Raw genomic sequence first — 72,089 nt, forward strand, 5'->3', positions numbered from 1 at the left:
CTCATGTGAACATCTCAGTCAAGATACGATTATTCCAATACTTCACCAGTGTGGAACCCCACCGTTAGTTCCTGATTCTATGGCCAGTCTCTGTCATAATTTGGGTAACCGTTTTCCGACTCAGGTTGGCCGTTGACCAAGACATTAAGAAACGGGCCAAATCAAGTAGGTCATTCTTTCTTGACTACTCTAGACTATTAATGATCATTAACTAGCCATCTTCATCTATACCAATCTGGCGTGCATGTGATCATGGATATTCTCTACAATCATACAACTATCTACATCTTGTTCTCTATTAAAGATAAAAAAGAAATTCCTAGATTCCTGTTGTGATGTTGTGTTCTTATGCATCCCATAATACATAAGAACTCAAAAAACGCAACTATTATCGTAGAATAACACATCATTCCGGAAATGTCACAACATGTTATTCTTTATAGGTTTTCACAATCTCTTTAATAAATCACTAAAATACTACATATAAGTATTTATTTTCTTTTCAAAACGTAATGAAAGTAAAACATACACGTGTTTTAAATACCCAGTCCACTCTTAAATGTACAGTCTCATCTCCCTTTTCTTTTTCTTTCTTTCGAGTCTTACACAGTCTATGACTGAAGCATCACTTCATCTTTTCTCTCATTTTCGTGTCTTATACGGCATACGCCGAAGCATCTTACTAACTGAGTATTTTAAAATCACGACATTCAATTGAGAACTCGTTCTTATATTTAATTTAATAAATTACTTTTCTACCCAACTTTTTAATTAGAAATATTTCTTGGAAATCTATCACTAAAATGATTAAAGTAAATTGTCTACCAGTTTAACTTATTCAAAAATCATGTATGTTTATAAAAAAAATGTGAACAAAATATATGTATTGGGTGTAAAAATAGCAACTTATATAGTTGCTGTATTTTCTTTTTGACAAGTACAAAATACATATAAAATACGTATAAAGTAACAAATATTTTGAGCATTCAATTAAAGTATACATAGTAAAATATTAGATAAAAATAGTAACTTTCATAGTTGCTGTATTTTATATTTAACACGTATAAATACGTATAACGTACGTATAAAGCAACCATTTTTTTTATATCATATCTAGCATACATGTTGTCAATTTAATACAAAAACATCAACTTTCATAGTTGCTGTATTTTGTTTTTAGCATATATAATTACGTATAAAACATGTATAAAGTATATGCATGTTGTTAAAAAATTTACAAAAATAACTTTAACTTTAAAATTACTAAATCAGAATTGTTTTAAAAACAAAACAAATTCTATTTTTTTTAACTATAAAATCAGCAATATATATATTTTGTTAAATTACTAAAATTATTATAAAGAGTTGTAAGGGCCTACCTTCTTTCTTTTCCTTTCCTTCTTTTCTTTCTCTTCCTTATTTCTTTTCTCTTCTTTCTTTGTGTAAAGAAAATGAAACAACACACAAAAATCAGCTAATATCTTATTTGATATTTTCAAAAAAAAATATCTAAATATTTTAAATATCTAGATATTATAAAAATTCTAATTCTTTTAGAATTACTTAAAAAGATCTTATTCAAAGTTATTTGACTAGTCAACAATAATTGACTTGACTTGAGTCAATAATAGTTGAGTTGACTTGAGTCAATAATGGTTGACTCAGTCAACCTTAGTTGACTTGGTCAAATTTTTTTTTTAAACATTACAATAAGCATAGTCGAGTAACTAAGCAAATAATGACGTAGTCGTTGAGATGCCCAGACTAATGCATAGTAAGTCTTCTCTAGCATTGAATATTTTGCTTCGTACTCCGTGAATTTCTTGTTGAGATAGTAAATGGCTTGTTCCTTCCGTCCTAATTCATCATGTTGCCCTAGCACACACCCCATTGATGTTTCTTGCACTGAGATGTACATCAATAGAGGTCACCCTGGAGTAGGAGGGACCAAGACTGGTGGATTGAGCAGATATTGTTTGATCTTATCGAATGCTTCCTAACAGTCTTTGTTCCATTTTTTCGACGTGTCTTTCCTCAGTAACTTGAAGACCGATTCACAGATAGGCGTGAGTTGAGCAATGAAATGGCTAATATATTATATTCTTCCCAAGAATGCCCGAACATCTCTCTCTGAAACGGGTGCTTTCATCTTGAGAATATACTTGATTTTTGTCGGATCTATCTCGATGCCTCTTCTGCTGACAATGAACCCCAGTAGCTTGCTCGATGTTGCCTCGAATACACATTTTGCTGGGTTGAGCTTTAAACTGTACTTCCTCAGCCTGTTGAACAATTTCTTGAGATTTACTAGATGGTCTTCTTCAATGCCAGATTTAACGATCATGTCGTCTACGTAGACCTCCATTTCTTTATGAATCATATCGTGGAATAATGCAGTCATTGCCCGTTGGTAAGTCGCCCCTACGTTCTTCAACCTGAATGGCATGACTTTGTAGTGAAACGTGCCCCATGGTGTGATGAATGCTATTTTTTCCTGGTCTTCTTCTACCATTTTTATTTGGTTATAGCCGGAGAAGCCATCCATGAATGAGAACATGTCGTGCCATGTTGTACTGTCGACTAAAGTATTAATGTGTGGTAGTGGAAAATCATCCTTAAGATTGGTTTTGTTCAAGTCTCGATAGTCAACGCACATGCGTACCTTCCCATCCTTCTTGGGTATTGGGACGACGTTAGCTAGCCATTCAGGGTAAATAGAAACTGTAAGAAATCCTACTTCGAATTACTTCATAACCTCATCTTTAACCTTGAGGGTCCATTCTGACTTCAGCCTTCTCAGTTTTTGTTTTGTCAGTTTACTTCCGGAGGCAATCGATAGCTTGTGTACAACAAGATCTATATCTAAACCTGGCATATTCCTTTATGACCATGCAAAGACGTCCTGATACTTTCGTAAGAGTTCGACCATTTCTTCCTTTTGTTGCTATGTCAATAAGGCTCCGATCTTGACAATTCGTGAGTCATCTTCGGTACCAAGATTGATTGAATCTGTATCCTTGATGTTTAGCTGAACACCTTTCTCTTGACGTTCTACCATGTCTTTGATTTTTTTGGGTGGGTACTCCATTTCATCCTCGGACTCTTTTTCGATCCCCATGAGGTCTAAGTCGAGTTCGAGATCAAAATCATACTCGTCCCTTTCAAATTCTATCTTATCTGGATACTCATTTGATCTAGACAAATCCCTTGAAAATTCTTTTTTTGATTTTTGAAAAATATCTATTTTTTTTACAATTTTGAAAGTTTTTTGAATTTTTTGTCTTTTGAGAAATTTTTGATTTTTAAGTAATATTTGTTTTTTTATTGTTTTTTGGATACCTGAAATAAAAAGAACAATCATGCAAATTCATTAGTAAAGATAAGGAGCCCTCAAAACAGTCTTTACCCGAGGACGAGGGCTCGTTATGAATTCTTCCCAGTTGTTCAGAACTTCCCCTTCTCTGAGGGGGTGGATGAGATGAGAAAATGATTTGTTGGGTGATTTGGTTGATGGTTCGAAGATGACCATTATCTTCGATTGAATGTTGTCAAAATGAAGCATAGTCCCTCACAAGCTTGTTGGGATGATGACTGATGCCCAGTCGATACTAGTAGGGAAGGGTGATTCTTTCTCTTGGCTCGTAGTGATTTTTGCTTTTGCAGGCTCTTGGGTAGTCTCTACTAGACTTTCGTTGGAGTCCCCATTGAATAAGACATCAATGCCTTCTGTGAAGGATGAGTGGGACTCAACAACCGAGTCTTCTTGAATGTGCACAGGTTTGAAATTTATCGCTTTTGATTTTTTTATCGATTTTGTTGGCAGTGGTTCTGACTGTCGGGTCTAGTTTGGGACTTCGGAAAGCTGACACTGATATAAGGAATTTTGTCCAGATTCCAAACATTCGGTTCTCAATTTTACTTTTTGGCTAATCGAAGTTCTCTTTTCTTGTCGTTCATTTCTACTATGTCTTTTTTGTGGGCTTGAATCCCAATCCGAAATAAGGATTATGCTTCTTTGCTTCGACCGGTGCAGCTTTCCCTTCTCCTTTCGGTCCCAACCCTTGCCTGGGTCGGTAACCTACTTTCTTCAGAACTCGCCCGATCATCAGATTTACCCTTGATAGTTCTGCTTTCACCTTCTCTTTCCCCTTTTCCACATGGTTAACAGCAAACTGATATGAATGGTAGAGTGTTTTATCTTTTGTCAGCTCAATATCGATGAATGGCACATCCGGAGCTCTCTCGGTCAGAATAAGATTTTCTGCCAATACTGATATCATCATCTACCCCATGATGAATTTGACCCTCTGGTGTAGAGAAGAAGGTACAACCCCAGTAATGTGGATCCACGGCCTGCCCAGTAGTAAGTTAAAGGTCGTTGGTATCTCCATGACCTCAAACGTTACTTCAAATGTACATGGGCCTATTGTGATCGGTAAATCCACCTCTCCCAAAGAGTCTCTTCTTCAACTGTCGAAGCCTCGGACAATCTTGTTGTTGGACTTGACATATGACCAATCAGCATTGAGTTTTCGAAAGGTTTCAAGTGGACAGACATTGAGGGCTGAACCATTATCAATCAGTACTCTGGTCACCACCATGCCCTTGCACATGACCATGATGTTTAACGATTTTACGTGCCCCCGCTCTTTAAGCACGAATTCACTCTCTATAAAAATAATAGGATTGGGGGCCATGATCTGACCAACCGTTTGCTCTAATTGTGCCGATGAGGTAGTTGCAGGTACGTGCAATTTTCCCAAAACTCTCAGTAAAGCCTCTTGGTGTTCTTCTGACTTTCGCATACCTAGAATACTGATTTGAGCTGGGTGTTTGTTCAATTAGTCCACTATATTATGCTCACTCTTTCGAACGAGTTTAATGAAGTCTGCAGCCTCTTTGTCTGTCATTTTCACATTCTCTCCCGTCTTATCATCTATATACAACTTACCCTTCCCCTTTCCTTTCTTTTTTTTTCCTCTGTCATTTCTTTTGCAGTCTCTTTTGTTTCTTCCCCGATGCTTATCCCCTTTTCTTGTAATTCTGGCATCTCCCTGCCCTTGTCATATGGCCGATATCGGCCACCATGATTTTCTTCATGGTCTCAACCCTTGTGGTTGTGGTGATAGTGGTTTCGTAGCTCCATGGGATTCTTGGTTGGAGTTATATGAGAATGGTTTTGGTGGGTGTATGGTCATTGGTGGTGGATCAGGTTTTACGTTGAGAATGAGGGGTGGTGGTGATGACTTGGATGTAGTGGTGGTAGGAGGAGTTATGCGAGGAGTTGATGGAGCGTATGGAATGACGAGCGGTGGATGTGAAGACGAAGTGCATGGTATATAAAGGGAGGTCGGGTTGATCCTTGAGAATTTGGCAGTTTGTATGGTATAACAAGAGGAGGTCGAGTCGAATTTTGATGGTTTGGTAATCCGTAAGGTATAACTAAAGGTAGTCTGGTAGCAGTATTTTGATGAGTGGGATGGATGGTGAGGTCGGCCAGTCTGAGAGGCAATCGTGAATCTTGAGAAGGATTTGTTGGGTAGTGATTGACTATGTTAATCATGGGCGTTCCAGCTTTCTTTGTTAAGTGGACCCTGATTTTTACCCCGATAGGCACTATCAAATTTGACGGATTGAAGTCGAGTTCTCCGCAAATGACATTTACCCTATGCCCACTCCCCTCTCCATTGTGAGTAGGTAGGAGGTTTTGATTGATGTCCTGTTGTTGAGGCGGATTGGCAGGTCCATCTAGGATGAGAGATTTTTTATCGATCAAATTCTGTACTTGATGTTTGAGTTGCCAGCATTGATCTGTGGAGTGCCCTGGAGCACCCATGTGAAATTCACAAAATAATTTGGAGTTGTACCCTGGCCCTTTGGTTGCCTCAGGATTTGGCGGACGCTTCGCAAGATATTCGCCCCTGAGCAAGATTGACAGTAATTCCGATAGTGTCATAGGTAACCTAGTAAACACCCTATTTACCTTGTTGGGTCGTGCCTGCTGGTTCTGCCCATATAGTGGTGTCTGCTGTGCAACTGGTGGAGGATTTACCCTAAACTGGTTTTGAGGTGCAGGATTCCAAGCTGGTGGTGCTGGTGCCTATGAAGTTGATGGCGCTTGTGGTCTTGGTGATGGTGAAGAGATGAAGAGGGGTCGGTTTGGCTGTACGTTGTTGACTTGTGGTTTTTTCCTCTTCTTTCTCATAGGCACTGGTTTTCTTTGAAAAGGGATTCTTGTTGTTGCCCCTAAACTTGTAAAGTCAAATATTAGACCGGTTCGGATCCTGTCCTCGACCCAGTCTGCTACTTGTACCAGATTCGAAAATGTGCCTGTGGTGTGTCCCACCAGATGAGTATAGAAGGCGTGTCCTAGTGTCGAGATAAACGTGGTGTTCATCTCTTGCTCGATCATTGCAGACCTTACTTGTAAGGCTAACTCTCGCCATCTCTGTGCATACTCTTTCACCGTTTCCCGTTGCTTTCTTGTCATCTTGGCCATGTCGTTTTGATTTAGACCAACATCTGTGTTGAATCGGTAATTTTTCCAGAACATCTCATCTAAGTCCTGCCAGTTTTTTATGAGCGTGTGGTCCAATCTAGAAAACCATTTGAGTTCCGGCCCCGTTAAGCTCCTCTGAAATAATTGTACCAACAGCCTGTCGTCCTCGCCATATTGGCACATGGATACACAGTATAACTTTAGATGCGACAACGGACATCCTACTCCATTATATTTTTCAAATTCTGGACACTTGAATTTGGCTGGTAATTGAGCATTGGGATAGAAGCAGAGGTCCTTAAATCGAGTCCCGCTCATCGTGTTGAGGCCTTTCATTCTTTTCATCTCTTTTTGCAGAGACTCGATTTATTGAGCCAATTTTTTATCAGTCGCATTCTTGGCCTCTGTGGCCCGATACTCACATTCGTTATCAGGAATGACTACAGGGGGTGGTCGATTCTGTGGAATATAGAGCTGGGGCCCCTAATTTTCAGGCACTACAGGTGGCATGGTGGTCTGTGGTCCTTGTGGAGGTTGCTCGGATAGATCCTGATTTGATCAGGATGCGTGTTGTTGTATTGTTTGAGCTTGTATGATGCTGGCATTGACTAACACGGTACTTACTATCTTTTATTGCCTCTCAATTATTTTTAATAGTGCTGCTATTTGTGGATCAATACCTGACATTTCAGCAGCTGTGGGCTGTGCCGGTTCAGAAGAACTCATGGCGATAGTGGACGATCTGAGAAAATATGGAGGTACCTCTGACTGCTTATATTTCTTTCGTTTGGCCACCTGTGGGTATAGAAGACCAAGCGTTACTATCTTGTTTACAAAAATAAAAATGCATGATGTTTTATTAGGTCAGGTAAAATTTTTTATTATGAATTTTAACGAAAAAGTAATTTCTCAGCGAGGAGCCGGCATCAACACGGAGTTGGTGAAGTGTTCTAGAAAATAATTACATCAGCACGGAGCTAGCATCGACACGGAGTCGGCATCTGCACGGAGTTGGCATCAGGACGGAGCTGGCATTGACACGGAGTCGGGAAAATATTTTTGAAAAAAGTTATTTCATCAGCACGGAACTGGCATCGACACGGAGTCGGGAAAATATTTTGGAAAAGTAATTTTATCAGCACGGAGCTGGCATCGACACGGAGTCGAAAAGCATTTTGAACAAGTAATTCCATCAGCACGGAGCTGGCATCGACACGGAGTCAGTAAAATATTTTTGAAAATGAAATCCTCTCAACGGAGAGCTGGCATCGACACGAAGTCGGCATCAACACGGAGTTGGCATCAACACGGAGCTAACATCGACACAGAGTCGGTAAAACGTTTGGAAAATGTAATTTCATCAGCACGAAGCTGGCATCGACACGGAGTCGGGAAAACATTTTGAAAAAGTAATCTTATCAGTACAGAGCTGGCATCGACACGGAGTCAGGAAATTTTTTTGAAAAAATAATTTCATCAGCACGGAACTGGCATCGACATGGAGTCAGGAAAGCATTTTGAAAGAGTAGTTTCCTTAGCACGGAGCTGGCATCGACACGGAGTCGCGAAAACATTTTGGAAAAGTCATTCCATCAGCATGGAGCTGGCATCGACACGGAGTTGGAAAAATATTTTGAAAAAGTAATTTCATCAGCACGGAGCTGGCATCGACATGGAGTCGGTAAAACATTTTTGGAAAAGTCATTTCATCAGTACGGAGCTGGCATCGACACAGAGTCGGAAAAAAATTTTGAAAAAGTAGTTTCATCAGCACGGAGCTGGCATCGACACGGAGTAAGGAAAACATTTTGAAAAAGTAGTTTCATCAGTACGGAGCTGGCATCGACACGGAGTCAGGAAAACCTTTTGAAAAATAATTTTTTGAGATAAATCGAGTTGGAATAGCCTATGTTTTTGTTAGCCTCCAATTCAGTTCTATGAAATCAACGCCGACCAGGAAGATCTCCAGGGAAGAGGCGGCGCACAATGACACTCTTAAATCACCTCATTTCCTTGAATAGACGTAGTCTATCCCCTTCGTATCAACAGGGCAAGATCTTTCTAAGCACCGACTTTGATCAAGGACCGCAATTAGCGCTTTTAAAATCTTTTTTTTTTTTTTTGAAAAAGATTGAATTCACTTGAGTTGATTGATTGGTTGTTATCTTTTTTAGATCATGGACTTGGTTCGAAATTGGATACGGATCCAGTTTGTAGTGGATCTGGGTCTTAGACCCTAATTGAAACGGATCTGGGTTGTGGACCCAGCTGTAGTGGATATAGGTTGTAAACCCAGCTGAAATGGATTTGGATCTGGATTGTGAACCCAGTTGAACTAGATCTGGGTCGTGGACCCAGTTGAAAATAGATCTGGGTCGTGAACCTAATTGAACTGGATCTGGGTCGTAGACCCAGTTGTAGTGGATCTGGATCGTGAACCCAATTGTAATGGATCTGGACCTGGGTCATGAACCCAGTTGAACTGGATCTGGGTCATGGACCTAGTAAAAATGGATATGGATCTAGGTCATGGACCCAGTTGAAATGGATCTGGGTCGTGGACCCAGTAAAAATGGATATGGATCTGGGTCATAGACCCAGTTGAAATGGATATGGATCTGGGTCATGGACCCAGTTTAAACGGACATGGGTTGGTTCACGAAATGGGTTTGATTTGGGAAAATCCATATGCTCTTTTTCCTTTTCTTTTTCTTTTTTTATTTTTTATTTTTTTATTATTTTTTTATTTTTTTTGTACTTTGTTGAAAACATTGATTAACAAAATTCGTTTCACTTAGTTTTTTCGAAATTTGAGATTTTTCTAAAAGGGTGCCTTCAATGTTTAATAAATGGTAAGTGGGTTCATTTAAAAATGGACTGTCGAGTTCATTCTGTGGGCTCAAGTTCATTATGGTCTGTGTTAGTGGCATGGATGTAATATACATTCTGTTATCCGTGTTTTGGGCACAGATGAGACATTTACTGTTTCAACCTTGCTCAAAACACAGATAGGGTATGCACTGCTTCAACCGTGTTCAAAACGCGGATAGGGTATGCACTACTTCAACAGTGTTTCGAACCCGGTTGGGATGTTCGTTGTTTCATCTGTGCTTCTGGAACAGATGAGGCACTCATTGTCTCATCCGTGTTTTTGGAACGAATGAGACACATTTGTGCCTACCCATGTTATGGACACGGACCAGAAAGAAACCCAGTTTCTGCAAATCACAGAAACTGGTTTCTTTGCCACTGTTTTGAATGTTCCCCACTGTTCTTGGTCCCTTACTCCCTGTTTTATTTTATTTTATTTTATTTTATTTTTTGTGTACAAGTATGATGCAACATACTTCCCCCCTCTTACCTAAGGGAAGGAAAATAAGAAAAGTGAAAACACCCTATGATCTATACAACCATGCCTTCTTAGGCTTACAATGTGGGCTTCAAAGCCTGACAACAACTAAACAAATACAACTTTTATCCGTGGGTCGATGTAAAACTTTAAACTTGTGTACTAGCATTGTCTAATCGGGCACATGCATGCGGCTAGTAGGTGGTCTCATGGCTACCTGATCTTCAAACCTCGATGCATATCGTAGTACACACATCGTTGGTTGGTGATCGGATTTGATATGTTCATCCCCGACACTTGAAATAACGATCTCAAGTCGTAGAACTATTAAGCATCGGGGCTAAGCATATTGAGGGTGGGGTGGCTTGTGAAGTGGGCTATGCTCGCAAGTGCTCGTGCCATTTTTTTCTTTCATTTCTTTTCATCGACCCCCTTACAAGAATGTAAATAAATATTACATTGTGGACATAGGAATGAAAACTAAAACAAAACAATACACACACAACAACCAACAAACAACATTAGTAAATAAAAACAAATCTGTTTTTTTTTTCAAATGACCGAGTTATCCACGAGGGATGAGCCATGTTCCCTAGTGGAGTCGCCAGTTGTAGATACGTGGTTTCGTGATTACGATGTGACATCTACTAAGGAATGGAGTCGCCACCATTCATGTTGTAAGTGGGTATGAATGGTCACCCGATGCACGTTTTAAAAAAAAATGACATTTTGGCACGTAGTGACTCACGATGGATAGGAACTAATCAACCTTGGGATTCGGGGTAAGCGGCTCGATTAGAGAAAAGGTAAGGTGTTAGGCACCCTTTTCTCCCCGCCAAATGGCGGTAACGTCAAAGAACTCGATCATTTTGATTAAAAAAATGTGAAAAATAAAATGTCACGTGTTGTGCATTTGTACCCTAAGTAGGGGTTTACTTTCGGCTCGATCATAGGATCATTACATTGATGGAAATGATCCTTGTGAACCTTTGCCTTTTCGGATTACATGGGATTTGAAAAAATATTGGCTAAGGTTGAGGGTTCATTCTCATGAGTTGAGAATAAACCTCATTCCAATTGCCTCAAAATCTTTTTAGGATTAAAATCGATTTTTATTTATTTTTTTTAAAGGACTACAACCCTTATACTTTCGATCAGATCGAAGTCCAATCTACCGGAGATAAGGGAGGGTGGCATCACATCTTAGAGGCATGCTAAAACAAAAATAAAGGAGATTAGGGGGATAAGAGAAGAAGGAAGTGGAGAGGGTTAGAGAGAAAGGGGGGGTTTACTTTGAACCCACCTTGAAGCTTCCTCTTTTCTTTCCTCTTCTTCTTCTTCTTCTTAAGTTCTACTTGAGTCCTTGTTGATTGAAGGAGTAGAAAAGAAATGATGAGAGATTTGATGGGAGTGTAGTGATTTTTTTGTGAGACTTGAGAGAGATAATTGGTAAGAATTTTTTTGGTGAGAAATGGTAATAGTGGTTAAGAATTGATAATCCTTTTTGGGAAAATGAGGGGGGTATTTATAGATGTTTGGAGGGTATTTAGGGGTATAATGGGGTGAAAAGTTGGAAGGAGGGATAATGGCATGGGTTTTAGAAGTAAAGGGTATGAAATTTGGGGTAGAAATGAGGGTAATTGTGTAATGAATGGAAATGGGTTATATTTTGACCCAAATACTTTGGATCTTACCCAAATCCATTTGGGTAGAGTGTTTGGTGAGATGAGATGAGTGATGATTGATGGAGAGAATGGGGGTGTTAGGTGTTAAGTGTTTGATTGAGTGTTAGGTTGATGGAAGAGGTAAGGTGTTAGATTTGGGGAGATGGGTAGTATAAGAGGTTGGTTGATTGGATTTTGGGAGATTTGAGGGGATGATGACATGTGGTAAATGGGGAGATGATGATGGTGGTTGATTGATTAAAAAGAAGGGTATGGGTTAATTTGATGATGATGGTGGGAGGTATGGGTTGAGGTGATTTTGTTGGAGTGTTTTAAGGGAAAGTGATGAGGTGAGGTGTAGGAAATATGGGTTGTGATGTGGGTGGTTGATGGTGTTAGAGAATGGGGATAGGTTAAGGTATGTAGGATATGGGTTGTGATGTGGGTGGTTGATGAATGGGGATAAGTTAGGTTAGGGTAGGGTATGGGTTGAGGTGATTTTGGAGAGAAGTGATGTAGGTTAGATGAATTGTTTAGAGAATGATGATGGGAATAGGTGATTAGATGAGAGAGGTGAGTGAGGATGATGACATGCGTCATCTTTTGGTATTAAATTGGTGATTGGTTTGATGTGGGTGATGGTTTATGGGTTAGGGTTGTGGGTTGGATAATGAATTGGATATGGAGAGGGTCTTATGGGCTTTTAGTGTTGGGCTTGGGATTTAGAAATGATTTTGGGTTATTTTGGCTTTGATGAGGTTTGTTTTGGGTTGGATTTTTTAGAGAGGGTAGGTGTTAAGGTTTAGGTGATATGGGATTAATTTTAGGTTAGGAGTAAGGTAAGAAATGAATTTAGGAAAGATTTGAGGGTTTGTAGGCCTTGAATGGGTTTAAGGTGTTTGCGGATTCAAAGGTGAAGCGGTGAAAATAGAAGAGGGGTAGGCATCCCAAGTCTCACATTTTTATTAATTTTTTTGAGATTTTTGCAATCATTGATTTGATCAAAAATGCCACGTGTCGGCAAATTAGGCCTTTTAGGCCCGTTGGAGAATTTTATCGAGCGTTTGGTACAAAGGTGGCGCGGTGAGGGTTGAACACGTGTAAGATGGATCACACCCCTTTTATAGGTCCCCTAAACCATTGAGAGGTTTTAGGGGCCTCGGTTCAATCAAAATACCATCTTTCAGTGATTTTGGCCCTTAAGGCCCGTTGGCCAATTTTATTGGAAAACTACTATTTTTGGGCCCTTTCGAGTGAGGGCCCGTTCAAATTTGGGTGTCTACGCAAGGCATTGAATTCAGATGAACTCGACATTGGCAAAAATGTGAACCTATGAGTTGTTGAATCGGGTCCGTACATTCACAACTTCCCTCTTTTTTCCTTGGTACCAATTAGGGGTGTCAATGGATCGATTCCTCAATTATTTATAATCAGAATCTCAATAAAATTTTGATTCCGGTTCCTATAGATTTCGGTTTCAAGTGTAAAAACCTTGGAACTAGAACCAATCCTACAAATACCCAATACCCATTGAATACTCATTAAGATATATGATTATTGTTTGAATGAGAAAAAAAAAAGTATTGGATAAAATAGAAAATTGTATGTAATAATTTAACTTGTGATTCCTCAATTTTAAATTAAAATAAACAACAAAATCGTTAAGCAAAACAAACTTTTGAAGATAAAATCGTAGAAAATTGAGATAAGGGCCATTTTATTTGTTGTTGATATTGTATATGTGGAAAAAGAATGGACATCAAGGCAGAGAAAAGGTAAAATCTAAAACTTCATATGTTCTTTATAAATAATTTTATTTGTACATTTATTTCAAGATATCTCTTTAATTTTATTAGTATTTAATTAAATTACTATTTTAATTTAGTTTTGATAACTAGGTATCCCTTTAGACAGCGGACCGGTCCATATTTGGGCTTTGTCCGATCCATAGACCATGTCCTTATCCAAGGACTAGTCTCGGGGCACGTGCAACGCCTGCACATAGCACACACCAAGTAAAATTACTAATTTTTTTTTTTGAAAAGTAAGTAAAATTTACTAATTTTATTAGAAATAAAATAAATACTAGTTGGGTACCCATCAAATACTCGTTGGTTACCCGAATGAGACCCGATTTGTATTGGATACTCAAAATAGCTACCTAAAACCAGACCCAAAAATAATCGGGTCCATATAATAGACCAAAAACCAACTAATCGGTTTCGGGTACCCATTGAGACCCCCTTACTACCAATCCCATAGGCCTAAGTAGGGATTCTACAACCATATTATCACATGTTAGTTCGTTGCCCCATGACATCTACTTCAATTATTGTAACTCATCCAAAAGTCATGGCTTCCCCTGAAAAATATTTCTAAATTTTTCTGACTCAACATTGACCATGTTTTGTGTGATTTGGATTGGACCCTTTGTAAGCCTATCACCACACCCTAGATCCTTTGTTAGGCGAGGCAAGCAGATTGATTCCTTAATTTAGCACTTTGTATACCTTATTTTGGATCTCCTTTCATGGGGACGTTAGAAATTCCCATAATAGGTGTTCTATCTTGGGGCGTGTCAATGGGTCAGGTTTGAGTTGGTTCCATGTATACCCATAACCGGACCTAAGCTTAAATATAGCGATACATTCCGATCGATTTCGATTTCAAGTATGAGACCCTTGAAACAAGAACCAACCTAACAAATACCCAATACTCATTGGTTACCCGTCAGGTACCTGTTAAGATTAAAAAAATAATAATAATAATTTGACTTAATTTCTAAGGGTAGTTTTCTTCAAATGGAATACCACGTTAGCAATCCAACACCACATCCCTCACATTTCATCCAAAAACTCAAATTTTTTTTTTTGTTTCAAAAAACAATTTATTTTGGGCTTGATCCTAGGTTTTGAGAATGGATGGCTATAGAACTTCTACCTAACTTTTTAAAAATTCAACGGTAAAAATAACTCTTTTGGAATGGTTTTTTTCAAGTTCATAGAATTGTGTCCTCTACAACTTCAAATTATCGTTTCAAGTTTTTTGATGTCACAAGATGAGACCAAAGACCTAATATTAGTAAACGTGAAATCCTTACTAAGTAAGGCTAGTGAGACTCTTCTATATATTTGTATGGTTTGAACTTTGAATGAGGTGTTTTAACATTTAAAAAGATTAAAGATAAGAAAATCTAACCTATAAGCACGTGAGTGTAGTTCTGTTCTTCTTTGAAGTTGAAACTTGAGAAGTAGATAAGGGAAAATAGATAAAAATTTAGAAAATATGAAAGACTAGCGGATGCCCGTGTGTGACACATGCACATATTCCTTACCCATTGAATATTCCTTATAAATTGAAATTTTAAGTAAATCGATAAAATATTAAATCAAATAATTAACATTAAAAAAACATAGCCCTCTAAAAATTTGTTAAAAAATAATATTTTGAAAAAAAATAAAATAGACTTTAAATTATTTTTTTCAGCTTAAAATATTTTGCTTGATAAGATAGTCGTATCAATGCATATGTTATCTAATATAATAATATGCATTTACCCCTTTGTATCGACACAAAGATAATTACATTTCTATGGGGAAAAAACTCAGTTTTTGTGAAAGAAAGATCCTACTCGTTGTGTGCATGTCGAATCTTTTGTATAAGTATAAAATTTATTTAAAATGATTGAATCAATTTATTTAAAATTGATTCAATCAGATTTGTCTCATCCAATTCACAAAGTTGTTGAGAGGCTTGTAGACATCCAATTAGCAGGATCTAATATAGTCCGATAGTATAAGGAATTAAGTCAACACTCCAATTTTTGGACTAAGATCGAACTTACTGTTGTTCAATATAATAATATGAAAGAATTGAGGAGAATTATATATGATATTCTAGAGTGAGAAGCTCTGAAGCTAGAGAGAGAAAGTGCTTTGGTCGAGAACTATTCAACCTTTGAGGAACTACCCCTCTAACTGGTTAGGGATTGAATGATGGAAGGCACGACACTGCTACTACTAGGTGGTAGATCACTTGATTGACTCTCCTCTACTGAACCGAAGTAGCTCCCACATCCCTCCTGCAAGCACCGGTGTGGTATCTGTCAATAATCATTCGATGCTCAAGTTAGAATTGCAGAGAACACAGTAATCAAAAAACAAAATATTCAAACCATTTTTTCCTTCATTAATTTTTCTATTTATAGATCCTTCCTTCGAATCAAGGTTTCCCCTTAATCAAAATTTGATTATAGTGAATCCCTTGATTTCAGGAATCCTAATCGGAATATAAATCTCTAAGATTGAGTCCAAGATCCTTAGGATATCTCTTCTGAGATCTCAAGACTTAATACGACATATTCCAAAATTATGAAGATCTTCAGATCAAACCTGCCCTACTAAGTAGACCAGGTTCCATTCATGTTGTCCTGCCCTATTAGTCAGGTTAGACGCTACCACCTTGGTCAAACCCTATTATTGGGCAAGATTGGATTTATTGGCTCACTCAAAATACCACTTAATCGATTTAGACACTATTGGCAGGACTGGATTTATCGGCTCACTCAAAGTACCACCTTGGAGAACCAATTATATTTTATTATTTTATTTCTTAAAGATGATGTTAAAAATGGTTTGGATAGATTTAAATAATCTCTAGTTGGAAAGTCATACAAGAATGGATCTTCAAATAGAAGATTCTTTGCAGAGTAATGTAGTGGTCACGTCCCACAATGTTCTTGACCAACAAGTGTACAAGTCGTGCTCGAGTAATTCTGTGATGGTACCAGAAGTTGATTTTCAGAGTGTGCATGAAAATACTAACCTAAAACATAACCATAGCATTGATTTTCAAAGTACATAAACTAAAAGTTTGATGACCAATATATCAACTAGGACAACTAGTCAATTAATAAGAAAGAATTTTGATAATATGATTCTGTTTTTTCTCTCTCCTGCCCATAGCTTAGGGGAAAAAGAAAACTTTCTCTTCACCTTGTGACATTCAAAAACATAATCTGATGCAATGGAGTTGTAGAGGATAAAATTATATGAACTTAAAATAAAAAGTAAAAAACCCTTAAATTTTATTTTTAAACTTGAATGCTCGGAGGCTGTCCATTTTCAACACCTTGGATCTAACTTGAAAAAAATATATTTTTTTTTTTAATATGAATATTTATCTATAAAAAAAAAAATCTAAAAGGCTGTGTTGTTGGATTGTCAATGTGATAATCAATGTAGGCCAACAACCCTATTTAAGATTTGAAATCTAAACAAATAAATCTGTGAGCTGCAGGTAAGAGAAATAAGCTCTTTCTATTACCGATGTCATCTGTGCCACATGTCAAATGTTTGTTGGGCTGTGAGCATATATGTCAAGAGGCGTCAAGGGCGTGCACCAAAAACGGTGTCATATTATCAGCACTCAAATAAAAAGTGTTGAGATACAGAAGTAATATTTTTAAGAATAATGATAAATGCACGCAGTTTTGGTATGCGGCTGGGTATGTGGCTGATGTGGCAAGGGCACAAAACCATCTCTTTTTCATCCGGAAACACAGGAAAAAGATGTGCAATTTTGTGCCCTTGCCACGTCAACTGCATACCAAAACCGCGTGCATTCATCATTATTCTAATTTTAAGGAGTTCAGGTGGCATACTCAATCGAGTCCTTAATGTGGACAAGTTTGGGAACTACAAATCTGTATGCCTCGAGATATACGATTCTCTCGAGATCCACTTTTTATGGAGAAGTGCAATTATGTATCCGGAGGCGTACAAATCTACAGTTCCCTAACTTGTCACGTCAGGGAATCGATTGAGTATGCCACTTGGCAAGTCATATCATCATGACTTTATTTTTAACTTCCCATTTGGATAGTTGAGAGTTGACACTTGTTTTACTCTGACGAAAATTCTCAACTGTTTCAACTCGATAAAGAAAGCCACCATTGTTTCATATCGTGGGGTTCATTATCAATTTTTTTTTTTGTTTAACCACTTTTGATGGGGTTAGAAGTTTCAGATTGGACTGATTGTTGGTGAGGATGATCTCCTCACCATAGAGATCATCCTAACAAAAAATCAATTCAATTCGAAACTTTTAAGCCACATAGGACAAAAATTTTGAAAGTGTTTTGTCATCCTAAGATTGTTAGCCGATTGCTCCCTGTATGTATAGGGTCTTGTTAACGTTAAAGTGCAATAACTACACTTAGAAAATTGGAATCTAAGGGTGCTTTGGTAAAACATAATTTTTTAAAGGGCATTTGTTATACAAAATCCAATTTCCAAAGTGTAGTTATTGCCTTTTAACGTGTGCCCCACACGTAAACAAAATCCTTATACACACATATGTGGGGAATGCGAATGTCCAAGACCTCATGGAACATTAGCATTTTCCACTAAATTCATTTTCCAATAATATCGTTGCCCATTATATCTTTTAGTGAAAAAGACGAAGGTATGCTGGTCTTTTAAATAATAAATATATTTATCATGCCATTAATAAATGCATTTATTATATTGGTATTGATTATGACAACATTTACTACAAATAAAACATTTAAATCCAAGATGTCATTTGTATTAATTGCCAAAACATTTATTACAAACAAGACATTTAAATCTAAAAACTAAATGCACTTAACATTTATTATGTAAATGTGCATTTATTATGTAAAAAGTTTAATATACCCTTGTCTTTTTCACTAGAAGACAATTAGTATGGGTATTATTGAAAAAAAAAAAGTATTGGAGAATACTAACGCCTCTATGAGGTCTTGGCCGTTAGCATATTTGAAAACATATGTAAAGACAAAAGACAAAGGCCGTAAAATCTTAATAGGGTGCACAGTTCAAATATGTTTTTACATACAAACTTCGCATATTAAAAAGAGAAAAAAAAAAAAAGATTGGACGGATGAAACCTAGGAAAAAAGGAAGAATATTACCATGATATCATTCATCAATCATTAAAAAAGGAGATGAATAATTGTTGATTCTGTAGAAATATTTGTCCAAAGCAAACCAAAAGGAAGAATTTGGCTGTGTCCAAGGGATCATGTCAACTAGATGGGTGGATGAAACTCCAAAACTTTTATGGAGATGTCATATCTATTGGAATTTAGAGGGTTGAATTTGAAAACCCTTTAATAGTCAATAGGTTTAAACCATATGGTAAACCAATCTTTTAACCATAGGGTAAATCAATCTCAAATTTGCTTTATGTTTTATGCTTTATGCTTTTTACTTCATTACTTTAATCTTTAGTTGATAATTTTATTTTTTTGCCTCGAATAATTTTAATCCCACATCAACTTGGAGAAGAATTGATTTGCAATTCTTAAATAATTGTACTTCTAATAGCTTTAATGTTGATAGAAGTAGTGGGTGGACTCATGGGGACCAAAGAGAAAAATCAAAGGTTCCAATTAGGATTTGGATCCATCAGTCCGAAAATCTTAATGCTGGTGCGCACGTACAACGTACCCGTAGAGGAGGTGCAAAATCTCGGATTTATACCTCACGTGGGTGCATGCAAAGGCTCATTTTTTGTTTTAATTATCAAGGCCCATTTTTATTTAAAATTCTAGTCGTTTTAATTCGTTTTGTTCTGAACCAGTGTGTATGTTCTGAACCAGTACATTCTAAGAGTTTTGTGACCATTCTAAACAATCAATTTCTCTTCTATTTATATCATTTTGTTTAGACGATTTAAAAATACTTAATCTCTGATCTTTTATTTTTACTTAAGATTTTCGACTATCAATATACATTAATTCTTCGTTGTGAGAGTACACGACATTGTCAAGTTCGAAGTTAGGTTTCAATTAGAGTATCCTTTTGGAAACGTGGGTTATTGCATCGTAAAGAACGAACGCCTACAGACTGTGGTACCATAGCATGAGCGAATTTCATCTTAAGACAATGCTTTGTGCATGCCTCAACTATTTATTTTAAATAATATTTTTCTATTATATTTAATTTGTAAATTAGAAATTATTTCAAACTTCTTCTCTCTTTCCATAAGAAATCAATATTTAAGAGAATAACAATATCTAAAACAACGTTTGGTAGCAACTATGAAGAAAAGGGGTAGAGAAGAGTGATGGAGAGTTGGTCTACTCAAATAGAGAGAGAGAGAGAGAGAGAGGGAGGGAGGGAGGGAGGGATCTGTTTTTTCTTTTTAACACATGGAGTCTCAAGAGCTTTGTTGAGGGAGGGAGGGCGTTGCAACTGACCGAGAGTTTATGTATGATTCATGCTTTACAGCTGCAAAGCAATTTACATGTGTAAAAACATATCTGAACCGTTCACCCTGTTAAGATCTTACGGCCTTTGTCTTTTGTCTTTACATATGTTTTCAAATATGTCCGTCAAACGCACCCCCCCGCCGGGGCATATATATATATTCTTGCATTTTTTATACAATGAAATTTCTTTTGTGTGTTTTTTTAAGTTAATTGTCTTCTTATTTTGATCTTATATGAGTGTCAAAGCAGTGTTGCTAATTTATCTACGAATCTTGCTTGGGCTCATCTCAATAATGTTATGGCATTTATTTATTACTTTATACTAAATATAAATTAAATAACAAATAATAAATATATTTATTATTTTTACTTATCAAAAAAATATATTATATATTTCTTATTTAATTTTGTGGTTCTTGTTTGTTAACAATTTACAGAAAGGAAATTTTCAGTGTCTTCAAACTGAGAGTTTCTTTTAAACGAAACATTTTTAGTTTATTTTCTTTTTAATTCTAAAACATGACCAGGCGAACAATGGAATATCAAGGTGACATGTTCTTTTCATTGTTAGTATGTTTTATATAATATTTTTTTCAAAGAAAACAACAAATAGCAGTGATTTAAAGTTTTAAAATACAAAAAATATTTTTTAAAATATTAATATATTTAATACGTTCTATTTCAACTTAGTTATCAAGGACGAGACCCATCTTGCTTGAGCATTCTAATTTATTTTAAATTATGATTACTTATTGTACTATAGAGTGAAATCTATTATAATTATATTAGGGAATAAGTATATAACTCTAAACAAAATATAATAATATGTACGTGTATATTTATTTTAATGTTCATCAAATTAACAACTAATTGGAAAAGCTTGGCATGACTGCTCTCACCTATATATAAACGTTGCATGTCACGACTTCAAACCCATCAAAGCTTTTTCTCAACCTTGTATCATGTTGCATCGATATATAATCCTCCGAAAATCGTCAAAACTAAGCTACAGTAGATCAAACACAACCAAGAGAGGAAAAGTTTAGTCAATAAGGAAAACAACAAATAACATTTTTCTTGAGATAAATATAGTAGAAATATTGCCAATTGTCTTCCACTAATGATCATTTAACCCAAAAAAAAAAAAAAAATGTCAAACAAACTGAAACGAATGCTGAATTATTTGGAAAAGATGAAACTATTAATCTGGTAGATTTTCCCAAAGATTTGGGGTTGGCCCTGAAATTAACTGATATCATATAATAATATATTTCCTTTATTCCAAAGTGACAAGATTCACAGGACATATATGATGAATAACATATGATAAATGCTCTAATGTATCCCATGTACATTGGAGATCTATCCATTTATCTCATCTTTGTCGAAATCAGACCTGAAAGACTGCGAAAAACAACTTTGTGATTTCCAACAAAAAGACATCTGGAGAGTCGAAATGGAGGGTTGATAGGATTGAACATGTAACATGCATGAATCATACATGAAATGGGAGCTCTCACATTAGAATGGCTTTGGACTTTCAAATTGCTATCAAGTGTCTAGATGGGAAAGCTTCGGTTCCTGAGTGTGAGGAGAATGTGTCTTGTGTTTGTTTACCATGAGACCAATGGAGCTGCCGATTGCTATGCAAGTAGCAGTCATGATTCATCACAATAATAGTCAATAAAATCCAAACAACAATGATTGTGCTCAATTTAAATTGTTCAACTCTGGAAGTGAATCTAAGCAGAGAGAATGTGGTGGTTCTCGACAAGGCAGTGATCTGCTATGATAGAGTATGTTAGTGTGCAAAAATATTAAAACAAATTAAGTATCAAGGATGGTACTTCCTTCTCAGACTTCTTGTTGGACGAAAGAGGAGTCACCTGACACATGACATACCCAAATTAGCATGGCAACCAAATAGACCATAAGTTTGGAGGTGGGACCCAACGTGTACATGACAGGTTTGTTACAATTTACAAGATTTTCGAAGGGGGAAAAGGGAAAGAATGAATTGTTTAATCATCTTCATTCCTCGTTGAGCAATGTCATCAAGATGTTTCTGGTTTTGAAGGCAAGATGAGCGATTATTAGAAATATTCATTCTCATTCCATTGACGCACAACAAAACATTGTAATTGCTTGCATGGGGTTGCATAACTTTATTTAGAAGAAAGCTTTGACAAATATAGAATTTTTCTGATACAACCGACAAGATTGTGTAAAAGAAGGGGTATCCAGTAGGGGTCCAAGTTAATTCGGTTCAAACCGAGAACCGAACCAAATCGTATGTTTTGGATTGGTTTGGTTTGGTTTTTATTAAGTACGGTTCGATTTTGGGTTTTAAAAATGAAAAACCGATAGGTTCGGTTCGGTTCAAACTAGATAAAAAACCGAACCAAACCGAAATCGAACCAATAATTTTTTTAAATAAAATATAACTTTTTTTTTTTTTTCATTTTAAAAACCCAACTCTACCACCCTCTCTCTGTCGTCTCTTACAACTGAGGGCTGAGGGTTGTCAGCTGTCGGCTACTGGCTGCTCTCAACTCAGGTGGTCAGTCGTCTCTCTCTCTCTCTCTCTCTCTCTCTCTCTCTCTCTCTCTCTCTCTCTCTCGTCTCTTACAGTTGAGGGCTAAGGGCTGAGGGTTGAGGGTTGAGGGTTGTGGGCTGCCGACTGTTGGCTGCTCTCAACTCAGGCAGTCAGTCAGTCGGTCTCTCTCTCTCTCAGTCACATTGGGTAGAGGGTCTCTTCTTCCATCCTTCTTCTCTCCTTCCTCTGATCTTCCCCATTAGTAATGGCGGAGGCGACAATTGGAACGGTGGTGGTGGTGGTAACAATAATAGTAATGGTAATGGTGATTTCTGGTCGAAATTGCTCCATCTGCAATTGCCAAAGAAGGTATGTGTTTCCAATTTTCCATCATTTTATTGATTAATTTGTGTTTTTTTTTTTTTCAACTCATGGAACCGAACCGAACCGAACCGAACCAAACCGAATTAAGGTCGATTTGGGTTGGTTCGGTTCTAGATCAAATCGGTTCGGATCTAGTTCCTATATAATGGAACCAACCTTGATCAGTTCGATTCTGATTTTGCTCTAAACCGAACCAACCCGAACCAAGTTGCACCCCTAGTATCCAGGAGTTTAGATCATCCTGAACCCTCAAGAAGTTCACAACGACAAGAACATAGGGAAATGGACTGCAAGAGAGAAAGCATGACACATGCAATAAACTAGGCTTATGAGTTATGATCAACATGATTTACTTGTAAAACTTTCAAGAATTAGATGTTATTGTTTACTGGGACTATGTGAACAATTTACTTATTTTAGTGTAGATCACGTGGACATTTTAGCATATTTTTATTTGTTTTGATTACATGGCATAAGTTACTACTAACTATTCATTTAAATTGCATTTAAATATTCATGTTCAGTTTTATTTATTTTGAATTTAATTTTGATGGCTTTTCATTGTTCATGTGAGCAAGAGATTATAAAGTTTAAGATTACCTTGTATTAAGACTACAGATAACTTTGAAATTATAAAGTTTAATTCAAACTCCATTATTTTTTCAACACATAATCATGAAAATAGATTTCTTATGGATTGATGAAATTGACAACACTGATAATCAATATATGAAGAAAAAGACAAAAGAGAATAATAGGGATCAGTGATTTTTATATGCATCAATGGAATGCAACATATTACAATTTACAACAATATGTTTTAGTGTCTTTGTTAATTGTAATATTTTTTTCTTAGATAGGTGTGAAGTCATAATATGATATGTAGGATGAGATACATGTTTGTATGGTTTCGATATTGGACTGATGTTTGTATTTAAATTGTTTTTTAAGAGCTATTCCGATTATACAGATGATATTTTTACAGTGATCTTTTCATACATCTAATTTTTAGGAGAGATTCTGCCTAAATTTAAAGAAAAAAAATTACTATACTTTGTGTTTAAAAGGATATTATAATGATTTTTATAGTTGATAACTCAATGAACATATTTTAGGGCATACTAATTGGACAAGTAGGGCTAAAAACAGTATAGGTACTTACAAGGGCATTCTGATAATGTTTTCAAAAGTCCAATGGTTCCCAAACACAAATCTACCTTAAGAGTACTTCTTACCACACTTCTCATAACTGATTCCCAAACGATATCCTAAACCACAGTACTTCTCCAGCTCTTTCAAACAATATTTTGAAAAATGTTTTTTTACATAAGTTTTTACTTATGTCCCTTGAATGCCCCCCATATATATATATAAACTAAATTCATAAAGACATTTAAGCAAGCTACTGAGTTACATAAACAACAAAACCATATTCACTTTGATACAATAGAACAATTAAGAGAAAAGTAATTTTTGTTGGTTGTTGATTTTTCTACGAATTGCAGTAGTGTCACATTGCCAAACATGAATGAAAATGTAGAAGAAGCTTTATTTAAGTTTATAATGATTATTTGGTTGCTACTTCACTTTCTTCTAAAACCGTATATAAAGAAACCCAATTTAAAAGAAAAATATCAGATACCAACCTTACCATCTCCATCGGCATCAAAGGAGTGAATCATGTCAGCCATCTCCTTGTCCGTCCAAGTGAAGTCATGAGCAGTTGCTACTCTTTGCAAATCCCTCACGGTTATATTTCCCTTTCCCGCTTCTGTATAACAAGGTACATCTCATTGATCTCAAAGTAAATGAATAACGAAACTAGTTGGATTAAATGGTAAATTTTCCAGAAAATTTTATATAGTGGTAAATTTTCCAGCTAATTTATAGAGCATAGATCTATCTCTACAATTTGTTTTACAAGTAATCTGTGCAAAACCACATGTAATCTCAACACATGCAAGGGAGGAATGTATGGTCAAGTGATGGATTAAAAAGAAGGGGAAGCCGAAGAACTGAATCATATGGTTTGTAATGAGATATATAAATCAATAAATACATATGGCACACACACACAGAGCTGGGCTCACTGCACTTTAGGTCTCAACAACATCTCCTATACCAAGAATCAACTAAATTGTTTTTATCCTAACTGTAATATCCATACCAATCTTTTAGACGATTAAAGAATATGGTGAAGAGTCTAGAAAAAAAATAAAATTAAAAAATAACATAGGTTATAAATTAGCTTAAAAAATAAGACCCCTCAGAAGCTGGGCTTGTGACTTGTAGTCTGAGTGAAATAACCATGGACAATTGCAATCAAGTGGACAGTCTGGACTGTCCACGTGAAATGTAAACTGTCACCCACCCACTGGATTTCACTAGCTCGGATGATCCGTTTAAATCCACATAGCGGCATGAGGAAAAGAGATTTACGTGACTCCCAATTACATCAACATAACACAATACAGAGAGAAATTTAAGCAACCACAATTGCTATATCCAACATGAAAAGTATGCCTGAGGTACAACTCGAACGAATTGAATAGGGTTAGACGTAAATCTAAGACAACCACAGCATCACTATCCCAACCATAATCAGCAAGTAGGAAACTAAGAATATATGTTTAAAATGGCAAGGGAAAACTTCAGAAAAAAAAAAACCAAAAAAAATAAAAGAAATCGGAAAGAAAAGGAGAAAATTTATAAAATAAATAATATACTTTATATTAAAAATTTAGAAAAAATGTAATACACACAGATATTATATATATTAGACATTTATTTTAACCTTCAATACATGTTTTAGCAAAAAAATAAACAATAGTGAATATCTATGCAAGACAAGATAACTTTTCAAAAAAAATCTAATCATCAATATATCTTTTGAGCAAAATAACAAACTATTGACAACAAAATAAAATAAAAAATCATAACATCAAGTTATTAGCATCAAATCCCACATTACACAACATTTATGAACCAAATTACGAACAATCATAAAGCCACATAAATTAACCCTAAACCTACAGAACTTAGACATTTATTTTAAGTTTCTATACATTTTTTAGCAACAAAAAAAAAATAGTGAATATCTATGCATGACAAGATAACTTAAAAATAAATAAATAAATAAACCTAATCCTCAATATATCTTTTAAGCAAAATAACAAACTATTGAAAAAATTAAAAAACAATAACATCAAGAATCAAGATTAGCATAAAATCCCACATTACACAACATTTATGAACCAAATTACAAACAACCATAAAGCCACAAAAAAATTGTGTTTATTTTATTTCAAAAAAAAAAAAAAAGCAAGTAAAACATGCCAAAAAAAAACACATTTTTTTTTTCATTTTAATTCTTAGTGGGGCTTCAAAAAATAAGGTTATTTATGAAATAATTTTCTATAAATTGTGTTTTAAAGGGTACTTAATCAAATTTTTTTAGAACATAAGGGATTTCTCAAATATTTAGCTAAACTTGTATGGTGTGCCCAAGATTAAAAAAAAACTAGTTAGGTGGCATGTGCAAAATTTTAATTTTTAAAAATTTTAAATAGATAATATTATATTTTCATACATTGTCAATTTTAAATTGTAAAGGTCTTTTTGTAATTTAAAATATTAACTAAGGCTATTTCAAAGATAACATATTAAAAAGATATTTATGTTAAATCATTTTCATTTTTTTAGATACTAGTTGTGTTGACTTACAAGTTTGCTTAGTAGTTAATAACTTATTATTATCTTGGTAATGACATTTACATTTTTATTTTATTTTTTTGCTCTTTTTCTCTGTTAAACAACCTATCCAAAGCCTTGGCCACAATGAGGAAAAGGAAGGGAGACAAAGGATCCCCCTGCCTCAAACCTCTGGAACCCCTAAAGAAGCTTGCAAAGTGCCCATTCACCAAAATTGATAAAGAAGCTATAGAGACACATTTAACTACCCAACCAATACATCTTGATCTGAACCCCATTCTTCCCAACATGTATTACAAAAAATCCCAACACACATGGTCATAAGCCAATTTTCCTAATGCGGAATGCAAATCAAGTCAACGGTTCCAATGGAAAATTTGTAATTATTTAGGTATTCATTTATTTGGGTTTAAATTTATCGTTTTATCATTCAGGATTATTTTAGAATAGTTATTTATTTAATTTTCTATTTTAGGACTTTAATTTTATGTTTTTTAGACTTATTTTCATGTTTTATTGGCCCATGGTCTTAGTATAATATTTAGGGACAATTTACTAACTTTAATTTTTCTTCTATTTAAATTTAATAGGGTTGAAAAATTAAGAGAGAAAATTAGGAAAATTAGGTTATTTTATCTAGTATTTTAGTTTTATTAGGACTCTTGGTTGATCTTCTTTATTTATGGATTGTATTACGATTTATTTATAAAGAGAATGAATGGAATAAACAAAATTATAGAAGTTCCTGTTTTCTTTTGAATGTTGGTGCATTCAACATGGATGATGCCATGAAAATCATTAGAGTGATTCCAAGATAAATATCATTTTTTTCTTTAATCTTCTTATCTGCAATCTTCTTTTGTATATTTGTGAGAGATCAAGAAACCTCTAATCCTTTCAAGAACCCAACCCATAAACTTTGTATTCTTGATTTCTTGATTCTTGATCTCTTAGATTTTTGAAACTTCTTTCTTGATTCTTGAAACCTACAAACCTCAACCCTTAATCCTTTCTCCATTCTCTTAATCTTTAATTACCCTATAAACCTTAACTTTTAACTCTTTTCATCTATCACATCGTAATTGCGAAAAAAAAATATATATTTTACTTTTAGGTTTACCCTATTGTAGCCCAAATCCTTAACACAATCCCCAACCAGATTTCCCTAAACCCCCATATTTTCTTTTCTTCCCTCATCGTCCTACATCACTTCCCTAGCAAACCTAATTTTTCATCTTTCAATCAATGCATTCATTTGCAATCAAGACTCCATCCAAAATCTGTCTCCCCTTGATGAAAGCTCCTTGCTCAAAGCTAATAACCTCTTTTAGCACTTCTTTGAGCCTCGAAGCCAACACCTTCGCTAAAATCTTATAAATAGATCCTACCAGACTAATGGGTCTAAATTTTCCAATATCCTCCACCCCTACCTTCTTTGGGATCAAACCACAAAGGTATTGTTGAGACAATAATCCAAATAGTTCCTCTCTTGAAGATCTTTGACCACCTTCATAAAATCATCTGAGACAATATCCTAAAAATGTTTAAAGAACGGTAAAGAAAATCCATCCAGGCCCGAGTCTTTGTCTCCACTAAACAAAGATACCACTAATCTCACCTCCTCCTCAATCGGTCTCTCCAACCAATCCCTCCTTGGATCGGAAATTGAATTGAACTCCAAATTATCATGACTAGGTCTGCGACTTTCTTTTTCCAAGTACAAATATCTGTAGAATATCTCAACCCCCTCCCTAATCTCATCTTCTCCCTTTACGGAAACATTGTTGATGGTAAGCTTTGTAATCAAGTTGCATTTTCTATGAAAGTTGACGACCTTATGAAAAAAAACTTGTATAATTGTCCCCTTCTCTCAACCCCTTAACTCTGAACTTTTGTCTCCAACTGGCAACTATCTCCTCCATAACACCACTCTTTGATAATCATATTTTAACTCTATTATTTTCATCTTTTCCTCCACATACAACAGGTCCCCTCCTTGAAGTCCAGCGCCTCGATCACTCTTTGAATATCCAAATTTTTAAATCCACCTTTCCAAAGACATCCTTATTCCAACTTTTCAACCTCTCCTTTAAAACCTTCAATTTGCTCTTAAATACGAAACCAAGGCTACCCAAGAAAGAGAAAACGTTCCACCAATCCCTAACCGAATAATGAAATTTGGTTGAAAAAGCCAAATGTTTTTTAACCTAAAGGGGATAGATCTGCTCCTAGGAAGACCCACCTCAAGTATGATAAGAGAATGATCTGAGACCACGCTATCCACTGAAAATTGGAACACATTTGGAAACTGATCTTACCAAGAACTCGCAACCAAGAATCTATCAAGTCTCGACAATCTGGGAGGATCTTGGTTGTTTGACCAAGTAAAAATTCTTCCGGACAAAGGGAAATCTAAAAAGAAGTGTCTATTCACAAAGTCATTGAAATCTCTCATACCTTTCGTAATTCTTGAGCCCCCCTTCCTTTCATTGCTAAATCTTATGACATTGAAATCTCCTCCCAAAATCCAAGGCTTATTCGAATACTCGACAATATCATCTAGCTCATCCCAAAATTGACTCCTCTCCGACTTCCTTGTTGGACCATAAATACTTGAAAAAAAAAACATTGGAAATGCCCGTTGACACAATTACACAAAATTGAAATCGAAAAGCCCCCGTGATGTTACCGGTTACTTGAATGGCATTCTTGTTCCACATTAAGATGATACCTCCAGCTGCCCCTAGAGACAAAAACCACCCAATATCAACCACCCCCCCCCCCCACCCTCCCCCGAAAGCCCCTTAATAAGACTACCTTCACATCAGACAACTTAGATTCTTGCAAAGTGGCAACAATTGGATTTTTTGCCTTGATGAAAGATTTCATGGTTGCTCTCTTCTTCTTATCCCCCAGCTCCCTAACATTCCAAGAAAGGATCCTAAACATCATTGATAACTTCTCTTTGACCCCTAACTTTCCTCCTTGATCAATTCGATTTAAAAGGGAAATTAATGATATCATATTCCAATCTCTACTTCCTTTGCCAACCTAGGTCTAGCCAACCTACGAGCATCCTCCATCGTCGTAACCACCACCAAATCTCTAGAGTGATTATCCAACAAACCAAACGCATCCTGGCTCTAAACTAAGATACGACCCTTGGTATCTGGTTTCCCACCAACCCCTATACTAACCTTCATCTTCTCTTCCCCCTATGGAAAACTAACTCCCGAAGCACTTACAACAATCCTTAGAATTACTAAAGAGCACCCTTCCTCATCCTAAGAAACTATGCCAAACCCAACATGTGGCTCATTATCCATCCCAAAGTCTCTAATTCTAACTCCTGCCACCAGACCTCATCTTCCTCCTCACTTTTGTGGTTTTCCTCTTTATCCACACAGAACCCTTTAAGGAGCAGTCTATCTGATTCGCACATGGTAAAACAATAGGACCACAGCCAGGGCTTTCATGATATTGAGGGATAACAAAGAAGCTTCTCCCCTTGACTCCCTTGAGCCCTCCAAATTCAGGTTGGACTCTGGAGAAGCTGAGGACAAGAGAGCCAAAGTTGAGGTTGGTAGATTCCTGCATCCAACATCCGACAACAAAGCCAAACAAGACAGAGGAAAACTAAACGAGACCACAAAAAAGGAATTGCTAAAGATAAAGACAAACGAGGAAAAGGAAGAAGCAATGACCAATGCTGCGTTTGGAAAAGCTGTGTGAAGGCTAATTTCATCCGAACACGCTCGGTTTTTTGGAACTTCAGTGTTTGGGATGGAGTGGGACTCTTTTTAATTGCCGATTCCTTCGTCAAAAAACAGCCGACTCTCTCAACTTCCAACTCTTCAACGAGTCTCCGCAACATCACACGGTTCTTCCGTAAAAACAGAGTCTCTCGACTTCCAACTCTTCAACGAGTCTCCGCAACATCACACGGTCATCTCTCTCTGATTTTACAATTAAGAAATCATCTCTGCAACTCCCTCAGGTAAGTAATTTTTTTTTATTTTTCAATATTCGCGTGTTAAAGCAATCCTTCCCACAGCATGTTATTCATCGGAAATTTTAAGAGAATCTAGAAGGAAAAAAAAAAAAAAAAAAGAGAAGAGTAAAGTCAGAAATTTACCTCCATTCACCCATTGATTTCAATGCTCACTCACCCACAAACCTTCGGTCTCAACACCATTGTCATCTTCTCCAACTCAATCGAACCCAAACTCACCCTCATTCTCTTCGTTCCAACACCTACAAGAGCATCATATTCATCTCCCTCACTCACTCATATTCACCATTAACACACAAACATCATTGTCTTCTCACCCATCACTCACAAACCTTCATCATCTCATCTCCTTTTAACTCCAAATGCTCAACTACACAGCAGCACCGCAACCATCCATTAATGGCCAACGCAGTATCAACACCCTCTCTCACTCACGACTCACCCATGGAACCCATCTTCGTCACACTCAACTCACCTTTGGGCTCTCGACAGCACCCACAAGATTCACCCACACAACTCTTTGAATCTGTATCGAACTTGAGACAGCAATGTTCTCCCACAACCAAAGAAACATGTGGTTAGAAACAGAGTTAAGAAAAATAGAGTTATATTGCCACACCAACTTTTGTCTAATAGTTGACATTGACCCTTTAGTTGATTTAAAGAGTTGTGTGGGTAGGGCTTGGGCTTGCCAACGGGCTTGCCAACTTTTGTCTTATTTTTCATCCATGAGATGGATGACCCTCATGTGGAGAGTTAGAAAGTAGTGGTTATCAAAAAATAAAAAAGTTTGAATTACAATTGCCTTTCAATTTCAAGAATTTGTTACATGAATATCATTTTGAAATTTTTAAAGAGTTGTATGTTAATCATTTGTAAAGAAATTTGTGTACAGTTTTTTTTCTTTTTTTACACCAATTACAAATACTAGATCCACATGAAGGGGTAGGAGCACGTCAAGTTGGTCAAACTACGTTGAACCCTTGAAGGGTGGCATTGAAATAGGTACAAGAAGATGACCTCAATGGTCAATTGCCTTGGATTGGGTCTAACAAACTAATGATAAGATGGTAAATGTCTTTTGGGAGAGTGAAAGGTCAAGGCTTGAATACTTGCTCAATAAACACCATCAGCAACGGCAAGAACTCCCCCATTGTAACCACTCACTAAAAAAGCATCTTCTCCACCTCTGTCAATCTTAAGAAAGACCAAAAGAGATATGCAAATGAGATGCATTTGACAACAAATCAGTAATTGATGCAAACATGGTAAACATTGAACTTTATTACAATCACACAAAGGAAAAAATTGAGGTAAATAACAACGAATTGCTCGAACATAAATCCAGAAGACTAGAGTTTCACAATGGTCACTCTACCTTATTTGAGTGTGGTATGAGGTGAGAAGATGTTTATGACTTGGAATCACCTTTATTTTATTGCTTATTACCAAAGTTGAATTAAATATGTGATGGGTTGTATTATGTAATTATAAATTGTTGTGTTGGATGCGAACAGGATGAGAAAAAATGGGGGGGGAGTGAGGATAGTAAGACTAGGCTACCATATGTGAACTACAAGGTTACAATCACATCTGTACTCAGGCCCAAAGGACTCTGATCCGTTGGTAAGTGAAGGACCAAGCAAAATTTGTATTTTAAAAGGCCTTTTTGAAGCCTTAAGTCTCCTCTTGATGGGCCATTGGGCATTTTGAAAGAAACTTAAGCCTAGCCCTACCCTACGGGTGTTTGGGCTCTCAGGTTCGGTTGGTGTTTACATGTCTTGATTGTTGATATGAATATTGTACGGATGAGATTGCTCAACAAATTTATAATGCCATATATACATGATGTAAAATTTTATTTAATTATTTATTTGATAGACATTATATATATGTTAGTATAGAAAAAATGAAATTGAATTTTTATTTTTATTTTTTAATATTAAATCATATGTTTATACTTATTGTTAACATATTATTACTTATATCAGATAAATAATCTTTTTTTTAAATATTATTTTTAATTTCATCCAGCAATTTTTAGACAGCAGGTTACCAAACAGTTCAACATCTTAACAGCACAGTTAGACAGCATGTTACCAAACAATATACTCAATTCAGCAAGTTGCTTCAACAACAGCAACAGCAACTTTCTCTCAGTTTCAGCAACTTAATTCAGCATCAGCAACTTTACATACAGCTTTTCCAAATGGAGCACAAGAAGTGCAGGTTCAAATACACAGAAGTACCCCATTCCTCAACGAACCCATGGGCGACTTTTTGTAAAGCCAAAACGTGTGAAGGCTCTATAGGCTTAGGCTATCGATGATGTCTCCAAAGATCAAAATTCAACCTTTTCCTAACTAATGATAACGGAATGAGGTAACGTTGAAAAGAAGAAGACTACGGCTTGATCAATTGCTTTGTGACGATCTTGTCTTAAGAACCAAACTGGATTAAGGTCTCCAACACCTCCCTACTTTGCTTCGTAAGGGGACCTTGCTGAAAATATGTTTGAGGAAACATCTTGGAAGAGAAAACATGATGGATGAACCTTCTATCCGCAAACTGATCTAGATCAACAGCCTCTTGGTTGACCGAAAATATCTCAGATAAAAACTTAGAAAAACCTTCTTATCGCGACCTGTTAAAACAACTTCTAAGGCCCCTAATAGATCTGACTGAGGCTGGGACAAAGAATTGAGGCCCAAAACCAAGTTCCAATTAGCTAACTCCGGTTAAGGCCCAAATTTAAGGATCGATTGTCTAGTGGAGACCCTGGATAATTAGGAGGCCCGTTAGACTCTGAATCATGCCTCACCTCATTATAAACCACGTGTCGTTTAACCGCCCCACAAGACCTTAGACATTTCATGTACCCCATTATTTTTTGCCACCTGTCCCAAGTAGTTAACCACTTTTAAATCTATTCTATTTTTATTATCCTTCAGCCTTTGCATCAAATCCCACCACATGTGTTAGAGCCACGTGTACCTTTTTTAATTTAAAATTTGAATTTGAAATCAAATAATTCTCACACACGTTAACTCCATAAGATTTGATTTTGCCCATTCCGAATTGCTAGAGTCAAGTATCTTCCCCAAACCCACTAATTGGATCCTCGACTCCTCCCACTCATCTACTGTAATGACAGGATTTTTTCCCAAACCAGTACTTGCTTCCTCTATTTGAACCACTTTCACACTACCAAACGGTACTATAGCTCCTTACATCCAATTCTCAAGTTCAATCCTTACTTTGAAGCGGAAGCCCCCATAGTAAAGTTTTAGACCTCTTTTAATCATCCATGGAAAATTCCCCAGCTTGAGTCTGGCGAAAGAGAAGTCTTGCAGCCATTCTATTTTTGAATCAACCTCTAAAAGCCCTCCAAGCCGCTTCCTTATTAAAAGATTGGCATATTGATCCCAGAGGTGAAAAGGGAGACCCCCACACTTTAACCCAAGTTCCTGGAGCCAACCAAGTCGATTCTAGCACATTAACATCCACAAACCACAGTCTTACCTTTACAGATGAATTCTTGATTTCGACCACTCGAAGATCCCGTATAATCTCAGCCTCAACAGAGTCATTCAACAATTTTCCTTTTAGATTCCTAGCTTAGCAAGCTCCTGTAAAAAACTTTTTTTACCTTCGGAATGATTTTGAAAACCCTCATCATTTCTAACCAGAAGAAGTCCTTCGACTCAATTTCGTAGACTATTGCCCATCTCCACCTCCCAAACGCCTTACCACTTCTATTAACCTCCTTTGGTCTTCCTTTCACATCCAAGGGACCATCAAAAAGCTTCTTGGAAGGGCATTCAATGACAACATCCTATTTATTGTGATGAGGTTTACCACTCCTTAATAATGGGATGATTTTTGCCCTGCTTAACCACCTCGAACCATTTCTCAGTGGCTGCTTCTTAGGTAAGATGAGATTCAATACCTTTATGCATCTTCTCTTCTGCACCCAAGAAGTATTTCAGAAGCAAACACTTCACCCCAACCATTTCCCCCTTTCCCCTCCGAGAAGACAATAGAGATGATTCTAGCTCTATCAAAGAAGAAAGAGAGTTTTGAAAAATTACTTCCCTTATTTTGAGCTCTAGAAACCAAAAGGTTTCTTCCATCCTTGGAAATCTTCTCCCTGAAAAAGGGTTTGACTAAATCAAAGGTTTCAAAATCTTCCCTAACCAAATTGCTTCCTCCTCTAGAAGTCACAACCGAAACTCCCAACGCTTGCTGATTTCCTTAACTTCGACTCCTCTTCGGTTCTTCAACCAACACTGCTTAAACTCAAATCTCTTGGCTTCCACTTCCAGCACCCTCATCACATTCTTCCCTACTCCCATATTAGATTGAAATAAACCTTTTCCAAAAATAGTAAATTCTTCCAAAAAACAATACAAGTAAGAGAACTTATCAATCATTTATAGGAGTAGGAATCTTGGTTGGGATAATGATGCAGATGTCTTAGGTTGACATACTTGAATAAATTCATTCAAGTGCACCTGTGGCCTACTTTTGCATGTTGCATAGACATGGAATTACAATTGTGGTTGCCTAAATTTCTATTCCTACAAATGGATATAATTGGGAATCACTTAAATCTCTTTTCCTCCAGCACATGGACAATCCTAACAGTCCACATGATTGCAATTGTCATGTGCACGGCTATCGCACTCAAAAACTATACAGTCTAGCCTTAGATTATAGATCTTTCATTTATCTTAGATCACTGAATTCCTCAAATGCAAACTAACTCGTGATGTATATAAAAAATATCTATCACAAATACTACAAAAACCCATGATGATAATAATGAGCAAAAGAGATTTACCGTCAAAGTGAAAGAAGTGAATGATCACTTGATCCTCCGACATTTGCACCCGGGTGGAATTCTGACCATAAAAGTGTGATATCAAAAATTCATAGAAAGGAAAATGATGGAGCTCCACATAAAATAAGAGAGCTTCTATTGTCACATCAACATTTGCTAATGCCACCCCAAGATGTGTGCTTATTCTTTTGGTGGTTTACATATGAATTGGGGTGGTGTTTGCAAAAGTTGACATGGCAATAGAATCTCTCTAAAATAAATATCCACCAAAGGAAGACAAACCAGTTTTCTTTTCTTCCTTCTATCATTTTCCCGAATGTGGCCCCCTCCTTTTCTTTCATTGACATCAACATCAACATCACCATCAGCTTCTCTAGATTTTTGAGGAGGTCCATGAAGTACTGGACTTGAGACCTCTGATGAACCTCTGAGTGATAGAGCAATTGCCTGTGTTGAACATTACAGAAGCAATGAAGCCCTTGTACCCATTGTTAAGGAAAATGTGTAGAATAGTAGGTCATGAGCTCATGGTTAATTAAAAAAATAAGTATAACATGATTTAACCATTCGACTTATACATGAAAATGAAAAGAAAAAATCATGTGCGATCTACCTGCTTTAGAGCTTCATCATCGTCAAAAAAATCTGATTCACTCAGGCATTTTTGAATGGAAATTTTCTTCTTAGTTTTCCTCATATTCAAGTAATGTTTATTTTTACCCTAAAATAAGAAAAAACCTGTCAGGATTTCAGTAAATGAACATGCTAGCTTTAGGTGGAATAACAATTGGGCATATTTGTAACATGATCCTTGATCAGTTAAAGAGAATTTATTAAGAAAGAGGGTGGGGGAGAGAGAGAGAGAAAGAGCAGAACACAGAAACACGAAATACAAGTGAGAAAGCTGGTCACACTAACAAAGAGACAACAAAGACTTGTCAATTAAACATGAAAAAGGATATTCCCTCCTTTCCATTGAAGACCAAGCCTTCGCAAAACATGTAGCTTGAGGTTATAAAAGGTGGGCCATCTTCATACCCGAACTAGTACCCATAGCACATTTAGCGGATGATGACCCACTAAAACTGGGAAAAAATAAGTTTGCCGTGAGGTTGCACCAACATCAAGTTTTGTTGATCTGATTCAATTGCAATTTCCTTTACATCTTACTCTATTGATTGGTATAAATATTATCCAAATTGACTTAGTTTGTCCAGACCTCGAATATGTGATCTTTTCAGGGTTGGGTACATAAATAGAGCCAAGAGCCAATGAATTAATGCAAACAATTGAAATTATGTAATTAGACTTCTTTTATAAAGGGTTTGAAGTAGTCTGCTTCTTTTTCTCTTTTTAGCAAACAATTAGAGAGAAATCTTAACAGGTGCAATCACCCAATTAGTACTTTTCATAAAGGAAGAAGATATAGAGTAGCCTGCACGCATCCATGAAATTCTTTGGATTTCTTTTTTTTTTTCTTTATTTGATGTGATAAGTGGGGTGGGGTCATTAAATAAGTAAGGGAAACAGCTGAAAACAGTTTAAAAGATGATTATGTTAAGTGCCTATTTACATGCATAAAAAAGGGGGCCTCTTTTTAGAGGGAGAAGGCCAAACAGGGTAGTGGCTGAAGATAATGTAAAAAAGGATTACAAAAAGTACCTCGTCATGTACACAATAATAGGGTCTTGCATTGGGGAGAAGACCTTCATCGGATGCTAAATTGAAATTTAGGTCATGGTTGCAAAATTCAACCAGATTTCTCAATCAAGAAGCACGCCTCCACTTTAACAATCTAGCCATAATTTTATAAGCATTGTATCATCTTTCTCAATCTCTCCATCCTTAATACGCCAAAAGTAAAGAAAATGTTCAGTTACAAGTATAAATATATACCATTAACTTTTACTTGACATTCCACTTCATTGATGTCAATACTAAATTTATACTCCACATACTCAATCTTGGTTCTACCAGTTATAAAGACCTTGGTCACCAATACCTATCCATAATTCAACTTTTGCATTGACCCCTTGTAGTCCCATCAACTAATCTACATAATCTACAAATATCATGCACAAAGGTACATGGTTTTGAAAATGAGCAAACAAATATGGACTCAAAACCAATATTTGACGTGCACTAATTGTAATTGAGAATTTATTAATCTCGTCTCTATCTGCTCTCATACTAGTCACAGACCTCTTATTATACAACAAAACCTTATCCCAAAGATTAGGGGTTGGCTAAACAAATGTTGTTCCTCCATTCCACATTGTCCAAAGCTAAGTCTTTTATCATTGAAAGTGAGTTCATATTTACTTTCATCATCTCCATCTAAGTTCTTTTGGATCTTCCTCTCTTTTAGGACATTAACTCAAATCTATCTCCTAACTAGGGTTGTAACCGATCTTCGTTGAATATGTTGATGGGGACATCAAAGTTAAAAGAATAGAGTATTTTTAGACTTTTATTTTGGACTTATTTTTATGTTTTTTTGGCTTATTTTCATGTTTTTTTTGGCTCATGATCTTAGTATAGATGTTTGGGGGTAATTTGGTAACTTTAGTATGTGTTTTATTTAAGATCAACCATCCATGGCCAGCATCCCATTAACAGTAAGCCTGCAAATCAAACATTCCTCCAGATATCCATTTCAATCAAATTTGCAGCTGGTGGTCATAGAAGTAATTAAGTTAAGGGTCTGTTTGGATAGACATTTTTTTATTGCCGAAAATGGCTTCTGATTCTCATAGAAGAAACAACAGAAAAAAAAAAAAAAAAAATATATATATATATATATATATATATATATATATAATTCACATAAATAATTTATTGAAAAATGAAAAAAAAGATTACCTTACAAATCGAAATTCGACGAGAACCAGAAGACCCATCATTCCCAACTTGGAGATCTTCTTCCTTGTCTTCGTCCTCTTCATTCGAAGAACTAACCTTATCTTCTCCATCCGACGGTTTGTATTCGTCGTCTTCTTCCTTCTTCCCATTGCCCTTTCGCTTGGCCTTCTTTTTGACAGAACCTAACAACGAAGATGAGAGACTGGGCAACCCCAAAGCTTCCAATCTCTCCCTGTTTTCTCTTATCCTTGAGAATCTTTGCTTCTCGTATTCGGATACCCCTTTGTCTCCGCCATTTTTGCAATTTTGGAGCTCATCCGAGCTCGTTTTGGAGCTATTTTCGTCGGTTTCTGAATCTGAACGAGCTTCGTCAAACATTTTGGCCGCTGCGTAGGTAGTAGAGGATAGAGGGTAGAGGGTAGGGTAGTGGTTTCACTTTCTGAAAATTTACCCTTCCCAACCCACCCTCTCTCGATGAGGTCCATCCGCTGAACTCAGGTTGACCCGGTCAAAATGTTAACTTAGGCCTGTCAACGGATATGTATCCGATCGGATAGTACTATATCCGAATTCGAATCCGAAAAAAAATAATTCTATCCGAATTCAAATTCGAATCCGATCGGATATTCCTAACAAACATTCGAATTCGAATCCGAAAAATATATCGGATATCGATAATATCCGATTCGATAAAAAATCCTGCAACATACCATCGTCCTCAATCTATCGGAGTTCACACAGTCGAAACCCATAGATTTCCTCCGAAAAATCACTCCGACTGATTCGAAGAGGGAGAGAGAGAGAGAGTAAATATGTACCTGTATTCTTGTCGGCCGAAGAAGACGTGTCGAAGTTCGCACAGTCGAAACTCGAAATCCGCAGATTTCCTTCTAAAAAATCACTCCAACTAGTTCAAATCAGATCGGAGAAAGAATGAGATGTACCTGATGCTCGCCGGCGGGAGAAGACGGTGTTACGGAATTCGATCGAAATCCATCATTCCGTCACTGGTTCTTCTCGTTGGTTAGAGAAGATAAAGTTTAAAAAATAATATTTCGTTGTATAACACGAATACGCATCACCATATATACATATGTAAAAATTTTGTTGTAAAACATAAATACATAATATATATATTATATCGGAGTGGATATTATCGAATCGGATATCGTGATATCCGAATTCGTATCCGAAACGCATTTGAATTTTAAAATGACATCTGAATCCAAATCCGATATCCGAAAATTTTGGATAATATCCGATTTTTCGAATTCGAATTCGGATTTCGGTTATCCATTGACACCCCTATGTCAACTACAACAATTTTTTATCAACGGAGATGGTTAAATGTCCGAAATACCCTCATAAATTATAAATTACAAAAATACCCTCTTTAACTTTCTCAATTCGATCAATCGACCCATGAGACTCAACAAAAACAAAATCCTAACCCATTTTCAATCGATTTTCTTTATCATCACCATTCTCAATCGAATAGAAAATGTCATGCCCCGAATTTTGGGTCGATAATGTTGCTCATTGTAGATGCGTGGTTTTCGTCATTACGACGGCCACATCTATTATGGTTTGGAGTCGCCACCATTCATGTTGTAAGTGGGTGTGAATGGTCACCCGATGTGCATTTTCGCAAAATTACCATTTTTGGCTCGTAGTGACTCACGATGGATAAGGATAAGTCAAACCTTGAGATTCGGGGTAAGCGGCTCGGTTGGAGAAAAGGGAAGGTGTTAGGCACCCTTTTCTCCCCACCAAGTGTGCGGTAACTTCAAAGAACTCGATTATTTTGATTTTTAAAAAAGTGAAAAAATAAAGTGTCACGTGTGTGCATTTGTACCCTAAGTAGGGATTTACTTTCGGCTCGATCATAGGATCATCTCATTGAAAGAGATGATCCTAATGGATCATTTGCCTTGAGGTCCACTCATCCCAAGTCCATTTAAAACAACGTGAAGAGGAGAGGAGATGATAGAAGAGGGAGGAGGAGAGGGTAGAGAGAGAGAAGGGGGGGTTATTTTTGTTGCACCTACCTTGAAACTTCAACCTTACTTTTCTTTATTGTCTTCTTTTTCTTCAATATCTTCTAAGGTCCTTAGTAAGTTATGAGAATGCAACTCATTTTGAATTAGTATGAGAAAGTAGTGAAGAGATGAGTCGAGATTGAGAGTAGAGAGTAGAGTGATTTTTGTGAGACTTTTTAAGAGATTTTTTTAGTGATAGTTGAGAACCATTTTTGGGAAGAGGAGGGGAGTTTTTATAGATGTTGGAAGGGTATTTTAAGGGTATAATGAGGTAAAATGGGGGAGAATAGAGAATGACATATATTTTAAAGGTGAAGGATATGAAATTAAGAATTGGAAGAGGGGTAATTATGTAATGATGGTAAATGGGTTGTGTTTTGATCCAAATGGTGTGGATCTTACCCAAACCATTTGGGTGGAGTGTTTGGTGAGATGAGATGAGATGATGGGTGTTTAAGAGGGTAGTTGATTGATTGAGTGGTGTTTGGTTTAAGATAATGGAAGGGTGTAAGAGGGTGGTTTGGAGGGTGAGGGAGATAGTGATATGTGACAAGATGTGTGGAGGTTAGGAGTTTAGATTTAATTGATGGGAGAGGTTGAGTGTTTGATTTGAGAGAATGAGTGTAGGTTTAGATTGTAGAGATGGATTTATAGGAAATGATGATGATAGATTAGGAAGAGGTATGATGATGGTAGGTTAGGGGTTGATGTGTTTGATTTGAGAGAATAGGGGTTAGGGAATTATGATGGTAGGTTATGGGGGTATAGGTTGATGGTGTTTGATTTGAGAGAATGAAAGTTTATAGGGAGTAATGAGAGTAGGCTAGGGAAGGGTATGGGTTGATGTGATTTTTTAGAGAAAAAGTGATATGGGTAATTAATTTTTTGGAGAAAAGTGATGGGGTGGGTGATTTAATGAGGGAGGTGAGAGGGGGTGATGACATGTGTCACTTTTTGTTGATAAAAGAGTTATTGGTTGATGTGGGTTGTGGTTTATGGGTTAGGGTTGTGGGTTAGATATGAATTGGATATGGGTTTGGACTTAGGGGCATTGGGCTTGGGTTTTAGGAGAGGTTTTGGGTTTTAAGGATTGGTTGGGGGTTATCTTGGAATGGATTTTGAGGGTGTAGGTTGGTTTTAGATTTTAGGTGATGTGGGATTGAGTTTAGGTTTGGGGTAAGGTGGGAAATTGATTTTTGTAGATTTGAGGGTTCATGGGCTTTGAATGGGCTTAGGGTGTTTGCGAATTCGGAAGTGGAGCGGTGAGAGTAAAGGAGGGGTAGGCATCCAAGTCTCACATTTTTTTCATTTTTTTATCTTTTTAGGATTTTTAGGAATTATTAGATCGATCAAAATGCCACGTGTTGGCAAATTAGACTTTTTAGGCCCGTTGGAGAATTTTATCGATTTTTTGATACAAACGCGGAGTGGTGAAGGTTGGGACAGTGTGGGGTAGGCCGAGTCCTTTTGGTGGGTCTCCTAGACCATTAAGAGGTCTTAGGGGCATCGGTTCGATAAAAAAGTCACTTTTTAGTGATGTGGGCCTTTGAGGTCCGTTGGCGAATCCTATTGAAAAAATCAATATTTTTGGGCCCTTTCGAGTGTGGGCCCGTTCAAATTGGGGTGTCTACAGCTGCCCTTCTTTGCAGGAATTACGTGCAAAAAACTGCAAAGAATAGACTAAACCCCTATTTGCACGGGCCAGAGAACTATGTAAAACACGATTTCGAATTTTCGACTAAATTGATGACTTTTGTAGAAAATGGCTACTCAAGCACAGGGTTTGACAAAGTCTTGCCTTATTAATTCCTTGATCTCGATGGCGTGGAGCTCATGTGAGATCTCGGATTTGATGAAAGTTTGATGAGTTTTGAAATTTGAAAATCTTTGGTCGTGTTTTAACAAATCGGAGTTGAGTGCAATTCGAAAGGATTTTGAAATTCTTTGATTTTTTGTTTTTTATTTTTTTGTTGATCTTACTTTATTTCTTCCATAAGTTAACCCTCTCAATTCACGCATTGTCCCTTGTAATGACGCCTTTGATCCTGTTGTATTGGTGCTACTCTCCTGCAATATCAACATACTTTTTCGCCCTTCTTGATTCATTATCACACCAATATCTCTAGTTGGCATGTCACTAGCCATAACACTTGCAAGGCGTTCGCACTGTCGATCTAAGGTAGCAACCTATCGCTTCGCTCTAAATCCAAGGTCAGAGTTAACCAGTGTTCTATGCATATTGTGAACTACTTTGTTATCCACTAACATGTTCGACCCATATGACCTTGGAGTAACCATTTGGCATTTCTTGGATTAAACAGCCTGATGGCCTTCTTCGACATCTCAATATCGGGCTAGGACGCAAATGATTTAAGGAAACATTGACCACCACCCAAATTCCCTCAGCATGTTGTTTACAATTCCTTGCAAAGAAACTCTTTCAAGTCGGAACCAGAGGTAAATGGACTTGAAATTCTGTTGTCATCACTTGAAGGGTTCCATTTGCTATGCCTAGTGAGTCGTGATGCTTTGGATGCTGAGGTGGTGATGATCCAGGTTACCCGGATTCGTGCTTTGGAGGAACGCCTTGACTCATTTTTCATTTCTTACAATGATGCTTGATCGACTACGTTGTATTCCCACTTTTTGTATTTTCTTGTCATTATCTGAATGTATGCAAAATGTTGAAAAATTGATATAAAGAAAATAGGTTTTATACTTACTTGGCATCAGGTGTATCTAATGATTTGAAAACTTGAAATTTTAATAAGTCCTAGATTTTTCATCATCGGCCAAAATAGTAGTTTTTTTTTTTTTTTTGAAATTTTATGAAATGTTTTTATCAAATGAGTACGATAAATTCAGGGTTTGTAAAATCTTTGGTTGTGACGATCTTGATGTTTTTGCCAACCACAGAGGATATAAACGTCAATTGCTCTTTTAGTTCCTTTAGAATCATTCCCAATGCCTTGGTATTGGAAGACTATTATCTATTTGGGTCTTGGATTTTGGAAGGATTTCACCGTTCACAGTTTATACTCTTGCGGGCCAGGAGTTTTTTTTTATTTTTATTTATTTATTTTTTAACCTTTATTGCCCCTGGTACCTATTACGATTTTCACCAGACCCGGTTTTTGCGCATCGACGTCCTTTTTGGGATTTTCATCGTGCCGGTGGCTTTGATCTTACCAAAGTCTGATTTTTTTACTCATAGCGCCCTTTCGAGTTTTCACTATGCCTTTTCAGACTATACTTGTATTTTTAGATTTTTACATTACGGTTCTGCTCGGAGTCTCTGTGTCTTTGTGACTTGGTGACTCAAGTTGAGCTGCGAGATCGGCGACTCTACTCTTGTAGTGGCACTCTTTCTTGAGTAATAGATCTGGATTCTCCTCTCAAGTTTGCTGACGACTATTCGTGGTTCGGCAACTCAAGTTGAGCCGCGAGATCGGCTACTCTACACTTCGAGTACTCTTTTTTTTCGAATATCCGACCTGGATTCCCCTCTCGAGTCTTCCAACGACTAATAAGACTTTGAGGTCCGGATCAAGCCGCAAGATCATTGGTGCTGCCACTGCCATTATATTGTCCTAGAACATTCCATGATCAAAAAAGACTTTTGGTGGGACGAAACGTTGGCTTAAGCTTATGGTGATGGAAGGATACAAAAAGGTTAAGGTCTGGATGTATTTAGAGTGGTTTAGACATGTGACTCGTCTATTTTTATTTCGAAAAGGTGATCTATGTCTCCTCCCAGCGTCTCTCGAACTTGTTTAGGCTGGAGATTTGGGTCGAACTCAGATCAAGTGTCCAAGTTTTTTGACTTTTTTGATTTTTTTGTATTTTTAGCCATTCACAATTTATCTTCATGCGGGCTAGGAGTAATTTGATACTTCTGATTTTCTCTTTGATTTTCTTTTCTTTTGTCTTTTTTTTTTCATTTTTTTTGTATCGTTTTGACTTGCCCCCGTTTTAGGTTAAGAAATGAACGTGATGGCTCAAAGGGTTGACTAGGGTTAGATAATTTGTTTAGGATATCAATGATGGCCTTTCGTCATTTTAGGATCAGTTCTTAGGCGTAGTATTTCTTGACAGTATCAGCATTGATCGGTTGCGGGAAGACTTGTCTGTCCATCTCCGTAAGGATCAGAACTCCTCCCGTCATCACCTTCTTCACGATAAATGGTCCCTCATAATTTGGTCTAAACTTTCCTCTGGCGTCTTCTTGGATTGGCAAAATTTTCTTCAGTACAAGATCTTTTGATGAGAAATCTCTGGGCTTGACTTTCTTGTTGTAGGCACGAGCTATTCGTCGCTAATAATCTGTCTGTGGCAGATGGCTGCAAGTCGCTTTTCTTCAATCAAATTCAGTTGATCAAACCGAGCTTGAATCCATTCCGCTTCATCTAACTCTGCTTCTTTTAAGATCCGAAGGGAGGGAATCTCCACTTCTATGGGTAAAACTGCTTCCATTCCATAGACCAATGAATACGGAGTTGCCCCAGTCGAAGTCCTGAACGAGGTTTGATAGGCATGAAGCGCGAAAGGCAACATATCGTGTCAATCCTTGTACGTAACTGTCATCTTCTCGATAATTTTCTTGATATTCTTGTTGGCAGCCTCGACTGCTCCGTTCATCTTGGGTCTGTAGGGTACAGAGTTATGATGAGTGATCTGGAAGTCTTCACACATCTTAACCATATCCTTGTTCTTGAAATTCTTGACATTGTCAGTTACTAATCCGCTGGGAAGCCCATATCTGCAGATAATGTTGTTCTTGACAAACTTTAGGACATTACTTTTGGTAACGTTGGCATATGAAGTAGCTTCTACCCATTTGGTGAAGTAATCGATAGCCACTAGAATGAAACGATGCCCATTTGCAGCTTTAGGTGAGATTGACCCGATGACGTCCATTCCCAAGAGTGAGAAGGGCCAAGAAATGGTCATATTATGTAGCTCTGAAGGCGGAGCATTGATCTTGTTGGCGTAGATCTGGCATAGATGGCATTTGCGAACATGCTGATAGCAGTCACTTTCCATTGTTGTCCAGTAATATCCCATCGGCATAATCTTCTTTGCTAGCATATGACCATTCATGTGAGGTCCACAGACTCCACCATGTACAGTCTCGATTAATCGTTTTGCTTCTGTTTCTACCACACATCGGAGCAAGACCTCGTGGTGCGACTTTTTGTACAGAATACCATTGCTTAAAAGAATTGCCCTGCTAATTTCTGAATGGTTCTGCGATCATTTAACGTTGCATTTGAGGGAAGGGTTCGATCCTCGAGATATGCCCTGATATCTGAGTACCAAGGCTTTTCTTCGGATTCTTCTACTTTGACGGGAAGATAGTAAGCCGACTCATCTTGAATTCCAATTTCAATTGGGTCGATGATCAGATCTTCTGAAATACTAATCATGAAAGCAAGCGTAGCTAGTGCATCTGCGAACTGATTCTTAGCTCTTGGCATGTATGTGAATGAGATCTGTCAAAGTATGAGCTTAGTTCCTCTAGATACTCTTGGTAAGGGACCAGTCTCTATTCCCGAGTCTTCTATTTTCCAGTCGTCTGATAGACTACTAAGCTTGAATCTCCAAAAACATCGATCTCATCTACCTCAAGATCCAGTGCTATTTTTAACCCTGTTATGCATACTTCGTATTCTGCCTCGTTGTTAGAGCATTGGAATTTCAATCTGATAGCGATCGGTACATGGAACCCACCTGGCTTGATCAAAACTGCCCCTATTCCGTTTCCTTTCTGATTGGTTGCTCCGTCGAAGTACATTTTCCAGCCTGGTTCTTCGTCATCATTATCGTCTTCAATCTCGGTAAGTAGTATGGCCTCATCTGGAAAATTCGTCTTTAGTGGCTCATAGTCAGGCAACGGGTGTTCGATAAGGTGGTCTGCGATGGCTTGCCCTTTGATGGCCTTTTGAGTGACATAGGTGATGTTAAACTCGGATAATAATAACTGCCATTTCGCTGTACGACCTGTTAGTGCTGGTTTTTCGAATAGGTACTTCAGGAGGTCCATTCTGGCAATAAGCATAGTTGAGTAGCTAAGCAAATAATGACGTAGTCGTTGAGATGCCCAGACTAATGCACAACAAGTCTTCTCAAGTGTGAATATTTTGCTTCGTACTTAGTAAATTTCTTGCTGAGATAATAGATGACCTGTTCCTTCCGTCCCTATTCATCATGTTGCCCTAGCACACACCCCATTGACGTTTCTTGTACAGAGATATACATCAGTAGAGGTCGCCCTGGAGTAAAGGAACTAGGACTGGTGAGTTGAGCAAATATTGCTTGATTTTGTCGAACGTTTTTTGACATCCTTGTTCCACTTCTTTAGCGTGTCTTTCCTCAGTAACTTGAATACCGATTCACAGATAGGCGTGAGTTGAGCTATAAATCGACTGATATATTGTACCCTCCCCAGAAAGTCCCGAACGTCTTTTTTTGAAACAGGTGCCTTCATTTCGAGGATATACTTAGTTTTTGTCGGATCTATCTCGATGCCCCTTCTGCTGACAATAAATCCCAGTAACTTGCCCGATGTTGTCCCGAATACGCATTTTACCGGGTTTAACCTTAAACTGTACTTCCTCAGCCTGTCAAACAACTTCTTTAGATTCACCAGATGGTCTTCTTCAATTCTGGATTTAGCGATCATGTCATCTACGTAGACCTCAATTTCCTTATGGATCATATCGTGGAATAATACGATCATTGCCCGTTGGTAAGTCGCCCCTGCGTTCTTCAACCCGAATGGCATGACTTTGTAGTGGAAAGTACCCCATGGTGTGATGAATGCTGTCTTTTCCTGGTCTTCTTCTGCCATTTTTATCTGGTTATAGCCTGAGAAGCCATCCATGAACGAGAACATGCCGTGTCCTGCTATACTATCGACTAGAGTGTCGATATGTGGTAGCGAGAAATCATCCTTAGGACTAGCCTTGTTCAAGTCTGGTAGTCAACACACATACGTACCTTCCCATCTTTCTTGGGTACCGGGACGATGTTAGCCAACCACTCCGGGTATGTAGAGACGGTGAGAAATCCTGTTTCGAATTGCTTCATGACCTCGTCTTTGACCTTGAGGGTCCATTCTGGTTTTAGCCTTCTCAATTTCTGCTTGATTGGCTTGCTTCCCGAGGCAATTGGTAGTTTGTGTTCAACAAGATTTGTATCTAAACCCGGCATATCCCTGTACGACCATGCGAAGACGTCTTGATACTTCCGTAAGAATTCAACCATTTCCTCCTTTTGCTGCGACGTTAACAAGGCTCCGATTTTGACAATTCATGGGTCCTCTTCGGTACCAAGATTGATTGAATCTGTATCCTCAATGTTTGGTTGAACACCTTTTTCGTGACGTTCTACCAAGGTTTTGATTTCTTTGGGTGGGTATTCCATTTCGTCCTCAGACTCTTCTTCTATCCCCATGAGGTCGAAGTCGAGTTCAAGATCAAAATCATACTCGTCCCTTTCAAATTCTGTTTTATCTGGGTACTCATTTGATGGAGATAGATCCCTTGAAAACTTTTTTTTTTGTTTTTGGAAAATATCTGTTTTTTTACAATTTTGAACGCTTTTTTATTTTTTTAATTTTTGAGAAATTTTTGATTTTTTTGCCTTTTGAGAAATATAGTTTTTTTTGTTATTTTCTAGATACTTGAAATAAGAAGAACAATCATGCAAATTCGTTAATAAAGATGTAGAGCCCTCAAAACAGTCTTTACCCGAGGACGAGGACTCATTATGATCCTCGGGCAAACTAGATTCGATTAACGACATTTTTTTTAGGCCTCCATAGCCTCAAGAGTTAATGGGAATTCTTCCCAGTTGTGTAATGTCTCCCCTTCTCTGAGGGGGCGGATGAGATGAAAGAGTGATTTGTTGGATGATGAGGTCTGCGGTTCGGAGATGACCATGATCTCCGATTGGCTATTGTCAAATTGGGGCATAGTCCCTCCCAAACTCAGTGGGATGACGACTGATGCCCAGTCAATACCAGTGGAAAAGGGTGATTCTTTCTCTTGGCTGGTAGTGAATTCCCCTTTTGCAGGCTCTTGGGTAGTCTCTAATAGAATTTTGTTGGAATCCCCATTGAATAAAATATCAATGCCTTCTATGAAAGATGGTTAAGACTCAACAACTGAGTCTTCATGAATGTGCACAGGTTTGAAATTTACCATTTTTGGCCTTTTTACCGATCTGGTTGGCAGCGGTTTTGATAAACTGTCGGGCCTAGTTTGAGACTTCGGGAAACTAACACTGATGTGAGGAGCTTTGCCCAGATTCCAGATATTTGGTTCACGATTTTGTTTTCTGGCTAATCGTACTTCTCTTTTCTTGTCGTTCATTTTTGCTATATCCTTTTTGTGGGCCAAAACCCCAATCCGAAATAAGGATTGTGCTTCTTTGCTTCAATCAGTGCAACTTTTCCTTTCCCTTTAGGTCCCAACCCTTGCCTAGGTCGGTAACCTGTTTTTTTCAGAACCCGACCAATCATCAGATTTGCACTTGAGAGCTTTGCTTTTACTTTCTCCTTCCCTTTTTCCACGTGGTTGACAACAGCAAATAGGTAAGAATGATAGAGTGTTTTGTCCTTTGTCAGTTCAATGTCAATAAATGGCACGTCCGGAGCTCTCCCAGCCGGGATGAGATTTTCTACTAGTACCGATATCATTATCTGCCCCATGATGAATTTGACTCTTTGGTGCAATGAGGACGGTACAACCCCTGCTATATGGATCCATGGCCTGCCCAGCAGTAAGTTGAATGTCGTCGGTATTTCCATGACCTCAAACGTTACTTTGAACGTACATGGGCCTATTGTGATCGGTAAGTCCACCTCTCCCAAAGAATCTCTTCTTGAATTGTCGAAGCCTCGGACAACCTTGTTGTTGGGCTTGACATGTGACCAATCAGCATTGAGTTTTCGGAAGGTTTCAAGCGGACAGACATTGAGGGCCAAGCCATTGTCAATCAGTACCCTGGCAATCATCATGCCCTTGCACATGACCATGATGTTTAACGGTTCCATGTGTCCCCGCCCTTCAGGCACAAATTCACTTTCAGTGAAGATAATGGGATTGGGGACCATGATCTGGCCAAACGTCTGCTCCAACTGTGCCGGTGAGGTAGTTGCAGGTACATGTGATTTTCCTAGAACTCTCAGCAATGCCTCTTGGTGTTCTTTTGATTTTTCCATTAGGCCTAGAATACTAATTTGAGCTGGTTGTTTGTTCAATTGATCCACTATATTATGCTCACTCTTGCGAACAAGCTTAATAAAATCTGCAGCCTCCTTGTCTGTCACTTTTGCCTTCTCTTCCGTCTTGTCATCTTTATACAGCTTACCATTTCCCTTTGCCTTCCTTTTTTCTTCATCTATCACTTCTTTTGTGGCCTCTTTTGTTCCTTTCCTTTCTTCATCTGTCGCATCTTTTATGATTTCTCTTGTTCCTTCCCTGATGCTTATCCCCTTTTCTGGTAATTTTTGGCATCTCCCTACCCTTGTCATATGGTCGATGTCAGCTACCATTATTTTCTTCATGGTCTCGACCCCTGTGGTAGTGGTGATGGTGGTCTCGTAGCTCCAGGGCACTGCCTGGTTGGAGCTATAGGGGAATGGTTTGGGTGAGTGTATAGTTATGGGAGGTGGATCGGGTTTTACATTGAGAATGAAGGGTAGCGGTGATGGTTTCATGTAGTGGTGGTAGGAGGATTTACGTGAGGAGTTGACGGAGTGTATTGAATGACGACCGGTGGACGTGAGGATGAAATGTATGGTATATGAAGGGGGGTTGAGTTGGCCCTTGCGAATATGGTGGTGTGTAGGGTATAACCAGAGGAGGTCGGGTAGTATTTTGATGGTTTGGTGATCCGTAAGGTATAACTAAAGGTGGTCGGGTAGTAGTGTTTTGATGAATGGGATGGATGGTGAGGTCGGCCATTCTGAGAGGTAACTGTGAATTCTGCAATGAATTTGTATAATGGTTGACTGTGTTAACCGTTGAAGTTTGATTCCTTTGTGAAGCGTACTCTGACTTTTGCCCCGATAGGCACTATCAAATCTGAAGGATTGAAGTCGAGTTCTCCGCAAATGACATTTACCCTGTGCCCACTACCCTCTCCGTTATGAGTAGGTAGGGATTTTTGATTGATATTTGTTGTTGGGGCGAGTTGGCAGGCCCATCCAGGATGAAGCCTTTTTGTCGATTAGATTATGTACTTGATGTTTGAGCTGCCAGCATTGGTTTGTATAGTGCCCTGGTGCACCCATGTGAAATTCGTAGAACAAATTGGGGTTGTACCCTGGCCCTTTAGCAGCCTCAGGACTTGGCGGATGTTTTGCGAGGTACTCACCCCTGAGCAGGATTGGTAGTAACTCTGATAGTGTCATAGGTAACCTAGTGAACACTTTATTTACTCTGTTGGGTCCTGCCTGCTGATTCTGCCCATATAACGATGCCTGCTGTGCAACTGGTGGAGGATTTGCTCGAAATGGATTCTGAGGTGGAGGGTTCCATGTTGGCGGTGCTGGTGCCCATGAAGTCGACGGTGCTTGTGGTCTTGGTGCTGGTGAAGGGATGAAGAGGGGTCCATTCGGCTGTACGTTATTGACCTGTGTTTCTTCCCTCTTCTTTCCCGTAGGCACTGGCTTTCTCTGAGGAGGGATTCCTATTGTTGCCCCTAGACTCGTGAAGTCAAAGATCAGACCGATTCGGATCCCATTTTTATCCGATCCGCCACTTGTACTAAATTCGAGAATATGCCTGTGGTGTGCCCCACCAGATGAGTATAGAAGGCGTGCCCTAGTGTCGAGATAAACGTGGTGTTCATTTCTTGTTTTGTCATTGCAGGCCTTACTTGTGAGGCGGACTCTCGCCATCTCTGTGCATACACTTTCACCGTTTCCCATTGTTTTCTCGTCATCTTGGCCATGTCGTTTCGATTTAGCCCCACATTAGTATTGAACCAGTAATTTTGCCAGAACATCTCGGCTAGGTCCTGCCAGTTCTTAATGAGCGAGTGATCCAATCCAGAAAACCATTTGAGTGCCGCCCTTGTTAAGCTCATCTGAAACAACTGTACCAATAACCTGTCATCCTCGCCATACTGGCACATGGATCCGCAATACAACTTTAGATGCAACAACGGACACCCTACTCCGTTATATTTTTCAAACTCCGAACACTTGAACTTGGCCGGTAATTGAGCATTGGGGTAGAAGCAAAGATCCTTGAATCGGGTTCCACTCATAGTGTTGAGGCCCTTCATCCTCCTCATATCTTCCTGCAGAGACCCGATTTGCTGAGCCAACTTTTCATCTGTTGCACTTTTGGCTTCCGTAACCCTGTATTCACACTCATCATCTGGAATGACCACAGGGGGTGGTCGATTCTGTGGGATATAGAGTGGAGGCTCCTGGTATTCTGGCACTGCAGGCGGCATTGTGGTCTGTGGTCCATGTGGAGGTTGCTCGGGTAACTCTTGATTCGACCCGGATGCGTGCTGCTGTATCACTTGAGCTTGTAAGATGCTGGCATTGGCTAACACAGTACTTACTATTTTTTCTTGCCTCTCAATTATCTTTAATAGTGTTGTTATTTGCGGGTCGATACCTGACACTTCGGTCACTGGAGGTTGTGTTGGTTCAGAAGAACTCATGGTGACGGTAGATGATCTGAGAAAATAGGGAGGCACTTCTGGCTATTTGTATTTCTTTCGCTTGGCCACCTGTGGGTACAGAAGACCAAGTGTTACTATCTTATTTACAAAAATAAAGATGCATGATGTTTTATTAAGTCGGGTAAATTTGTTTATTATGGGTTTTAGCGAAGAAGTAATTTCTCGGCGCGGAGCCGGCATCAACACGGAGTTGGTAAAATATTTTACAAAAGAATTACATCAGCACGGAGCTGGCATCGATACGGAGTCGATAAAATGTTTTTCAAAAGAATTACATCAGCACGAAACTGACATTGACACGGGATCGGTAAAATGTTTTACAAAAGAATTACATTAGCACGGAGCTGGCATTGACACGGAGTCGGCATCAACACGGAGTTGGCATCAGTACGGAGATGGCATCGACACGGAGTTGGCGAATCATTTTTAAAAGAAAAAAAGATAATTTCATCAGCACGGAGCTGGCATCGACACGGAGTCGAAAAATATTTTGAAAGCGCAATTATCTCAACACAGATCTGGCATCGACACGTAGTCGACATCAATACGGAGTTGGCATCAGCACGGAGCTGGCATCGACACGGAGTCGGGAAAATATTTTGAAAAAGTAATTTCATCAGCACGGAGTTGGCATCTACACGGAGTCGGAAAAATATTTTGGAACAGTAATTTCATCAGCACGGAGTTGGCATCGACCCGGAGTCGGGAAAGCATTTTGAAAAGTAATTTCGTCAGCACGGAGCTGACATCGACACGGAGTCAGGAAAACATTATCGACACGGAGTCGGGAAAACATTTTGAAAAGTAATTTCATCAGCACGGAGCTTGCATCGACACAGAGTCAGGAAAGCATTTTGAAAAGTAATTTCATCAGCACAGAGCTGGTATCGACACGGAGTCGGGAAAATATTTTAAAAAAGGTAGTTTCTGAGATAAATCAAGTTAGAACAACCCATGTTTTTGGTAGCCTCCAATTCAGTTCTTTGAAATCACCGTTGGCCAGGCAGATCTCCAAGGAAGAGGCGGCGCACAATGGCACTCTTAAATCACCTTGTTCCCTGAATAGACGTAGTTTATCCCCCTCGTATCAACAGGGTAAGATCTTTCTAGGCACCGACTTTGATCAATGACTGCAATTGATGCTTAAAATTTTTTTGTTTTTATTTTTTGTTTTGGTTGAAAAAGATTGAATTAATTTGAGTTGATTGATCAGTTGTCAGTCTTGTTAGATCATATATGGATCATGGACTTAGTTCGAAATTGGATATGGATCTGGTTTGTAGTAGATCTGGGACTTAGACCTAGTTAAAATGGATCTGGGTTGTGGTCCCAGTTGAAACGGATCTGGGTCTTGGACCTAGTTGTAGTGGATCTGAGTCGTAAGCCCAACTGAAATGGGTTTGGGTTTGGGTTGTGAACCCAGTTGTGATGGATCTGGGTCGTGGACCCAGTTGAAACGAATTTAGGTCGTAAACCCAGTTAAAAATGGATCTGGGTCCTGGACCCATTTGAAAATGGATTTGGGTTGTGGACCCAGTTTGAATGGATCTGGGTCGTGGACCCAATTTGCACACGGATCTGGGTCGTGGACCCAATTGAATGGATCTGGGTTGTGGACCCAGTTGAAAATGGATCTGGGTCGTAAACCCAGTTGAAATGGATTTGGATCTGGGTCGTGAACCCAGTTGAAATGGATCTGCGTCATGGACCCAGTTGTAATGGATCTGGGTCGTGGACCCAGCTGAAATGGGTTTAGATCTGGGTTGTGAACCAGTTGAACGGGATCTGGGTCGTGGACCCAGTTGAAAATGGATCTGGGTCGTAAACCCAGTTGAAATGGATTTGGATCTGGGTCGTGAACCCAATTTAAGTGGATCTGGGTCGGGGACCCAGTTAAAATGGATTTGGGTCGGGGACCCAGTTGAGATGATCTGGGTCGTGGACCCAGTTTGAATGGATTTGGGTCGTGGACCCATTTTGAATGGATATGGGTCGTAGACCCATTTTTGATGATTGGTGATGGACGGTAACGGATTTGATTGTAGGTGAGGTTGATAGTATACCACGTTAAGTAGGGTCAACTTTGATCGATAGAATGCATGCGAGTTTTGTTTTGATCAAACAAAGAAAAACGGCAAGGAGTAGGCCCTAAGTTTAGTTAAAAATAATTCATTTAAGTATTTTCAAGCCTTAAACATCAAAAGAAAAATAAACCTGAGAACAAATGTTGTCAAGTCTGATGTCGGGAATAAAATGAGCAAAAAAAATATTTATTTTTTATTTTTTAAAAATCCGTGTTTCAAACACGGTTGGGCATAAAATATGCCGAACCGTACTTGAAATACAGACTAGTACGAATTTTTGGCTAAAAAATTTATTTATTTATTTTTTAAGTTTGTTAGTCCAAAATGAGGCACATTGCCTCTGATTTTTGGCTTAGGCAAAAAAAAATTTACATTTTTTCATTTTTTGTATTTTTTGATGATATGCATGATAAAATAAAATAAAAAGTTGGTTTTTCCCTTTTTACCAAGGGAATAAGTAAAGAAAATACATACCTCTAAGCCTATACAACTTGTCATTGTAGCTTACAACTTGGGCTTCGAGGCCCGACAACAACTTGTACAATTACAACCTTGCTTGGGGGTCGATATAACGTTGGAAACTCGTGTCCTAACATTGTCTAGTCGGGCACATGCATGCGGCTTAATAGGTGGATTCACGGCTACCCGATCTTCAAACCTCAATGCATACCGAAGTACACATGTTGTTGGTTGGTGATCGGGTTTGATGTGTTCATTCCCGACACTTGAAATAACGATCTCAAGCCGTGGAACTACTAAGCATCGGGACTAAGTATATTGAGGGTGGGGTGGCATGGAAGTGGGGCTATGCTCGCAAGTGCACATGTGCATTTTCATCTATTTCTTTTATCGACCCCCTTACAAATATCCTTGAAGCAAAAGAAAATAAATATTACAACATGTCACTTGAAACAAGAAAGAAAAGAACATGAACAACAAACACAAACTATGTTAGTAAACCAAATAAAAATAAATTTTATTTTGTTTTGATTTTTTGGAAGTAACCGAGTTGACACGAAGGTAGAACCTTGCTCCCCAGTGGAGTCGCCAGCTGTAGATACGTGGTTTTCGTCATTACGACAGCCACATCTACTATGGTTTGGAGTCGCCACCATTCATATTGTAAGTGGGTGTGAATGGTCACCCGATGTGCATTTTCGCAAAATTACCATTTTTGGCTCGTAGTGACTCACGATGAATATGGATAAGTCAAACCTTGAGATTTGGGGTAAGCGGCTCGGTTGGAGAAAATGGAAGGTGTTAGGCACCCTTTTCTCCCCGCCAAGTAGCGGTAACCTCAAAGAACTCGGTTATTTTGATTTTTTAAAAAGTGAAAAAATAAAGTGACACGTGTGTGCATTTGTACCTTAAGTAGGGATTTACTTTCGGCTCGATCATAGGATCAGCTCATTGAAAGAGATGATCCTAATGGATCATTTGCCTTGAGGTCCATTCATCCCAAGTCCATTTAAAACAAAGTGAAGAGGAGAGGGGATGATAGAAGAGGGAGGAGGAGAGGGTAGAGAGAGAGAGAGGGGGGGTTATTTTTGTTGCACCCACCTTGAAGCTTCAACCTTGCTTTTCTTTCTTGTCTTCTTTTTCTTCAATGTCTTCTAAGGTCCTTAGTGAGTTATGAGAATGTAACTCATTTTGAATTAGTATGAGAAAGTAGTGAAGAGATGAGTCGAGATTGAGAGTAAAGAGTAGAGTGATTTTTGTGAGACTTTTTAAGAGATTTTTTTAGTGAGAGTTGGGAACCATTTTTGGGAAGAGGAGGGGGTTTTTATAGATGTTGAAAGGGTATTTTAGGAGTATAATGGGGTAAAATGGGAAGAGTAGAGAATGACATATGTTTTAAAGGTGAAGGATATGAAATTAAGAATTGGAAGAGGGGTAATTATGTAATGAGGGTAAATGGGTTGTGTTTTGATCCAAATGGTGTGGATCTTACCTAAACCATTTGGGTGGAGTGTTTGGTGAGATGAGATGATGGGTGTTTAAGAGGGTGGTTGATTGATTGAGTGGTGTTTGGTTTAAGAGAATGGAGGGTGTAAGAGAGTGGTTGGGAGGGTGAGGAGATGGTGACATGTGGCAAGATGTGTGGAGGTTAGGGGTTTAGATTTAATTGATGGGAGAGGTTGAGTGTTTGATTTGAGAGAATGAGTGTAGGTTTAGGTTGTAGAGATGGGTTTATAGGAAATGATGATAATAGATTAGGAAGAGGTATAATGATGGTAGGTTAGGGGTTGATGTGTTTGATTTGAGAGAATAGGGGTTAGGAAATTATGATAGTAGGTTAGGGGGGTATAAGTTGATGGTGTTTGATTTGAGAGAATGGAAGTTTATAGGGAATAATGAGGGTAGGTTAGGGGAAGGTGTGGGTTGATGTGATTTTTTAGCGAAAAAGTGATATGGGTAATTAATTTTTTGGAGAAAAGTGATGGGGTGGGTGGTTTGATGAGGGAGGTGAGAGGGGGTGATGACATGTGTCACCTTTTGTTGATAAAAGAGTGATTGGTTGATGTGGGTTGTTATTTATGGGTTAGGGTTGTGGGTTAGATATGAATTGGATATGGGTTAGATATGAATTGGATATGGGTTTGGACTTAGGGGCATTGGGCTTGGGTTTTAGGAGAGGTTTTGGATTTTAAGGATTGGTTGGGGGTTATCTTGGAATGGATTTTGAGGGTGTAGGTTGGTTTTAGATTTTAGGTGATGTGGGATTGAGTTTAGGTTAGGGGTAAGGTGGGAAATTGGTTTTTGTAGATTTGAGGGTTCATGGGCTTTGAATGGGCTTAGGTGTTTGCGAATTCGGAGGTGGAGCGGTGAGAGTAAAGGAGGGGTAGGCATCCAAGTCTCACATTTTTTTTATTTTTTTTTATCTTTTTAGGATTTTTAGGAATTATTAGATCGATCAAAATGCCACATGTTGGCAAATTGGACTTTTTAGGCCCGTTGGAGAATTTTATCGATTTTTTGGATACAAACGCGGGGTGGTGAAGGTTGGGACAGCGTGGGGTAGGCCGAGTCCTTTTGGTGGGCCTCCTAGACCATTAAGAGGTCTTAGGGGGCATCGGTTCGATAAAAAAGTCACTTTTTAGTGATGTGGACCTTTGAGGTCCGTTGGCGAATCCTATTGAAAAAATCAATATTTTTGGACCCTTTCGAGTGTAGGCCCGCTCAAATTGGGGTGTCTACACTCATAATCCATGATTAAACTTGTGACCTAGGACTCATGAGTGATATAAAAAAATATTAATTTAATTAATTGTTGGATCAATAATAATCATCATATTTTTTTTTATTATAAAAGAACTTAATTAATTATTCTCTCATTACATTAGAAATCTAGAACAAAATATATATATATATATATATATATATATATATATATATTAACATAAATGTAATTAAAACCTTAGCCCATGCACCCTTAACATCAATTAATAGAGCTAAATAAACATTTAACAAATAAATAACTATAGGTGAGAAATAATCATTAAATTATTTCCTCTCGATCTTGTGCATTGTCATCACTCCTTTCAATCAAAATCTGAAATTTTGTAAAAGAAACATAAGCCACAAAACTCGGGTAAGAATTCATCATTTTTACTTTTTTCTAAGAATTAATATAAGATAAATAAATAAAATATGCAAATTTTACAAGAAAAAATATATATTCATGATCAATAGCAATAGTAATACTTCAATGACTAATAATTTAAAAATATTATAAAGTATTATTACCATTGTCATCATAGTCCAACCCTAGAATTCAATAACAAATCTAAGTACATCACATTTTCAAATATGGAACCCTCACATTCTATCATAAATACCTTATTTTAATTGAGAGAAAAAAGAAAAGATGAACCTATTTTTTTTTTTTTACGAAGAGTCTATGATTTGACTACGTTGATTCACTTGATTATACGAATAATGTTTTCTTCTTTAATAATAACAAATGATCAAGGTTCTATTGAGATTAAAAGTATTTTTTTTTCAAAGTTGATAATCTTTCTCTCTCTCTCTCTCTTAAGATTGAGATTAAGTTTAAAAATAAAATAAAGGTGTGCTCCTAAAAATTTCATAAATAATGTCACAAGATATTATCTCATTTGTTTACCCTAAATATTAATTCCCCTACCAATCTAGGTTAGTCACAAATTAAGAAAATTTTTAACTATCTTAAAATTCTTTCATTCCTTCAACATGAATAAAAAATATTAATTTGAGTTTAAAAAAAAAAAAAATTCCTACTTGAACCAACTCTATTTAAGAAATTATTTTAAATTTTGAAATAATTTTCTAATCAATTCTAAAATCATCATAATCTTAAATGATTTAAGGGTTGAAATCAAAGTTACACTTGTTTTTTTTAATTTTCTATATTATTATTAAACAAAAAAGAAAATAAAACACTTATTAAGGACTTCCATAATATTTAAGTTTTATATAAATTTTATTTGTATTCTATTTAGAGATTGAATGATACCAAAATGAGACTCAATGTATTCCAAAAATAATTCCAACAATTTTGACTTGATTGAGAAGGTCTTTTGAATATTTTTTTAAAACCTAAAATAACACAAATTTTTCATAAAAGCCCTTAATTTTAAATTAAATAAAAAAAATCCTCCCTATGCATTATAAATTACATTATAACACCATGTCAACTAATCATTTTCATAGTGGCTCATTTATCCTTATTTTAACAAATACTATCTACATCACATGGACCTCTATGATTTGAGTTACTAATTTATCTACTAGATTTAGTTATTGAGTCCATACATTTTAATTAACTACTCAATTATATAAAACCAAAAATTCTATAATAGTCGCCACCTTTTATCTTAAAAAATTAGTAAGATTTTAATAATGAATGGAAACATAACATTAATAAATATTTATTTTTACATAATTAGATTAACTTCAAATTTTTGACAACTAATTGTTTAACATAATAAATTATTGAAATGTTGATTATGAAACTACAATTATGCCAAAACCAAAAAATATTGACTATAATTTATCACCATTAAAGAGGTTTTCAAGAGTATTATTGATGAAATAATTTCATGGGTTTTTAAATCAGGGGTATTAAAAAAAATCTAACCATAAATGATTCTTCACTTTAAATCGAAGAGATTTTGAAAATCCTAAATCCCCCATTATCATTCAAATTCATGCTCTACCCATCTAATTCAACCCATTTTCATTGTTTTCAAGTTTTCAATCCATTCTCATTGTTTGAACTCGAGATCATCAAGTCATTCTCATCATTTTTAAGTCTTCAAGCCATTCTCTCGACATCATCAAGAAATTCTCATTGTTTTCAACTCTTTTAATCATCTTTTTTGAACACATTAATCTCAGGTATGTGCTTAAATTTTTTTAATATTTTATATTTGTTTTAGGGGTTTTGCTTTGATCTCATTATTTTTCTTGGGTTATTTCAACACACTTATTCCATCGTTTTCAACATATCTCTTTTGCTTGTGCTATTTCAGCATATTAAAAGCTTATGTATGTAGAGCTTATTTCAGTACATTACTTATTTTTTTCAGCACACTATTTATTTGTAATTTATTTGTGAAATTTGTTTATCAGTGCACCTCAATTGATTGTTTTTTAAATTTGAGCATAATTTTTTTATTTTTTTAAAAATTGTAATACCCTGAGTTTTTATTCGTTTCTCGAGAAAATAAATAGTGTAATTTTGAGAAAATTCTAAAAGTGGGATTTAAGGTAAAATTTTCAAAAAAAGTTTTGGTCATCTTTAATGAAATTTGATTTCACCATTGGATTCAAAATGGTCAAAAAATATACTTTAACCTGTAAGCATGTTCAAATGCGAGTCCGAATGAAAAAATTACAAAATCCTCGATTTTCGGGTCGGACCGAGCTAAAAAAAATGAAGTTTTGCTAGATCAAGAATTTTTAAAATTCAATCGCACCATCAGTTTCATAACAAAAAATTATAAAAAAATATAGTATTTGCTCGTCAATTTAGGAGCACATAAAGTCGAATTATCGTAAAAATGAAAACAACTTCGATTTTCGGGTGGAACTAGACTAAAAAAATGAACTTTTGATAGAGCACGAATTTGTAGATTTCGATAACACCATTAGATCCACAATGAAAAATTATAGAAAATGAAGTATTCACCCATCAGTTTCGGAGTTCGAAAAGTCGAATTATCATCAAATGAAACAATATCAAAAATGCCGCGCGCGTCCCAATATTTTATAGATAAAACAATTTAATTTAAATTTTTATTCTTCATCTTCCCAAACCAAAAATCCAGCAGCTATGTTTTTAGAAAATGTTGGTTTTTTAACTAACTTAGAGTTGCGATTTCGTCGAAAACGAGTCTCTGTCAACGCTCAACGAAGAAGGGAAAAACGTTCGCAACATCAAATTCTACAAACCCCACAAATTTCTTTTTTTTTTTTCCACGTTTCATTGAAAACCCGTTAAAAAGATACGGGGCTTTCAATCCTTCAACCTCATATTTCATCTACTTCAAATCCAAACCGTTCTCCGTCGTAGAAGGAAAAATGGATTGCGTCATCAAGATCTTTGAAACCACCGGGATCGATTCAAAAATGAATTGTCTCCATGTCAGATCTACTTTGATTTCCATACTGATCACCTCGATTTTCACATACATTCTTCAATTCCAACGCCTAAAGAGTGGTAGGGAGTCTCAATTTCTATTGGTAATCATAGATTGTGAAAATTATATTTAAGATTTTAAACGAAAATTTATGATGTATTTTAAAAAATATAGAATTCTTTTTGTTATTTCAAATTCACACCAAAACCCTCATGTTTGATGTGTTTAATTATTTTTTTTATAACAAATTATACGTGGGTGGGACATTTCATTGGATTATTCCTGCCAATTTGGTTTTGTGCACTGCTCGGACCCTATTTTGATCAAATTTTTATAATTTTTTAATTTAAATGATAAAAATAAATTTCAAAGTTTGAAAAATGATTTAATATTCAATAAACTCATATTGAGTGGATGAATATCAAAAAAATGAATGTTGTGTTCGAAAAATTGAAAAATACGAAAATCGAAAAAAGAAAAAAGATGATGAAACGATAAAATGTCAGAATCACACTCGATGGGTGATGTCTGCATTTTACATTGTGATGCAATGTGTAGGTTGATGAATAGATATTTAGGGTTAATTTACTTTCTATTGTCACGAAGTGACTTGCATATTTATTTACTTTATATAGCGCAAAACACAGTTTATATTTCGCACTATTATTTATTTTAGGTCGGTGGGCTACTGTTGCATAATAGAAAATTAGATATCCATTCGCAACCTTATAATGTTAATTTATCTTTTGATTTCAAAGAAATATATATATATATAGTTATTTTGTGAGTTGTTAAAGAGCTTGTGAATACTTGAAGGGATAGCCCGTCATATCATTCGGAGTGATGTACTATCTTGGGATGTACGGTAGGGATAACCAAACTTATACGCGATATGCGATGCGTATGATAGTAGAGTCATAACTAGAATATGAGTTTATTCCTTTCTATTTTTTTTAGTGAATTTGTACTATAAAGGTAGTCGTACATGAATGGGGATGTATAATCATGCACGCTGGAAAGGCATAGACGAAGATGATTAGTCAGTGATCACTATCAATTTATAATAATCGAACATTCTAACACATCGAAAAAAGACTTATTACTTACGGTCACGTCAAACAACCAGCCTGAGCTAGATAAATAGTCCCACAAGTGTGATAAACAACGACCAGCCACAAAATCAAGAACTCATTCTTTATTATGAAACATCATGTTCCGATTGGGAGCGATCCAATAGTGAATCCCAATTCTCTAATTCCATTACTTCACCATTGTGTATTATATATCTGTTGTCTTATTTTGAATTCTAAAATGAAAATCTTGTTTATTGTTTCAATTTTATCAATTATATTTATGTGAAAAGAAAAATGTTATAGTGAGTACTGTTGATTGATGTAATGTGAATTTTTAACAATTTGGTTCCTCATCCGTAGCTATATGTACCAGTTAATCGTAGTTCATCCTGTAAAACTTTGCATGTATTGAAATGATTCAGAATACTTACTCATTCTTGTAAAACTTGCATGTATTGAAATGATTCAGAATACTTACTCATTCATGTTAGGATGAGGTTATTGGTAGGAATTGTTTATTTCCTACTGGGTAAGTATTGTTACTCACCATTTTCTTATCATTTTTTTAGTTTAGGTTCTGCACTTGACCAGATTGGTGTAGAGTAGCGTTAACAAGGATTATCTAGTAGGTTAAATAGACGATCAGAGTCCTTTACCTAGTGAGTATTAGGACTATAATCACTAGCATCGTTAGTTTCATCTATGTTATATTATAAATTTTGGTTGAGCATTAAGATTTTGTTAGAGAGAAAAGTTTCTGTATAAACATGTATATTAATTACTTTTTTTGCACTCTGATATACCTTACGTTGTTAGATGTATTTAGACTTCCGTTATTAGTCAATTTTGTATATATATACAAGATATTATATATATTGTTTATCAGGTGAAGCAAGTTGAGTGCCTTGGAATGCTAACATAAACAGATGAGCCATATCAAAATTTCGAGGCACAACCTAGTACCTCTAAATTTGACACGGGACTTTGTGTTAGTGTTTTGGGGGCGTCACAGATAGTATCAGAGCATAACATTAGATCTGTATGGAATATAGATCTGCTATGTTTTGAAAAATTAGTTAAAATCACAGATATTATAGTAATATTAGAAATCCGATATCCAGGTTCATTAGTAGTTTTGTATTGGGATTACGAGCTCTTTAGTAAGTAGAAATCTATAGAGCCTAATATGCCCAGGATAAGATTTTAGGTTAATTTTATTAGTAATAGAAATGGTGTCCATTACTAAATTTCTTGTTAAGGTAGAAATTAATACTTATGTAAGAACGATTGGTGGCCTTGTTTTGATAAATGTTTTGTTGTTGTTAAACACAAACAAGATGAATGGACGAGGCAGAGGCCGAGGGAGAAGCCAAGTCGCAGCAAAAACGGGACAAGTTCTGAATTAAACCACTGACTTGATAGCATAGCTGATGTTATTCATGGGATAGATGGTTGAGTCATTGGCCAAATTTAGAGAGTAGATGATCAAGTTTCAAGCCAAGATAGCCGAAGTGGTGGCTGAGTTGAGGGAGCGCCAAGCTTCTTCATAAAGGGTAGATACTATTCTACCCCAGGTTTTACCATATGGACTACTACCACAGGTCATGCCTTTGAGGAATGAGAGAATTACCCAGCCCAAAAGACAGGCAGATCTGGGGATGTGATTGCAGAACTTCCAACAATTACGTTCATCAAGATTTGGAGGTTCTTCCTATCCAACTGAGGCTGATGAGTGAATTTTGAAGACCCAAGAGATTTTGAGCACCATGTAGTGCCCGAGAGATCAGTAGGTGAAGGTGGCAACATTTCAATTAGATGAGAATGCTAGTCATTGGTGGTGTTCCGAGAATAATATTTTGGGAGATGGATCATTTGAGTGACCGGACTTCAGGAGGATGTTTATCGATAGATTTATATCCAAGATGGTTCGAGAGATCAAACACAAGGAGTTTTTGAGATTGGTGCAAGGTAACCTATCGATTACCAACTATGAGTTGAAGTTCATCCGATTGTCGTAGTATGCGCTTGAGCTCATTCCGACAGATCTATAGAAGGCCCGCAGATTCTTTAAAGGACTACAGTCATACGTAAGGGTCGAGATGTCAGTTATTGAGATCACCAATTACAAAGATACGGTGAGTCGAGCTCGGAGGGTTGAGAGAGAGGAGATAGAGTTACAGACTTCTAAGAGGTAGATCAGTTGACCCCAAAGTTTTTCCTCCCAGATCAGATCCAACCAAGAAGTTGATGCATTCGAGACTGAGAGCTTCTAAGTCAGTGTATCTACCGTATAGAGTTTTTCCATCCCAAAATTATGGAGAAATTGGGACTCCAACGATGCCATTAGGACCAAGGGAATAAATAAGGCAAGTTCAAAGATTATAGGCTCCAATCTACTAACTGCCCACTTCACAGAAACCTATGAAGATGAGATTGTTGATGTATTACGCGTGTAATTAGGTGGGACATATCAAGAGAGAATGCCTTCTATCACAGTCACGAGCATGCGTTATTCCTAGACCCCAAGATAGGGTATATCATCTGACCTAGGAGGAGAAACCTGTTTCAAATGAGGTTTTGAAAGGTACAATTTTAATTTTTAATATTAAAATTTGATTGTTATTCGATATTGGTTCCTCTAGATCATACTTTTCTACTAAGATTGCACAGTTACTAGAATTAGAAATTACCGACACGGGCTGAGTAATGAAACTATCCACATGATTGGGCGACTGTGAGGTAGTCTAGAAATATGTCGAAACTGTGTAATTAGAGTAGAGGACCAGGAATGGATTGCTGATCTCATGATATTAGATTTGTGGTGATTTTGACGCATCTTGAAGATGGATTGGTTAGTACAGAACCATGCCCATGTTGATTTCTTTATGAGATTAGTTATTTTTAGGAGACTAGGGTATTCGAGGTTCAAAGATCAGGGATCCAGATACAGAAGAGATGGTTTTCTATACAAACAGTTGGGAAATTTGAGAGTATTAGAGATAAAGACCCCAGTAGATCTATTAAAGGTAAATAGAGAATTTGATAATGTTTTTCTAGAAGAATTATCAGATTTGCTGCCATGTCGCGAGGTAGAATTTTCTATTGATTCGGTGTCAAGCACGAAGCCTATTTCTATTACACCCTACCAATGGTCCTGGTAAAACCCAAGAATTTAAAGCACATATTGATGAGCATACAACCTTGGGGTTTATCCAACCGAGTTCCTTACCCTAGGGACTACCAATTCGATTCATCAAGAAGAAAAATGGGTCGTTTCGCTTGTGCATTGATTCTCGAAAACTGAATCAAGCAACCATCAAGAATAAGTACCCCCTTTCCTCGCATTGATGATTTATTTAACCAACTCAAGGTGCTCAGTATTTCTCTAAGATCAATTTACGATCTAGATACCACCAGTTGAGAATCTGTGAGGCAGATATTCCGAAGACTGCATTTCAAAAAAGGCCATGACACTTCGAGTATCTAGTGATGCCTTTCGGTCTGATGAATGCACCAGCAACATATATGGATCTTATGCACATGATATTTTAGGAGCACTTCGACAAGATGTCATATATGAAATAATGACATCTATGGATGATATCTTAAGCTATTATAAGTTGAAGGAGGATCACGAGAGATACCTCAGAACCACACTACAGATTTTACAAGAACATAGGTTATTTGCCAAGTTCAGCTGTAGACACCCCATTTTTGCTTCCGCTTGATTAATCAACTCGTCAACCCGATCGCAACGATTCCTAATGATGGATGTTTATTCCATTGCTTTATTTTGTTACCAGATATGTTTCAGAAATCTGGATGAGGTATCTCGAACTGACAAAACTGTAGAAACCACGCTACGCTAGGAAAATATAACCCCAAAAACTTAGAAATCATTATTTGCAGACAAAAAGAAGCTTCACGATAAAAATCATTAAAAAATGATCAAATTACCAAAATATTCCTAACCTTAAAATATCCCTAGAGCCTACGTTACACTTAGGAAAACCCATTCAAACACATAAAACAACAAATTGAAACCAAATAAATTATTTCGCCAATTTTCATAAAATTTGATAAAATTACGAAAATGCCCCTCATAAAGTTCACGACCATTCCGCACAAAAAATTTCATAAATGACACAAATCAATATTTCATTGAATTCTTATGAAAAATTGATTCTGAAACATCCTAGAACATCAAAAATTGACTTGAAATGAGAAAAATCCTCTCCGAGGGTAAAACGGTAATTTCATAACTTTTGTAATTAAAAATTTCGAAATTAATAAATAAAATATTAAATAATTAAAGTGAAATATTAATAAAATTAATTTAAAATTTTGAACCAAAAAAATCGATCAATCAGGCTCTCAGGCAAAATTGTTGAGGGTTGCCAAGATATTTATTCAAGGACCCCTCTATTTGGGGGTCCAAAGAATTAAAGATATAATAGAGGGGGGTTCTCCAAAAAATTAAAGTCAATCAAGTAAGACTATAGTCAAAATTAAAGTCAATTAAGTAAGACTTAAGTCAAGATATTAAAGTTAATTAATTAAGACTAAAGTCAAAATCTTAAAGTCAATCAAATAAGACCAAAAGTCAAAACCCTAATAGAGTTCTAATTAAATAATAACTCAATTTAATAGAATTCTAATTAAAATATAATTCTACCTAAAACAATTCTAATTAAAATACAACTCTACCTAAAATAATTCTAACTAAAATATAACTCTAACTAAAAGAATTCTAATTAAACACTAATTCTATCTAAATCAACCCTTAAAAAAATCTATAAATAGGGGTCCTCACACCCTATTTTCGTATCAAATCATAAATCCTAAGAGAAGTAGGTCAAAAAGCTTCCCTAGCCTCCCACAAATCTTAATTTTGAAGCCCCAACTCCTTACATAACACCCATACTTCGATTTTAGCCTGAAAAATACCTAGAAGCCCTTCGAAAACACCCCAAAATCGATAACAAAATTCGAAGAATCCAGATCTAAGGAAGAGATACCTTGCCTCAGAGATCCGAAATCAGATCCGGAGACAGAACGAAGTAAGGAGTACGGTACAAGGAGCAGTTTTATCAAATCTGAGGGAATAGAACCGTTGCTTTCGAAGGTAAAATCTATTTTATTTTTTCTATCTAGGTTTTTGTTAGCAATGTAGTCTTATTTGGGATAAGTAGAGACCGGCATTGGCCGGGCGGGGTTGGTGCCTAAAACCTTCTAATCCCGTAATGTGATCCCTGGATTCAGTTCTTCTTTCGTAGATTAGTTTATTTGCCTTTTAGAGTCAAAGTTCGGTTCCTAGACCATAATAACTAGGTGGCGACTCTCAAACCTCAATGGTCAAAAGCGGATCCGCGCACCCTGCGGATCGATGGCGCTTTTAGTGGTGACTCCACTGGGGACTATTGAGGATCAAACTTGAAAAACCCTAAGTATGGGAGCATTGCCAGGATGACCTAGTTTTTTTTTTAAGTTCAGTTTATTTTATTTATTTGTTTGTTTATTTATTTTTGTCTCGATTATTAATTATTTGTTTGGACTTTGAGTATTTTTGGAATATTATTTTTTATGGCTCAATCGAGGGTTATTTAGAATGAACCTAAGTAATTAAAGAGATCAAGAGGTTTAATTGAGGATGGAGTGATGATTAATGAACATTGAAGTTTTATATTTTATATTTTTTGTTGTTTTAGGATTCTATCTTTAAGCATCATTTTTTTAAAAATAAAAATAAAAATAAAAATAAAATTTTTTTTGTGTAAGGGTGCGATGTATCCTTCGACAACCTTTTTATATATTTATTAAAAAAATAATAATAAAAAAAATTAGCATGCTGTCCATTGACAGCAAGAAGAAAATTAACAAAACAGAAAAAAAAAAAAAAAAAAAAAAAAAGAATAAAATTTTGTTTTTTTTATATTTTTGTAATAGGTAAGTTATGCTGTCCATTGACAGGAAGCACAAAACAATAGAAAAAGTCGTGCTGTCCATTGACAGCATAATGAAACAGCATAATGAAAAAAACGGTTTTTTTAAGGGTACTGTTAGCCAACATCACCTATTCGACGTTTTAGATTGGATTTAGGGTGGTGTGCCACTAGTAAAAGATCGATTTTACACTTTCTATCTTCTTCCCCAATGGAAGATAGAATGGGGCAGCAGAGAGGTGTTTCTCTCTCTCTCTCTCACTCTCTCACTCTCTCTCTTCATCTTCTCTTCCTCCTCATCGTCATCAATGGCGGAATCCAATTCGAATTCAGATTGGGGATCTCTAAGTTCTGATCTAATAGAGCTAATCCTACCCCAGATCCACGACTGTTTGCAGGCTATGACACTCCATCATCGCTTATCCTTCTTTCTCTTTTCGCATTTCCGCCATTTAAAAAAAAAGGGGTTTGATTTAGCAACAGCAAAAATAAATGATTGTTTTTTAAAGGTTACTGATGTGGTGAAAAAAAAAAAAAACTCCAAAATTTTTCTGATATGTTCTATGAAAATCAGAAGCTGGCGGGATGATAAATCTCAAATGGGATTTTATTGTTTATATCTGTCATTGAAAGAAGAATCAAAGAAATATGGGTAGCTTTCAAACATCCGACATATAGATTCGGACTCAAGGTACTTGACAAGGAATCCCTTCTAAATTCTCTGAACTCTATAAAGATCGTTGCTTATTTGGTTGAGATTGTTGTCTACTGTTGTTCCTACCCATACCTATTTAGTTTTTTTTGAGATTTCTTCAAATTAATGGTGTCGGTGTTTCCGTATAAAGCTACAGGAAATTGGGCTGTATTTAGATTTAAATGTAAACCAAAATTGGAATCGAAATTGGATTTGGGTCAGCATGTTCGATGGATGTGATACAAACCAATAGCTTGTTGAATGATCAACTCATTCAACAAATAGCTAGTTGAAAGATCAACTCATTCAACAATGGGTGGGAATTGACACTTTGGTAAAAGCCCAAATCAGAGATCGGTTATTGAGGACCCTTGGATCTTCTGTGTCAGATGCGAGCCACACTTCATCGAGAGTAATTGCAAAGCTTGCGACGATTGAAATCCCTCACAAGGAATGGCCTGACTTCGTTGGATTGTCACTTTCCAATAGGACACAGCAAGACAAACTCGCTCCATTGAAGTAAGCTTGCGGTGATCCTGTTATGTTTGTGGAATATTAGTAAAGTTGGCAGACACCTTTCATAGAAAATTAAGGTGTTAGTCATGAACACTTCTCTCGCGTGTTGATCACCCTTAATATTGTCACTTAGCACATTTTTCTTTTTCTTTGTTTTCTTGAAAAAAATAAAAGTAAAAATAATTTTTTTTAAAGTTTCGTTACTCCAAACAAACTTTTGATGGGACCCACTTGTTGGTTTTTTTTAGGTTTTTTTTTTTTTTAAAAGAAAAAAAAATTTCTTTCAAATTTGGTTTTTAATAGGTATTTAATGTTTTATAATACCGTGGGTCCCACCTCAAATTTTGGAAATCGCATTCCTTATTAAGGATTTTTCACCACAACGGTATAGCCTAACTCACTAAGTAAGATTTTACTTTTACAATGGGTCGTTAAGCTCCACGTGGCATTATCCAATGTCACCAATTCAATGAATTTTGATAGAGAATTTTTCAATATATATACATATATTCTTTCTCTTTCAATGTAAAATATTAGGACTTTGGTTGAAAGTTAATAGCTATAAATTTTCAAGAACTTGGATCTAAGCTCATTAGTTTTTAATATGATTTTGGATCAAAATTTGTTCCTTGAAATTTAGAAGGCCGTGATATTGAATTATTGATCACATTGGATTAAAATTTGAAATCTTAGTGTGCTCATTGAGAAGTTGGTTGACCACCAAATTTAATTTAAAAAAAAAAAAGAAAAAAAAAGGGATTCATCGCTCCTTATCTCAACAACTATCATGCTATCCTCAATTCAATCTCGTTAAAATCTCGAATTGTTCAGGGTCACCCAAAGCAACCTTTGATCGGATCATAAAATTATAAAAATTGTGCCTATAGCAATGATTGGATTTGATCAACTATTCTATGCCATATTCATTGATTGATTTGCCATAATTTTAGTTGATATATATTTATGATGTGCTTACTTTGATCTATGTCATGGATTTTGAATGTTTTGATTCATGTGGTACTTATGTTGTGATGATCTGATTTGGCCCACGAGCCCATTCATTCGGAAAAGGCCCGAGCACATCCCACCTTGTTTTGCACACACCACATGCACGTTTACTGTTTTGCACGTTCGCACGTCCCATATAGTCAACGTGGCACTAGTGCGTGACCCGGTCTCTTCGGAGATGTGACGTCATTCATGAAAACCACAACTTCAGTCACGTACCTTAGGGTATATCGAACTGGGGCATCAGTATCGTCTGATCAGGTGACTCTGAAAGGTATATCGATGCACTCAGGCTGGAACGACCTGAGCCTTTGACCTATTGTGAGCCACACAGTCACATGTCCCGATTGCCAACGTAGTACTAGTACGTGATCGGTCCCTTCGTGGGATTCCAAACCATTTATGAAAGTTATAACTCTTGACTCGTACCTGTAGGTATATAAAAGATAATCAAAGTATATCAATTATACTTTTTGGTCAAAATCGGTGCCTAAGCGAGATCCTGCCCCGCTGTACCCTACTGTACGAGGGGGATAGACTATGTCTAGACGAGAGGTATTTAAGTGGGTCCTTGCTCAGTATTGTGCGCCACCTCTCAACTGGGGATCAAATTGGCTGTTTTTGGCTTTAGAGAAGTGAGTTGAGGTTTTAGATTATCACCTATACGGTATATCAAACCAAGTCACCACGTATCGAGAGGTATATAGATGTGCTTAGGCAAGGGTGGCCAGATAAAATGCATTGCACGTAGTAAGCTTAGAGTCTAGAAACCTTCCCTGTAGGTCACGACTCGAACTTATCTGGGTGTTCCTGGGTTGTTTATTGAATGGAACCTTTTGATTGATGAATGTATGTGAATGATGTGAATGATGAGATCAGAGTGTATGATTGTCCTCAAGAATCAAAAATGTTATTTTTAAAAATTAAAATGGGTGCACCGACCTAATAAAGAATCCATTTCTTGCAAAAATTCAATAATGACCCAGTCCATCTCGATCCGACAATCATGATGGACCGGGCCATTTAAATCAAATTGGAAATCAAATTATTTTCTAAATTCAGGTTTCAACCCATTTTCAAAGAACAAAAATGATTTACAAAAGGAAAGTATTTTCCAAAAGAAGTATTCATTAGAAAAAATGTTTTTCAAGAAAAAATATTTTCCATAAGAACAAGATTTTCCGAAAGAAAAATATTTTCTAAAGGAAAATAAAAAGAATAGTAATTGATATTTTACATGGACCTTGGAAACGTACTAAAATACCTATGGATCTAGTTAGTTCGTAGTTAATCGATTGACCTATTTGGAATAAGCTTTTTGATCAACTTTTACATGATCAAATGATTCAATTGATTACAAGCAAAGAAAAGTCTAATTTAGTCCATTTGGTTAGATCGATCTAAATAAGACTAACAACTTGCTGGATGTGTGATTTCATTCATGGAACCAGTCAAATCAATGGGTTCCTATTATTTCATTATGCTTGCATATGATCAAATGAATTAAATTGGTCACATCACTTTGCCCATCGGACTGTAGGTCATTATATTAATTTCTTATTTTGGTAAACCTGGTAATGATAAAGGATGCATCCGGATTTAATAAAAAATGAAATATTTTATTTGGTCGAAATTGCTCTAAGACATTCTATATCATCCTATTTTGTGTCTTTACCCCGGTCATTTTGTCAAGTCATCTAACTTGCTGCCTAAGCATAGTCTCTATTGTTCGGTCAAATCCTTTGTCCTTGTTGATCGTGATCTCTAATTTGTTTCCGAAGGATTATCAATCTTCAACACGGTTAATCTACGTCAAATCATGCAAGATTTTATGAATCAGATGAATCATGCTTGCCAATGCCACCCGATGGGGGCATGCCAAGATAACGAAGATAGACATAGAGGGGATTCAACGACTAGAATCAATACTTCAAAAAAATATGAATTATTAAGTATGCTTAAATACGACGGAACTTCCTGTCCAAGAACTCACCTATGCTCGTATGTTGGGGACATGCATCTTCGAGGTTTAGGAAGTGAACAAATGGCACAATTATTTTGCACCACTCTCACAAGACCCGTTCTTGAATGGCTTATATTGTTACTACAGGCTCGACTTCATACTTGGGAAGAAATCATGGAAGAGTTTATGAAGCATTTTAGTCCGAAGGTCGCTAACTCAAATCCAACACAATCGATAGTTAATGTTATTAAATGATCCAAGCCTAGAAGAAAGTTTGATAATCTTGGGATGACTTTAAGTATCGCCTTGAGGATGTTAACA

At 36.9% G+C, this 72,089-nt stretch overlaps 1 protein-coding gene across 17 annotated transcripts; it reads right to left on the reverse strand.

Moving 5' to 3' along the window:
• Positions 1–15,155: 15,155 nt before the first annotated feature.
• Positions 15,156–39,044, reverse strand: LOC147391135 (uncharacterized). 17 transcript variants are annotated; one of them, XR_015182628.1, is made up of 8 exons: positions 38,118–38,777; positions 35,869–35,976; positions 35,538–35,702; positions 35,256–35,316; positions 24,341–24,460; positions 20,669–20,770; positions 16,186–16,286; positions 15,156–15,614 (listed from the first exon to the last, which is right to left on the reverse strand). XR_015182628.1 is itself a non-coding variant. In XM_086457827.1 (6 exons), exons 1-6 carry the CDS (start codon positions 38,493–38,495, stop codon positions 20,730–20,732), a joined length of 873 nt encoding a protein of 290 aa, XP_086313953.1. In that variant the 5' UTR covers positions 38,496–38,777; the 3' UTR covers positions 20,582–20,729. The 17 variants fall into 17 exon arrangements, 7 of the variants coding, with proteins under 7 accessions (XP_086313953.1, XP_086313955.1, XP_086313956.1 ...); XR_015182632.1 differs by having other exon boundaries at positions 20,669–20,775; positions 38,118–38,773; XR_015182626.1 differs by having other exon boundaries at positions 20,669–20,775; positions 24,336–24,460; positions 38,118–38,770.
• Positions 39,045–72,089: the final 33,045 nt, after the last annotated feature.

This window comes from Akebia trifoliata, chromosome 11 (assembly GCF_017979445.1).
Source record: "Akebia trifoliata isolate Shusen 1 chromosome 11, ASM1797944v1, whole genome shotgun sequence".
NCBI classification, from domain to species: Eukaryota; Viridiplantae; Streptophyta; class Magnoliopsida; order Ranunculales; family Lardizabalaceae; genus Akebia; species Akebia trifoliata.

What these genes read in the sequence shown, in the direction of transcription:
- LOC147391135 (XM_086457824.1), bottom strand. Translation starts at nt 38,495, where the DNA reads ATGTTTGACGAAGCTCGTTCAGATTCAGAAACCGACGAAAATAGCTCC. An exon ending in ATGATGAAGCTCTAAAGCAG is followed by an intron (nt 35,703 to 35,868) that starts GTAGATCGCACA and finishes TGTTCAACACAG; the next exon opens with GCAATTGCTCTATCACTCAG. An exon ending in ATGCCGATGGAGATGGTAAG is followed by an intron (nt 21,656 to 24,335) that starts GTTGGTATCTGA and finishes GTCATGTGTCAG; the next exon opens with GTGACTCCTCTTTCGTCCAA.